At 68.4% G+C, this 52,759-nt stretch overlaps 5 protein-coding genes and 1 long non-coding RNA gene across 14 annotated transcripts; 4 read left to right on the top strand and 2 right to left on the bottom strand.

The window, feature by feature from the left end:
• Nucleotides 1–4,568: 4,568 nt before the first annotated feature.
• OPRL1 (opioid related nociceptin receptor 1) lies at nt 4,569–22,219 on the bottom strand. 3 transcript variants are annotated; one of them, XM_077874029.1, is made up of 6 exons: nt 22,079–22,218; nt 11,210–11,302; nt 10,026–10,334; nt 9,312–9,576; nt 5,188–5,543; nt 4,569–5,092 (listed from the first exon to the last, which is right to left on the bottom strand). In XM_077874029.1, exons 4-6 carry the CDS (start codon nt 9,542–9,544, stop codon nt 4,569–4,571), a joined length of 1,113 nt encoding a protein of 370 aa, XP_077730155.1. In that variant the 5' UTR covers nt 9,545–9,576; nt 10,026–10,334; nt 11,210–11,302; nt 22,079–22,218. The 3 variants fall into 3 exon arrangements, with proteins under 3 accessions (XP_077730155.1, XP_077730156.1, XP_077730157.1); XM_077874030.1 differs by lacking the exon at nt 10,026–10,334 and having other exon boundaries at nt 22,079–22,219; XM_077874031.1 differs by lacking the exons at nt 10,026–10,334; nt 11,210–11,302; nt 22,079–22,218 and adding an exon at nt 9,690–9,980.
• Nucleotides 10,272–14,554, top strand: LOC144298736 (uncharacterized). 3 transcript variants are annotated; one of them, XR_013365646.1, is made up of 4 exons: nt 10,272–11,487; nt 12,591–12,985; nt 13,197–13,398; nt 13,939–14,554. It is a non-coding gene; the product is annotated as an uncharacterized LOC144298736 (long non-coding RNA). The 3 variants fall into 3 exon arrangements; XR_013365644.1 differs by having other exon boundaries at nt 11,402–12,985; XR_013365645.1 differs by lacking the exon at nt 13,939–14,554 and having other exon boundaries at nt 11,402–12,985; nt 13,197–13,813.
• LKAAEAR1 (LKAAEAR motif containing 1) lies at nt 14,880–16,646 on the top strand. 2 transcript variants are annotated; one of them, XM_077874033.1, is made up of 5 exons: nt 14,880–15,028; nt 15,443–15,536; nt 15,807–16,095; nt 16,328–16,450; nt 16,530–16,646. In XM_077874033.1, the coding sequence occupies exons 1-5, from the start codon at nt 14,905–14,907 to the stop codon at nt 16,587–16,589; spliced, it is 690 nt and encodes a 229-aa protein (XP_077730159.1). In that variant the 5' UTR covers nt 14,880–14,904; the 3' UTR covers nt 16,590–16,646. The 2 variants fall into 2 exon arrangements, with proteins under 2 accessions (XP_077730159.1, XP_077730160.1); XM_077874034.1 differs by having other exon boundaries at nt 14,981–15,028; nt 15,687–16,095.
• A 255-nt stretch (nt 22,220–22,474) lies between the features above and the next one.
• RGS19 (regulator of G protein signaling 19) lies at nt 22,475–27,815 on the top strand. Of its 4 annotated transcripts, none has more exons than XM_077874035.1 (6): nt 22,475–22,604; nt 25,290–25,387; nt 25,562–25,683; nt 26,598–26,672; nt 26,748–26,982; nt 27,059–27,815. In XM_077874035.1, exons 2-6 carry the CDS (start codon nt 25,358–25,360, stop codon nt 27,248–27,250), a joined length of 654 nt encoding a protein of 217 aa, XP_077730161.1. In that variant the 5' UTR covers nt 22,475–22,604; nt 25,290–25,357; the 3' UTR covers nt 27,251–27,815. The 4 variants fall into 4 exon arrangements, with proteins under 4 accessions (XP_077730161.1, XP_077730163.1, XP_077730162.1 ...); XM_077874037.1 differs by lacking the exon at nt 22,475–22,604 and adding an exon at nt 22,918–23,052; XM_077874036.1 differs by lacking the exon at nt 22,475–22,604 and adding an exon at nt 24,283–25,186.
• Nucleotides 27,816–28,402: 587 nt separating this feature from the next.
• TCEA2 (transcription elongation factor A2) lies at nt 28,403–35,194 on the bottom strand. Its single transcript, XM_077874032.1, has 10 exons — nt 34,980–35,194; nt 32,578–32,640; nt 32,212–32,317; nt 31,253–31,343; nt 30,346–30,476; nt 30,074–30,130; nt 29,524–29,678; nt 29,307–29,453; nt 28,731–28,802; nt 28,403–28,611 (listed from the first exon to the last, which is right to left on the bottom strand). The coding sequence occupies exons 1-10, from the start codon at nt 35,049–35,051 to the stop codon at nt 28,603–28,605; spliced, it is 903 nt and encodes a 300-aa protein (XP_077730158.1). The 5' UTR covers nt 35,052–35,194; the 3' UTR covers nt 28,403–28,602.
• A 9,160-nt stretch (nt 35,195–44,354) lies between these two features.
• On the top strand, nt 44,355–46,387 carry SOX18 (SRY-box transcription factor 18). The gene is made up of 2 exons (XM_077874095.1): nt 44,355–44,771; nt 45,315–46,387. The coding sequence occupies exons 1-2, from the start codon at nt 44,420–44,422 to the stop codon at nt 46,061–46,063; spliced, it is 1,101 nt and encodes a 366-aa protein (XP_077730221.1). The 5' UTR covers nt 44,355–44,419; the 3' UTR covers nt 46,064–46,387.
• Nucleotides 46,388–52,759: the final 6,372 nt, after the last annotated feature.

Here is a 52,759-nt window from a genome sequence, read left to right as displayed (position 1 = left end):
CATCCCGTCATTATGTTCTCCACACGGGAGAGAAAGGGCCAGGGAGCTTGGCCACCGAACCTGCAGTGATGACCACGAGCCTGTCCCTTCCCAGGCCTCAGCCCCTGGGTGAGGAGCTGCAGGGATGCGGGTCCCGGCACCCCCCCCATGCCCTTCAGACCCAGGCTGAAGTTCTTGGCACCATAGACATCCCGACTCACAACCTCCCTGGATGTCCCTTGGCCATCCTCCCTGCCAACCGTAGTCCGGAGGGAGAGAAACCCAAACCGCGACCTCATCCTGGGGCCCCCACTGCATTCCCGCCGGGACCCTGGGCTGGATCCCCCCAAGACACGAGGAGCAGGTGATGGAAATGTGAACACCTGGGGCCGGAGAGCCAAGTGTCCCCGCAAAAGCCACAGACTCAGTCCTCAAGCACGGCCACAGAATGCGCTCCCGTCACTTGGAACCCAGATGGCGTTTCACCAGGAGGCGGCCGTGTGCCCCGTGTCACAGCTGATGGCCCCCCATACCCTGCTGGAGGACCCAGGGCCTTCCTGCCAGGACCTCTGGATGCCCACAGTCTGCGGGGGGCATCTGGGCCCCTTCCTCCCTGGGGTGTGGCCCGGAGCCTAGATTCATCCAGCAGGAGCTCCGTGCTGAACCTCCGGGGCCAGAGTGGGGATGCTCAGGTGCTGGCTGCGGGCGGGTAGGGGGACAGGTCCCTGAAGACTGCCCTGGGGCCCCGGCTGGCTCCCCGCCCTTGGTGCCAGGCTCCCAGCTGCTCTAGCGGTGCCATCCTGGGAGCCACCAGGACCCCCAATGCCCTCCTCACTCACGGTGGCCCAGACTGGCTTTCGTCCTTGTGGTGCAGAGCTCCGACCGGTGTGTCCACCCGGCACCACCATTCGCCACCATGAGGTCACCCCAGGGTGCATGACGGCCCCTTCCACACGCTCACCCCAGTCACACGGGCCCCTGGCGCCGAGACCCACGTCACCTCCCCTCTTCCCTCTCAGCCTGAAACAGGGCGAAGGCCACCCCTGCGCTGTTCTCTTCCTTGACAGCGCTGCGATCTATGCTGTTCACCACATTTCCCCAAAACCCAACAGCTTAAAACAGCATTTATTATTTCATAGCTCCCGCAGGTCAAGAATTTGGGAGCAGTTTTGGAGCGGTTCTGGGTCGGGGACTCTCCCGAGGCTACAGTCGGGCCCCCGGCTGGGGCTCCGGGGCCCTGGGGGCCGGTCCAGCTGCAGGTGCTGCTTCCAAGGAGGCCCCTCCCGTGGTCCTCGCTGCATGGACTCTCCCCAGGGCTGCTTGGGTGACCTCACCGCGGGGCGGCTGGTCCTGCAGGGCGAGTGGTGGGAGGGAGAGGCAAGAGGAGGCCTCGACACCATTAAGACCATCTTGGAAGGCCTTTGCCACATTCTGGTCATTAGAAGCAGGTCACCAGGCCGCCCGCACTCGGGGGCTGTGGACGTTTTTTCAAACCACCATTAACACCCGCATCTCCCCCCGGAAGATTCTGGGCCCTGTGTCCCCGCTGCCCTGCCGTCATCCCTCAGCCAGCGGCGGCCCTAATTACTGCCTCAGCTCTGGCCCTGCAGCTTCTTGAGGTGCTGAGGCTCTCGACACCATCCTCACCATCCGCACGGAGGTGCCAGCAGGTGTGAGGTGCAAATGAGCGAGCAACAGGGCAGGAGCTGCTTTCTTGAGAAGTGGGAACAGGAGGGGAGGGAGGAGCGCTAGGATAAGAGACCCTCTGGCCTTTGATCCTGACCCCGTTTGCCCCCTGGCCACTGGGGACGCCACAGCGAGGACCAAGGCGGGTCAGGATCAGCCAAGCCGGGCACAGCCCCCCCCAAGCCCACCTGAGTCAGGAGCAAGGGACCCCGTGCAAGGGTGAGACCCCGGGAGGGGAGCCTCAGGCCGGCCATCCCCCCCAAGACGGTGCCCACCCGGGCTGCTGGGCCCCACACCTGCCAGCAGCCACCACACCCTCGCAGGCTGCTGGTCTCTGCTCTCTCCACCGTGACTTCTTTTTTTTTTTTTTTAAACTTTTATTTATTTATGATAGGCACACAGTGAGAGAGAGAGAGGCAGAGACACAGGCAGAGGGAGAAGCAGGCTCCATGCACCGGGAGCCCGATGTGGGATTCGATCCCGGGTCTCCAGGATCGCGCCCTGGGCCAAAGGCAGGCGCCAAACCGCTGCACCACCCAGGGATCCCTTTTTTTTTTTTTTTTCCCACCGTGACTTCTGAGACGGGGTGGCAGTCCCCAGCCTCCGGACTCCTCCACCCACGGAGAGCCCGGCCCTCCCCTGGGGTCCGCCGCCCCCACCCTCCACGGTCACAGCGCCCCTGAGCAGCAAAGTCCCGAGCGGCAGGAGCGCCCTCAGCTGCCTTGGCCTGGCGACTGGCCGTGGACCCCACCCCGGGCCCTGTCTTCCTGCACAACCTCTCAAGCACAGGTGAGGAAGCCAAGGCTGGGAGAGGCTGGGAGGCTTGACCAACCCCAGGGGAGCAGGGAGCGGGGGCGGGGGGGGGGTAAGGGGGCAAGGCTGAGGCGGGAGGGGTAAGGGTGGCGGAGGGGGTCGGGGTGGGGTGGGCGGTGGGAGTCAGGGTGCAGGTGGGGGTGGGGGTGCAGGTGGGGGTGAGGATCAGGGTGCGGGTGGGGGTGAGCGGTGGGAGTCAGTGGGGTGGGGATGGGGGTCGGGGTGCGGGTGGGGGTGGGCATCCAGGTCGGGGTCAGCCCTGGATGCACAGCCTCTGCCGCAAGACGGTTGGCGCCCGGGACACCTGCTTGGGCAGCTGCCGCCGGAGCCCCACCATGCCCTAGCGGTCTTCACGTACCTGCTGCTGTCGGCCCATCACCCCCCAATTTTCCCTGGGTGCTAAATGTGTGGGTTTTTTTTTTAAGATTTATTTATTTATGCATGAAAGACACAGGTTGAGAGAGGCAGAGACACAGGCAGAGGGAGAAGCAGTCTCCTCGCAGGGAGCCCGATGCAGGACTCGATCCTGGATCCCGGGGTCATGATCTGAGCCGAAGGCAGGTGCCCAACCGCTGAGCCCCCAGGTGTCCCTACATGTGTGTTTTAACGGCAAAGGGACCATCACTGAAATCCGGCCCATCTGCCGGTGCGGGAGCACCTCAACCCAGCGCCCTCGCTGACCCTCCAGCGTCCCTCCTCCTGAGAGGTCATGTGCAAGGGTTTATTAGGGGACCCTGGAGGCGAGGTCAGGGTTGGTGACATGCGGGGGAAATCATGCTCGTCACATGCATAAATACATGAAGATACAGGTCTTTGGGCCTCGCCATGGAAGGCCCGCGCCGTGGCAGCTGCGCCTCCCGAGCCTCCCCAGGATCCACCCCCAGAGCCAGGGCTCCCTGGAGCCGGGAAGCTGGCCCAAAGTCAGCGCTTCCTGTTGTTTGCAGGTGCCCGAGGTCACCTGGCTGAGGCCCGCAGCCCGGCTCACGGACGGGGGCAGGACAGTCTTTTCAGTGTTGCGAGTGTTTCGATAGTTTATCTGCAGGAAGAGTGTTCGCAGAGTCACCAAAGTGCAGCTTCCAGAGCGGGGAGGGTCCTCGTCCCCCTCGGGGCTCCCACACTTGGCTCAGGGAGGCCTTGCCGAGCCCCACCCTAAGCCCAGCTCCCGAGGCGGCCCCTTCAAGCCAAGTCCCGGCAGCAGGAAGCTCAGGCCTCCCCGCAGACCCCGGCCGCCGCCGGTAAATGAAGCAGGGATCGTTCGCTGGAGAGGCGGAGCAGAGCCCATCCCAAGTGCCACTCCTCTTCCAAGGCCACCGGGATCCAGACAGGGCACAGGGGCCTGCCAGCTGCAGAGCTGCTGCCCCCTGACTTCCATGGGCCCCCAGACAGAGCAGGGCAGGGCGCCCCTGCCGCCCCACACTGAGCAGCCAGGCCGGGACACACAGAACGGCAGCGTGGCCCGAGGGGGTCCTCCTGAGCCGCCGCTGCGCACCCGGACAGCCACTCCTGTGCTGATAGTTCTTTGTGCTTCTGGAGCGGAAAGCCCCACGGAGGAACCTCTCAGAAGCGAGAGCGGGGACGAGGAGTGACAGCGGTGGAGGCCCAGGCAGGCCCGGCTCCGCAGCGTCAAGCCCGGCTGCCCGCAGATGCCTGCCAGCGATCTCGACAGCTCCAAGCTCGTCCCGCTGCCCCGAGGAGGGGCCGCCCGGCTCCATGCAGCCAGCACACAGCAAAGGGCACAGGCCTGGCACGCTGCGGCTACACCCCCAGGTGTGGGACACCAAGAGCACACAGGGTACAGCAGGGGAGAGGCCAGAAGCGTCCATGGGGTGGAAGGCGGCCTGGGCTGCGGCCAGCCATGCTGGCTCGTGGGTCCTGTGTCCCCTCTCTGCTCCGTACCAGGAGGGCAGCTTTAGTCCGACCTGTCCCATGATGTCACCAGGCCCCCTGGGGCCACAGTGAAGTCCACGAGCCTGCAATACTCAGGACTCAGGTTGGGCGTCAGCCTAGAGAGCGGTGACCTGGGTGAGCTCCGTGTTGGGCGTTGACGGGCTCTGCGGGCTGACGGGCACCATGGGCAGGTCCACGCCTAGTCATGCGGGCCGCGGCACCGTCTCAGAGGTCTTGCAGGCGAGGGCCACATCCTTGGCAATGCTGCGCACGCGGTCAGACACCTGCATCTCCCGGCGCAGGGCAGGGGCGCAGCAGAACTTCCGGAAGCAGGCCTTGAAATTCTCGTCGAGGAAGGCGTAGAGGATGGGGTTGAGGCAGCTGTTGACGTAGCCGAGGGCGGTGCAGAAGCGCAGGACGGCCACTGCAGTCTCGCTGCCCGGCTGCACGCCCAGCCCCTGGACCAGCACGAAGACCTGGACGGGCGTCCAGCAGCCCACGAACACGGCCACCACCACCAGCACCAGCCGCGTGATGCGCCGCAGATTCCGGTCCTTCTCCCGGGAGCCCGACAGCAGGCGGACGCCACGCAGCCGCCGGATCATGAGGCTGTAGCAGACGGAGATGATGAGCACGGGAATGATGAAGGAGAAGAGGAAGATGCAGATGGCGAACACGGGGCCCCAGTAGTCCTGGGGCGTGGGGATCTCCACCAGACACTCGATCTCTGCAGGGAGACAAGCAGGGCCAGGCAGGTGAACCGGGAGGGACCGTCTGGGGTCCGGGGGACAGCAGCACTGGGGAAGGGGGCCCCCCACTGACCTTCGTCCTCGACCTGTGCAGAGCCCATGATGGCCACCGGAACGCCGACGACAGACGCCAGGGCCCAGATGGCCACGTTGACAGCCTGGGCCTTGCTGGACGTCCGGACATCGAGAGCGCGGATGGGGTGGCAGATGGCTACGTAGCGGTCCACGCTCATGGCGGTCAGCGTGAAGGTGCTGGTGAACATGTTGTAGTAGTCGATGGCAATGACCGTCTTGCACAGGGCGTTCCCAAATGGCCAGAAGCCCAAGAGGACGTCTGTGCCCTGGAAGGGCAATGTCAGGAGCACCAAAGTGTCCGCCAGGGCCAGGTTAAAGATGTAGATGTTGGTAGCTGTCTTCATCTTGGTGTGTCTGCAGAGAACACGGGGAGAGGGAAGGCTTCACCCGGTCCCCCTGGCTGGACTGGGCCACCAGGGCCCTTCTTACTGCCACCATGAGGGGCACCCACTCTGAGACCCTGGCGAGATGGAGGGTTCCTGGGCCCAGCCCAAGGGCATGGAGCTGGGCGCAGCGGTACTTCCGGCACACACAAGGGTTCCAAACCCAAGACCGGTCCACTCTGGAAAAGCTGGGTGTGAAGGGTAGTGGAGCATGCATCGGACTCCACATGGGAGCAAAGGGCCCGGAATCACAAGAAAAAGAACCTGTCCTCCTCCCTCCCTTTCAAGTCTTCCTGAAGACCCTTCACAGATTACAACGTTGGCCCTACAGACACTAGAGGCTTCTGAGGGCTCCGAAGTCTGTAAGGGCACATCCACGGCCCTCCCAGGCCATGTTGTGGTCTAGGGATAGACAGGAAGTGGTGACGGGGCTGGGAGGGGTGCTAGTGAGGTCTGGCTGTATCCAAGGAACAGCTCTGGGCACGGGATGGCTGCTTAGTAAATATCTGTCGAATGAACTAAGAGTTGTGAGAGTGGTGATGGTGGCAGGGAAGGTGGTAATTATGGTGGCGGTAGCTGTGCTGATGGTGGTAACAATCAGGTGGCAGTGAAGGCAGTGGAGGTGGCGGTGGAGACAGCGGCAATGGTCGTGGTGATGGCAGAGGCTGTCGGGGCAGGAGTGATAATGGAGGCGGTGGTGGTGTGGGCAGCGGCAACACCGGAGATGACAATGCTCCATGTCAGCTAAGCTGCCACAAAGGAATCTGGAGTCAGTTCCGCATCTTTGGAATACGCACAAACGGGCCTCAACTATGACCAAATAACAGCAAGGGTCCCCACACTGGCAGACACTACGCCGAGCTCTTCGCACGGACTTTATCTCGTTTAAGATTTCAAAAATGCAAAAAAAAAAAAAAAAAGATTTCAAAAATGCGGGGACCCCTGGGTGGCTCAGTGGTTTAGCGCCTGTCTTTGGCCCAGGGCACGATCCTGGAGACCCGGGATCGAGTCCCGCGTCCGGCTCCGGGCATGGAGCCTGCTTCTCCCTCTGCCTGTGTCTCTGCCTCTCTCTCTCTCTATGTCTATCATAAATAAATAAATAAATCTTAAGAAAAAAAAAGATTTCAAAAATGCTGCTTGGATTCCCTGCTCTGAGCAGGAGGACACAGGCTCAGGTGACCTCAGTGGTCTTGAAGAGAGCTGGTAGAAAGGCAGAGGATCAAGCCAACTAGAAGACCAGCCACAGACGGGAGGAAGGATTTGCCAGAGACGCATCTGCTGCAGGACTGTGCCCAGATATACAAGGAACTCCTAAAAGTCGCAGTGAGAAAACAGGGGCGCCAGGTGGCTCAGTGGGTTGAGAGTCTGACCCTTGGTTTCAGCTCAGATCCTGACCTCAGGGTCCTGGGGTCGAGCCCTACTCTGGGCTCTGCGCTCAGCAGGGAGTCCGCTTGAGATTCTCTTTCGAAAAAAAAAAAAAAAACGGGGGCGGGGCTGGGGGCAAAGACGTTAACAGACACGTCACCAGCTAAAGCAGTGAGATACTAGTACACACTCAGAGTGAGCAGAACCCGGAGCGCGGACGCCAGAGCCTGGGGAGGCGGGAAGCCGCGGGACCCCTCACTGTCGCCGGTGGGGCAGCAAAATGCGGCAGCCGCTTCGGGAGACGGTTTGGTGGCTTCGCACCAAGCTACACATAATCTTGCCGTAAGATCCGGCAATAACCCAAAGGAGGTGGAAACTTGTATCTGCATAAAAACCTACACACGGATTTTTTAAGATTTTTTTTATTTATTCATTTGAGAGAGAGAGTGAGCGTAGGAGCAGTGGGCATGGGCAGAGACGGGGGGAAGCCTGGCAACGCAGGGCCCGCAGGCTCCCAGGTCCCCAGGAGCAGGACCTGGGCCGCGGGCAGATGCGTCACTGACGGAGCCCCCCAGGCGCCCCCACACCGATGTTTCTAGCAGCTGTAGTCATTACTGCCAGGCCCTGGAAGCAACCGCGACGTGCTTCAGTAGCTGACGGATTAGCAAACTGGTAGATCCAGGAAATCGAACACTATTTAGTGATAAAAAGAAATGAGCTGGCAGGGGCCGGGGGGTGGGGGGGGGTGCTTCTCCCTCTGCCCCTCCACCCTCCTCTCCTGTGTACTCTCTTGCTCTCTCTCTGAAATGAAGGAATTTTTAAAATCTTAAAAAAGAAAGAAAAAAAGGAGCCATGAAAAGCCATGGAGAAGTCCTGAGCACATATCACTAAGGGGAAGGAGCCAATCTGAGAAAGCTGCACACTTGTGATGCCGGGTGCATGACATTCTGGAGACAGTAGACGGGGCAGGGGGTGCCGGAGGCTTGGGGTTCAGGAGGGATGAGCCCGCAGGGCACAGGGAGTCTGCGCAACCTCCGTCCTTTCCTCTCAGCTTTGCTTTTGAACCTAAAACCCCTCTTTAAAAAATAAAATCTCAAAAAAAAATAATAATAATAATAAATTCTAAAAATTTTTTAAAAATAAAATCTCTTAGAAAGAGCAGGGCGGGGGGCCTGGGGTCTCTGCCTCCCGAGGAGCCCACCCAGTGCGGGCCCAGCATGCTCGGCGCTGCCCCTCGGGCCCGTGGCCGCTCGGCTGTGCAAGGACCGCCGTAGGCGACACAGCGCCCCTGTCTGCTCTGATCAGGACGTGGCTCCGGGCGCTGACGCCCAGTGCAGAGGACAGAGGCGGAGAGGCAGCGACAAGGAGAAGGGAACAGGACCACCCAGGTGGGGGCGCGTCTCACGCACGGCACGCCTGTGCACCTCCAGACGCAAAGGGGCACGTGAGCCCCGGCCCCTGGAGCTCAGCACTGGGCCCAGAGCAGCTCTCCCCTGCCCCTTGTGCAAGCATGTGCACCGAACACACCAACACACACCTTGCACACGTCCACGTCCACACGCTCACGGTGTGCACACTCGCGTGTACGTGCTCATGTGTGCATGTCCAGCCTGAGGTGCACCTGCATGCATGTACGTGTGTGCACATGCGTGTACACCATGTGCCACACTAGCTCCTGTGTGCACACAGTCTCGTACATCCGTGTGTGGGCACCAACAGTTCTGTGCCCACCTACGCATGTGCATTCACACGTGTGTGTGCATGCTCTACGTATGTGTACACACGGACACACACACACATGCACGTCCTCACACTGTCCCCCTGTGGTGTCCCCCTACCTGCAGCCGGGCCACCGCTCCTGATCCCACGGGCTTCCCCACTCTGAGCACCAGCAGATGCTGAGTCAGCCCCGACTCCAGCCAAGACGGAGCCCTGGGGCCCCAGGGAAGGGGCTTCGGGCACCTGGCCACGCGGGCCCTGCAACAGGCCGCCAGAGCCGCCTTCCGGGTCGCTGTGCCAGCCGTGAGCCCCTCCCAGGGTGGCCCGCAGCTCGGATCAGGGAGTCAGGGTGACCTTCCATCTGGGACATGGATGCACCCCACCCCCGGCCGGACTGGGGTGGGCAGAGCTGATCCCCTCCCACGCCCTCCCCCAGTCAGGTGCCCCAGCCGTGAAGACTCGAGCATGCAGGGCCTCCGTGTGGACCCGGACCCTGCCCCTGCCCCTGCCCCTGCCTGACAGGATGACCAAAAATTGAATGGGAATTGTGCAAAATCTCTAGCTGCCAAGCCCACCCAAGACAGCCCCCGGCCTGTGTCCCCTCTGCAGCAGGTGGCACTCACCAGGAGGGGACCTCGGCGGGTCCCCAGCTTACCTGAGGATGACATACATGACGAGGCAGTTCCCCAGCAGTCCCCCGATGCAGACGGCCAGGTAGAGCCCCACAATGGTGACCTTGAGCCCAAGGGGCAGAAAGGCGCCATGGCTGGCGTTGAGCAGCAGGGTGGGAGGCAGCAGGCTGTGGTTGGGGCTCAGGAGGGACAGGTTGCCCTGCAGGTGGCTGCCGTAGAGGACCTCCCAGAACGGGGCAGGGAAGAGGGACTCCATGCCACCTCCTTGTGTGCAAGGCCACTAGGCACCTGGGAGAGAACAGGACACATGACCGCAGCACCCGGCCCTCACCCAGCCCGGAGGCGGCCTCGCAGGCACGCGGTGCCCCCAGACAGCCCCAGACACATGCACACGTACACACCGTGGGGACAGCAGACACGCACAGATCGGGGACAGAGAGAGGCAGGCGTGTGGACAAGGGCACGGTCTGGTCTGGCCTGCAGACTCCCACGTGGGATGTGCGGATGTAGCTACACGCGGAGACACGCGCCCACCCACAGGGACCGTGGACACACCGCCACCCCTGTGCACACGCCGCACACACAGGCGCAGACCTGCCCTCACGTACACACAGGCACAGAAGGGACGGAGACGCCAAGAAACACCTGGGACGCAGGGCGTGAGCCAGCCGCCCCCTTCCTCTTCCTCCACCCCCCACCCCGCCGGTCCACACCCGCGGCCACTGCCCAGGCCTTACCTGCAACGGGTGGGAGCCGAGCAGCCTCAGCACTGGCAGCGCCGCAGGGATCCCGGCCGGTGATCTGGGGCTGGAGGGGCTGCAGGGGAGCCCGGATCCAAGCCGGAGGGGGAGCTGGGGGAGCCGGGGGAGCCGGGGGAGCGCAGGGGGAGCGCAGCCCGCTGGAGCAGCTGCTCCTTCTGGAGCCGAGGAGCAGACGCAGCAGCCCCGCAGCCAGTGGGGGGCGGGGGCGGAGACTGCGCCGGAGCAGGAGGGGCCGCGGCCGAGGGGGGTGTCGCCGCCAGGCCACAGCACCGGGCGCACACGGAGCTGAAGGACAGGGACAGGCTCGGGCCCACGGACACAGGACATGGACGCACGCGGGACTGGGTCAGGGGACAGACACCCAAGGACACCACCGAGACCCCGGCCAGAGATGCCACACACGCGGGCGGAGACTCGGGAGACACACACAAGATGCAGAGACCAGGACCTCGGGTGGACGCAGACCCGCCTGGCTTGGCACTCCACTCCCCGGGGAGCCGGCCCCCGCGGGCCCATGGGCGGGGGACACAGGGACAGCCAGCCCCAGGGCTCAGAGCCAAGCAGGTGCCTACACTGTGCTGTGCTCCTGGGTGCCTCTGTGTGCTCCACCTGCCCACCGTGAGCATGAGCGTGAGCGTGAGCGTGAGCCTGAGCGCTCCCTCCCCACCACCCCGTCACCTTCGTGTGACAGGAGCACCCAGCCTCAGCGCTGTGCGGCCACCCGTCAAAGGGGCAGAGACAGGGCTGGAACCCAGATCTGTGCACCCCTTTGAGACATACTGAGGGCGTCCCTGCCACACCTGGGTCCCAGAGCAACATCTGAGCATCATTCCCTCACAGCCTGGGCCACCCTCCCTGGCACCCAAGCAGCCCAACAGCTCCCACGGAGCTGCCTCCTTCCCAGCACTGGGAGGGTGCTTCACAGGCCATGAGGGTGACCCCTGAGCCAAGTCACCAGCCTCGAAACCTTGGGGTCATTCTTCCTGCACAGGCTCTACCCCCATAGCCCAGACCCTGCTGGGAGCATCCATCTCCAAGGATGGGGACCTGGTTGCTAGGCGACGAGCAGCAGCGTTGCTAGGATACCTGGCAAATCAGGAGAGGACGGAGCAAGCAGGCGCCCTAGGACTCAGCATCCCAGGCCGTCCCCCAGGACTTACCTCTGCATCTTCACCGCAGCCGACTCAGGGACACGTGTGCAGACACGGGGCACGTCCAGAGGAACACTCACGCGGACACACAGGCTCACATGCCTGCAAACACACACGAAGATGCCCCCCCAGATACACGAATTAACACACAAGCACAGGCTGGTGCTCAGACACGCACAGACTCACACAGGTGAGCTCACACCACGTGCATTCAAGTCCCGCGCGCAGCGGGAGAGAACAAGGCCTGAAGACACCCAGGAGGCACACGTGTGCACTGCACTCTCCAGGTGACGCTGGAAACGTGACCCCGCTGACCTCAGGAGCCCGGGGAGGCTCGGCCTCCTGTAGCCTCCCTCCCCCTGCCGCGCCCCCGGGGTCTGAGCAGCCCACCCCAGGCCCTGCCTCCCCCTAGGCACCCACGCCCTCCTCCTTGCAATCTAGCCTCAGGCACAGACGAGGGAAAGAGGGGCCGTGAGGCTGGTCCAGAAAGACGTCCAGGGAGTGCACCCAGGGGACCTGGCACGCAGGACAGCCAGAGGCAGATATCTGGCCACTCGTAGGGACAGTCTTAGCCAAGGACAGACTTGGTCACCCAGCTAGTGGGTGGCCAGGCTGGGATGCTGACTGCCCACCCTGGGGGACAGTGGCCCAGCCCTGGACCCTACGGGGCTCCCACGAGGGAGCCAGCGGCACAGAGGAAACGGCCCGGGGCCTCTGGTCCCCCCAGCAGCCAGGGTAAGACCCAGGGCTCATGTGTCACTTGTAGGACAGCAGGGGACACGTCCTGCCAGGGGCCCGGGACCAAAGCAGGACACCCTCAAACACACATCACATGCGGACAGCACAGAACACAGGTGACGTGGGACCGTGGGGCCAGGTGCACACAGGTGGTTCTATGAAAGCTAGCCACCGGCCGGTGGGCAGCCGCGGAGCCTGAGGGTCCCCGTCCAAGCTGGGAGCGGGTGGGGACAGCACCGGCCACCCAGGCACCTTGGAAACAAGGAGGGGTCCCACTACTGTTGGGAACAGATCATGTATTGCCGTCCAGCGGGCCCTCAGCCTGAGACCCCTCGGCGGCACACCCCTCGGGGCCAATCGCCAGCTGAGGCGGAGGTAAAGGACGTCCCCAAATGAATCGTGGCGTGCCAGCAGCCTTGGGGCCCGGGGGGCTCGGTCCGGTACGCCACCCGTGGATTTCAGCACAGGTCACGATCTCGGGGTGGTGAGGTTGAGCCCCACGTCGAGCTGCGTGTGAGCGTGGAGCCTGCCAGCGCCTCCTCTCTCCCTCTGCCGCCCCCCATGCGCACACGCTCTCTCGTCGTGCCCCCCCCAAAAAGAAGCAGACGCACAGGACCTGGGCTGCGGCTGATGGCCCGTTTGCCCTCGGCAGAGCGTCCACAGCAAGGCAGCCGAGCCCGCGGACGGAGGGCACCCTGCTGCCCCCAGGACTCGCCCATGGGCTATGAGGGGAAGGAAGTTTCCCACATCACGGGGCACCCAGGACAGCCCGAGCTCGCAGCTCACGGGAACGACGGCACAGACCACGTGTCCACAAACTGTGCTTACCGCTGCCGGCTGCTCCCGGGAGTCACGGGCGCTCGCGGCAGGCCGTGGGGCCCAGAGACTCACACCACAAAGTGGGTCGGATGCACCTCACCTTGAGTCGGAGCCCTTGAGTCGGAGCCCAGACACCTCAGGCAGGCACCCTGGCCACTCCCCTGCATCTGCACCTGCCTCGCCCCCCCCAACCGGCGGCCATGGCCCAGAGGACAGCCGCTCCGGCAGGTGAGTTCCCAGCCGTGGTGCGTGCTGTTAACAAGGGGCAGGATGTCAACAACTCTGAGTTTCGACCCAATAATACTTGGTGTGATTTTGACTTTATAATCGTTATATACGGTGACCAGAGAATTGAGTCAAGTGGAGATTTTCAATATTATGTTAAATTTCGTAGTCATTTAATACAGCTTTTGATTTTATTTTGGGGTTTTATTTTCAGGCTTTGGCGCCAATCAACATGCTTTTAGAACTCAGCATTTCCATGAGCCCTCGAGAACCCCATGCATCCTGCACACAGAAGCAGATGGAAGACACCTGCTGCGTGGTCCCCCCCCAGGGGCTGGGCCCAGATGCATGGGGATGACAATGATGTCCCCCCTGCCCCCCAGGAACCGCCTGGTGTGGGGAGAAGCTGGAAGAAGGTACTTCTAGGAACATGAGCTGTATGAGCAGCTCTCCGAGGATCGGGGAGGAGGAGAATCCTACAAAAACAGAGGGAAAGTTACAAGCCTGTTCTCACAGGAAAGCATGCCCCCACTCCCCCCATAAAACCCACTCCACTGCCAGGGGCCAGCAGGAAATTTCCCTTCCCTGCTGGCTCAAAACTAGGAAGCTGAGAGGAGAGCCCAGATACCTGTCTCCCAGAACCCACCAGGGTGGGTTGAGCCAGAAGCAGCCCCTGCCTGGGCCGTACCTATCCAGGACGCCTACCTGGAGAAGGTGGCCTGCTAGGTCAGCCTCCCTTAGCCCTCACTGCTTCTGGATCCCAGAGATCTTTGTCTTCAACAAGCCCCAAGGTTGGCGCTGAATCCCAAGGCCCAGGCCACACCCCAAAGGCCCATGCTAGGCAAGAAGGGGCAAAGGCTGGGGGGCTGGAAGGATGGACAGTCGTTCTATGGAGCTTGGGGCTGGTGAGGCCCTGGGATACAGGGATATGACATCATAGTTGACCTTTTCACCAGGAAACCAGAGCAAACTTCCGAAAACAACGTGAGCAATCAACAACCTCCTGCACAAATCCCAGAACTTCAGCTGATGACCCCCCCCAAAGCCTGGACAGTTGCACCCTCAGGGGCGCAGGCCCCAAACTCCCAAGAAGGCCCCACTGCCCTCGGCACACATCCGTGATTGAGGGGGACAGTTGCCTCGGCACCGTGGGGGTCACCACACGTTGGCAAATTATGGACTCAACGCACTAATGTAAACGAGTGCGAGCATGTGAATTCATGGATTCTAGAACAAACTGACCGGTGTATGACTGAGTTACAGAATAAACTGAGAAGTAGATTGGTTATAAAATATCAGGAAATTAACAAATACACAAATAGATCACAGAAATGGAGGTGCCAGGACTCAGGAACCCAGAAATATGGGGTTCGGCAAAACCTGGCTCTGGGACCTTGTGGGACCCAGACTTGCACTGGAAGAGCTGAGGGGTCCTGAGCGCTGCCCCAGTTTCCATTTCCTCGGAACAACACCTGCTGGGGGAGCCCTTTTGGGCCCCCCAAAAACCAGCCCCGAAGACCTCTCCAGCCCGGAAGCTGGGCCCACAGACCCCAGAAGAGCATGTTTGGGGCTCCCCAGGAAGGAAAGAAAGGGCCCCCGGGCTGGGAGAGCCGGCGGGCACCTCCTCCAGCCTGGAAGGGGCGGGGACAGCTCGGGCATTCGCCCCGGGCCGCGGGCGCGCTCCGAGCTCCCGGACGCCGGCCCCGCCCTCCCGGACGCTGGCCCCGCCCCTCTCGGACGCTGGCTCCGCCCACCCCGGACGCTGACCCCGCCCTCCAGGACGCTGGGCCCGCCTACCCGGACACTGACCCCGCCCCCTCGGACGCTGGCCCCGCCCCCGGACGCTGGCCCCGCCCTCCAGGACGCTGGTCCCGCCCACTGGCCCCGCCCTCGGACGCTGGCTCCGCCCACGCCCCGCCCCCATGGACGGCCCCGCCCCGCCAGGAGGGAGGGCAGGACTCCTGGTTGCCAGGCAACCGCGTCAACAAGCCCGAGCGAGTCGGGGCTGCGTGCGGGGCTGGGACCCTAGAAAAGGGAGCGCACGGGGTACGCGGAAGGGGCAGGGGCCTGGCTGAGCTGGGCCCGAGGCGCTGTGGGCTGAGCCAGGACCCGCGGGCATCTCCCCCGCCGCTGCGGGCCCGGCGGGGCTCTGCGCTCCGCTCCTCGGCGGAGGCCAGCAGGGGCCCGGCCGGGAGGTCCCGCCGGCCGCCCCCTCTGCTGCAGCCTCCCCGCACACACCGGGCCCGCCCCGCCCACGGCCCAGCCGCTCGGTCTCCGGGCCTAGGCCAGGGCTGCGCAGAAGCAGAGGAGAGGAGAGGAGGGCAGCCCTGACGTGGGGGTGGGGGTCAGCGAGGGGCGACCGCAGACACGGGGCTGGGCACACGCAGGGTCCCGGGACAGTGGGGAGGGAGTCCCAAGCCATACCCGGGTCAGTGTAACACGGTCCCCACCCCTGGGTAGGGCCAGAGGTCAGCTCCCGGCTCTCGGCGTCCGCCCGTGGGCAGAAAAGGAATTCCCTGAAACTACTGGATCGGAGGCTCCTGGCGACCGCAGGGTAACTAGGACAGCGCCAGGGCCCGGGCTGCGGGGCTGCGGGGCTGCGGGGCTGCGGGGCTGCGGGGGTCGCGGTCTCGGGCGGTGAGGCCGACGGGCCCCCGCCAGCCCGGGTTTGCTTAAGACTCAGCCTGTGCCCCCCGCCCCCAAGGCCGTGCCACGCTCCTCCAATAAATAAATAAATCTGGGAGAAGAGGAAAGGAACGGCGCGGAGGCTGCGGGCGCCGGGCGGGGGGCCGCGGGTGCCCAGGGGGACCCATCTTCCCGGCAGGGCCCAGATGCCGGCGCCAGCGGCCAAGGGGGCGGGACGCGGGGGCCCGCGGGGGCCCAGAGAAGGGACGTCCTCGGAGGAGCGCGCCACGCGGGCGCCCGCGGCGAAGCCCCCCGGGCCGGGCGCGACCCCATCGCCGGAGGGGCGGGCGGCCATGCCCCACCCGCGCGCCTGGGGGCGGCCCCTGGAGATGCCCGCGGTGCGCCAGGACCTGCTGCTCGGCGTCCTCAAGGCGGCCGAGGCGCGAGGCCGGATCCGCGCCCTGCGGCTGCGCTACATCCGCCTGCGGGTGAGGCCGGGCGGCGGAAGGGGTGGGGGGGGCGGGGGGGGGCGGCGGGAGGGTGGGGGTCGGGGGTGGGGGGGCGGCAGGGTGCGGCGGGAGGGTTAGGGAGGGCAGGGTCGGCGGGGACCCGCCGGGCCGGAGGAAAGGACAGGACGGGGAGGGGGGGGGCGGAGGGCCGGGCTGCGGGGGGCGGGGGGGGCGGGCGCAGAGACAGCCGGCCCCCACCCTGCACCTGCAGGCCGAGGCCATCTCGCTCCTCATCCAGCAGCAGGAGTCCGCGCGCGCCGCCATCCGGCTGGAGCTGTTCCTGCCGCCGCAGCTGAAGCCCACGCGGATCCCCGACCCCCTGGACCGCCAGGAGGTGCGCGCAGGCCCGGGCGGGGCGGAGAGGGGGGTCCCCGCCTCCGCGCGTCATCTGGCCCCGCCCGTCCCACCCGCAGAGGAGGCGCGTGGAGACCATCCTGGAGGAGAAAGCCGAGGGCAGCATCTTCCCACGCTGACCGCGCCCCCACGGGGCCGGCGCCCCCACGCTCCCGCATAAAGAGCTCATTGTCCAAGCCCCCTGGTCGTTGTGCTGCCTCGCTCCAGGTTCCCAGGAGGGAAGGGGAGAGGATGGATCTGCTGCCTCCCCACATCCACATCCCATGTCACAGAGTGGGGGACGATGGACAAGGTGTCAGACTCAAGGAGGACGCCCCCACCTGCTGCCCTGGGGCCCATGAGAGCCCCCAGGAGGAAGAGTCTCCCTGGGCAACCGTCACAACCCCAGCAGTTAGGGTAACCTCAGGGTGAGAGTAGGGCCCAAGTGGGACCCCAGATTGTCGGTCATTTCATCAGGGGTCCCAGAGAAGGGTGACAGACTGGGCAGGACGAGTGACCGCACAGCCTCTGTGGACAGCTGTGCCCGCGAGGCCCTCCAAGGACAGCAACTGGGGCAGAAAGGGAGACCCCATCAGGAAGGCGCCGACCTCTCCAGACAGAAAAGCAGCTTTTCATTCCGAGCGACCCCGTCAGCTCTGCTCGATCCCCCCACACACGTGCACACACACACGAGGGAAGCAGCCTGGTCCCACTCTGACAAGTCCACGTCCTGCAGACCCTCTGAACTCAAGTCTCTCCCAACCTTCTGGACAGATCTTCCCGTGGGTACTTACTCTTCCCTCTGACACGAGCGCTTTGCAGAGCCTAGAACCGGGCCACGTCTCCCCTTCTCTTCCCTCCTAGTCCCTAGGCGGGCGGCAGACGTGGGGGCCCGCAGAGGTCAGGGCGGCAGGGGGGCTATAGGGATGCAGACAAGCCCCCACCCCTGCCGGGGAGGCCTGTGAGTGGCCCTCCGTCAGCCCTTCTCCCTGTGCACCCCGCATCCTTCTGTGCCATCGCTGTCCTTGGCCTGGATGCAAGCCCAGAACCGTGTGTGGAGCTGGTGTCCGTGGCAGTTCTGGGGGGGGGGGCAGTGGGGGGGGACGCAGAGCTGGGGAAGGAGGAACAGAGGGAGAACGGGTGGCCTGGGCTGAGGACAGGCGGGCGGGGAAGGAGATGCTTCCTGCCGTCCAGGAGTGGAGGCCAGGACGACAGGCAGCCCTGACCCCCCGGGACGCAGCACTGTGTCCTGGGGACATGCTGACCACCTCGTTCATCTGTTTGGTAAATGCACATCTCGTTTCATCACTTCTCTGAGTCTCCATTTCTCTCTCTTTAAAATAGAGACCTCAGGGTCTCACCTGGGCTGTGAGCGAGCGGAGAGGGCCCCATACGGGTGTGGTCACTCCACATCAGGCAAGAACACAAAGCCCCGTGGAGGAGCCCAGCAAGAGGGTGGCCTCACGGGCAGCTGAGCAGCGGGCACTGAGCTGGCATGGGGGAAGGTGCCCAGCTCTGCAAAGAAGGCCAGGGAAGGTGGCTGAGGACATTTCTGTGGGGCCCAGGGGAGGCCTCTGCTCCGGGAGACGGAGGGAGCAAGTGGATTCCCGGGGCTGGATTCACGTCCCAGATAGAGGGTCCTGGGTTCAAGTCCCGGACCATCACCTGCTGCATGACTTTGACCAAGATTCTGCCCAGCCCATCTGGATTCCTCCTGTGGACCGGGGATACGCTCTGTTCAGGGACAGACTCCCCAGAGAAGCTGCAGGAGACCCAGAAGGGCTGGGGCGAGGGGAGCGGAGTGCAGGGGAGTGGCCGGAGACTGTACAGTGTCTGGAGGGCGGGGAGGGTGGAGGGAGTGCACAATGAACGGCACGAGGGGGAGAGGTGTGCCGACCTCCCCCCACCGTCCGCTGCCCCCCACATTTCTCAGGAGGTGGGTGTAGACACCACGCCAGTCACTGTGGGATCAGACTGGCTGTGTGACAGATGCTGGCCTGTCTCTGAGGACCTGCCTCCCCCGACGGTGACCTAGGCTAAGTGAGAAGCAGCCACCTCCGGCTGGACAGGCTTCCAGCCTCTGCCCGGGCCGGGCCAGCCTGTCCACTCGAGCTGCCAGATAGCTCTGCGGGCATGCCGGCCAGGGTCCCTGGGCACACAACATGAGGGGGCTCCCCGGCCCCCAGGCCTGTCACCTCCGTGACCGCGTCCCACGCTCCCTTCGGGCTTGGCCTACAATCTCCCGGCGCCCCACAGCGCCTCCAGCACCATCCTCCCCGCTCTGATAACGCATCCCGGCATCCAAGCACCCCAAAATCCCGGCATCCCAGCACCCCGGCATCCCAGCATCCTGGCACCCCACACCTCAGCATCCCAACACCCAGGCATCCCAGCACCCCAGCATCCTGGCATACCGGAATTCTGGCATCTGGCATCCCAGCATCCCAGCACCCTGGCATCACAGCACCCTGGCATCACAGCACCCCGGCATCCCAGCACCCCAGCATCCCAGCATCCCAGGACCCCAGCACCCCAGCATCCCAGTACCCCAACATTCTGGCACCCCAGCATCCCAACACCCCGGCATCCCAGCACCCCAGCATCCCACCACCCTGGCACCCCAGCATCACAGAAAACTGGCATCTGGCATCCTGGCACCCCAGCATCCCGGCATCCCAGCACCTCAGCATCCCAGCACCCCAGCACCCGGGCATCCCAGCACCCCGGCATCCCAGCACTCTGGCATCCCACAGCCCGGCATCCCGGCACTCCAGCATCCCAGCATCCTGGCACCGCAGCATTCCGGCATCCAGGGCCCCGGCACCCCAGCATCCTGGCGCCCCGGCACCCCAGCACCCTGAGATCCCAGAATCCCAGCACACCAGCACCGCAGCATCCCAGCACACTAGCACCCCGACATTCCAGCATCCTGGCACGCCAGCACCCCGACATCCCAGCATCCCAGCACCCCAGCATCCCAGCACCCCGGCATCCCAGCATCCCAGCACCCCGGCATCCCAGCACCCCAGCACTCCAGCATCCCGGCATCCAGGCAACCCAGCATCCCAGCATCCCGGAATCCCGGCATCTGGCATCCCAGCACCCCAGCACCCCAGCATCCCAGAATCCCAGCACCCCAGCAACCAGGCATCCCAGCACCCCGGCATCCCACCACCCCAGCATCCCACCACCCTGGCACCCCAGCATCCCAGAAACCTGGCATCCGGCATCCCGGCATCCCAGCATCCCGGAATCCCGGCATCCGGCATGCCAGCACCCCAGCATCCCAACACCCTGGCACCCCAGCATCCCAGCATCCCAGCACCCCAGCACCCCGGCACCCCGGCAGCTCAGCAGTCCAGCATCCCAGCATCCCGGCATCCCGGCACCCCGGCATCCCAGCGCCCCGGCATCCCACCACCCTAGCACTCCAGCACCCCAGCATCCTGGCATTCCGGCATCCTGGCACCCCAGCACCCCAGCATCCCAGCGCCCTGGCACCCCAGCATCCCAACATCCCAGCATCCCAGCACGCCAGCACCCCGACATCCCAGCATCCCAGCACACTGGCACCGCATCATCCCAGCATCCCGGTGCCTCCGCACCCCGGCATCCCGACATCCCAGCATCCCAGCACCCTGGCATCCCAGGACCCCGGCACCCCGGCATCCCAGCACCCCGACATCTCAGCACTCCAGCATCCCAGCACCCCGGCATCGCAGCATCCAGGCACCCCAGGATCCCAGCACCCTGGCATCCCGGCATCCCAGCACCCCATCACCCTAGCATCCCGGCATCCCACCACCCCAGCATCCCAGCACCCCGGCATCCCACCACCCCGGCATCCCACCACCCTGGCAACCCAGCATCCCAGAAACCTGGCATCTGGCATCCCGGCACCCCAGCATCCCAGCACCCCAGTACCCCGGCATCCCAGCACCCCAGCATCCCAGCACCCTGGCACCCCAGCACCCCAGCATCCCAGCACCCCAGCATCCCGGCACACCAGCACCCCGGCACCCCAACATCCCAGCATCCTGGCACCCCAGCACCCCGGCATCCCGGCACCCCAACATCCCGGCATCCCAGCACCCCAACATCCTGGCACCCCAGCATCACAGCATCTTAGCATCCCGGCACCCCAGCATCTCAGTACCTCAGTACCACAACACCCCAGCATCTCGGCATCTGGGCACCCCAGCATCTGGGCACCCTGGCATCCCAACACCCTGGCATCCCACCATCCTGGCACTCCAGTATCCCAACACCCCGGCGTCCAGCATCCTGGCACCCCAGCACCTCAGCATCCCAGCATCCTGGCATCGCAGCACCCCGGCATCCTGGCACCCCAGAACCCCAGCATACCAGCACTCCAGCATTGCAGCACTCCAGGACCCCAATACCCCGGCATCCCAGCATCCCAGCACCCTGGCATCCCGGCACCCCGGCACCCCAGCACCCCAGTATGCCAGCACCCCGGCATCTCAGCACTCCAGCATCCCGGAATCCTGGCAACCCAGCATCCCAGCATCCCGGAATCCCGGCATCTGGCATCTCAGCACCCCAGCATCCCACCACCCTGGCACCCCAGCATCCCAAAATCCTGGCATCTGGCATTCCGGCACCCCAGCATCCCGGCATCCCGGCACCCCAGCATCCCAGCACCCCAGCATCCCAGCACCCCGGCATCCCACCACTCTGGCACCCTGGCATCCCAGCACCCCGGCATCCCAGCACCCCGGCACCCCAGCACCCTGGCATCCCAGCACCCTGGCATCCTAGCACCTCGGCACCCCAGCACCCCGGCACCCCAGCATCCCAGCACCCTGGCATCCCGGCACCCCGGCATCCCGGCATCCCAGCACCCTGGCATCCCGGCACCCCAGCATCCCAGTACCCTGGCATCCCGACATCCCAGTACCCTGCATCCCGGCATCCCAGTACCCTGGCATCCTAGCACCTCGGCACCCCAGCACCCCGGCACCCCGGCATCCCGGCATCCCAGCTCCGCGGCATTCCAGCACCCCGGCATCCCGGCACCCCGGCATCCCAGCACCCCGGCACCCCAGCATCCCGGCACCCCAACATCCCGGCATCCCAGCACCCTGGCATCCCAGCACCCTGGCATCCCAGTACCCTGGCATCCTAGCACCTCGGCACCCCAGCATCCCAGCACCCTGGCATCCTAGCACCTCGGCACCCCAGCACCCCGGCACCCCAGCATCCCGGCATCCCAGCACCCTGGCATCCCGGCACCCCGGCATCCCGGCATCCCAGCACCCTGGCATCCCGGCACCCCGGCATCCCAGTACCCTGGCATCCCGGCATCCCAGTACCCTGCATCCCGGCATCCCAGTACCCTGGCATCCTAGCACCTCGGCACCCCAGCACCCCGGCACCCCAGCATCCTGGCACCCTGGCACCCCGGCATCCCGGCATCCCAGCTCCGCGGCATTCCAGCACCCTGGCATCCCAGCACCCCGGCACCCCAGCATCCCGGCACCCCAACATCCCGGCATCCCAGCACCCTGGCATCCCAGCACCCTGGCATCCTAGCACCTCGGCACCCCAGCACCCCGGCACCCCAGCATCCCGGCACCCCCCCCCCCCCCCCCCCCCCCCGGCGCACCTCCAGCCCGGGCTCCCGCGGTCCGTGCGCGCAGCCGGGCCCACCTCTGGGGCACCCATCACCGCCGAGCGAGGCGCGTGGGAGGTCGGCCCTCCGCGTGGGGGTCCCGGAGCGCTGTGCTTAGTGACCGGGTCAGCGGCGGGGCCTGGGCGCGGGGGCGGGGGCGGGGGCGGGGGCGGCCGGGCCCCTCGACAGGGCCGGGGCGCGCCGACCACCGGGGCCGGGGAGGGCCGAGGGCCCCTGGGGCGCGCGGCGGCGGGAGGGCGGGCGCGGGCCCCCGCGGGAGCGCCCGGGGCTGCAGGTGCGGGGACCCGCCTCCTCGGGAGGCCGCGGAGCCCGGGGCGGGGGCGGGGCGGGGGTGCGCGGGGCGGGGCGGGCCGGACGCCTCCCCGCGCGAGGAAGTCCCGGCCCCGCGCTTTGGGGAAGTGCGGCCCGCGCCTGCGCACTGCGGCCCGCGCCCCCTCCCCGACCGGCGGCCGGACCTGTGCGCGGGGCTGCGGCGGCGGCGGGGCCGGGAGCGCGGCCGGTGAGTGCGCGCGGGGGGTCGGCGGCCGGGGGGGCGGCTGGAGCCCGGACCGCGCCGCCGGGACCGCGGGCCCACGTGGACCCGGGCGGCGGCGGGAGCGGAGCCGGTGCCCCGCGCGGGGGGAGGGGGCGCCGCCACCGGTTCCCCTTTCTGCAGCTCGGAGCCCGGGGAAGTGATTGCTCAAGGGGGGGCCGGAAGAGCCCCGGTTTCCGCGCCTCCCGCCCCCGGCCCGGTGGGGAGGGCCCGGCGGGACGCCCTGCGCGCCCCCGCCCCGCGCCTGGCAGCCGCTCGCTCGGGGCTGGCCGGGCTGACCCGGGCTCCCGCCGCCTCCACACCCCGCGGAGGGCCTCCCGCCCGCGGACCCGGGTCGCTGCAGCGCGCCCTTCGGCAGCGGGTGGGGCCCCGCGGGAACCGGCCCTCCCGCCCGCGCCTCGCCCCTGGGCCGATGGTGAGTGGGGCGCGCGGCCAGGCCCCGGGGGCGTCGGGCCCGAGTCGGAGCCGCGCCCCCCGGGCAGACCCCGCAGCGGCGGGAGGAGGAGGGAGACGGGTCGGCGGCACCGCGGCCCTGGGGGCGGGCGAGGGTCCCCGGGCCACAGAGGTCGGGCCCAGGCCGGGGCCGCCCCACCCATCGCTCGGGGCGGGGGCGGGGCGGGGGGCGGCCGAGGGGAGGCAGGGGCGCCAGAAGCAGGGGAAGGAGCCCCGGTCAACCCTCCGCCTAAAGGTTATGGCATTTTTTTCTGGGATTGTCACATTTTCTTATTCTTTTTTTGGACTGGGCGGGCTCAGGGACGTTCTTTTTCCTTCTGTGGAGCAGAGTAGCAGCAGCTCCCAAGGGAGCCTCGGTCCCCAGAGGCCAGGCTCGCTGCCCGTCCAGCCTCCCCCATCCCAGACTTGGGGGCCAGAGCCCAAGGGCTGGGAAAGGGGACCGAGCCCCTTTCCAGCTGCCAGGCGGAGGGGCAGGAGCCCTGTGCACACCCCGGGCGACCTCAGGAGACAGCGGGTGAACAGGAGACCCCGCCAGCCCCGGGCCGGTGTAGGCATCCACTCCAGGACCCCCAGCACGTGGGCGCCCTCAGACCTGGCCCTTCCTCCAGTTCAGAGCAGAGCCTTGGGGTGCCAGGGAGTGGAGGGGGATGGGGCCCTGCCCCCACTCGCAGCGGGTAGGGGTGCGGAGGAGGAAGAGCAGTTCTCTGCCTGGCTACCAGACCTCGGGGGTTGCCACACCCCTTCCCTTCCCTACAAGCTAGACCCCTGAAGGAAAGGCGGGCTGGGGCCCAGTTTGAGGGTTCCCCGTCCATGTCCATGATTTCAGGGGAAGCAGGCAGCTGGCCAGGGCCCTCAGCCCAGGGGACCCCACACTCTGCCCTACATCTGGGTCACGGCAGGGCCTCTGCGTGCCCAGGCCCCAGAGGCAAGGGTGCCCTGAGCGTGCCTGAGTCAGGCCCTGCACCTCTGAGCACGGCTCCCGGCGCCCCCGGCATCCCCGCCGCTCCCTCCTTCCCACCTGCGAGACCCCAGCAGCCAGCAGGCCACGTGGGCCAGGCGGGGGTTGAAAGGCCACAGGCCCAGGGGTGATGTGATAATTACATGAGAAAACGAAGTGAAAGCAAGTCCTGAGCCTGCTGGCCACCGGGACGGGGGTGGGGGCAGGCCTGGGGGGTCACAAAGGCTGTGCGGGGGAGCAGCCGGGCCCTGGGGTCCTCACCCCGGCTAGGGCAGGCAGAGGCAGGTGCCGTGGTGGGAAAGCATTCAGACTGCCCCTGGGGCACTGATCGGCCACCCCGGTGTGGACTCTGGGATCCGCATGGACTCTGGGATCCGTGGTTGGCCTCGGGGACGGAAGGGGGGGGGCTGCTCGGGCTCCTCACCCCCTCTGGGGGCTTCAGGGCCCAGTGCCCCCTGCACGCCTGCACCTTGAAACGTGGGCACAGGCATTGTAAACAATGCCGACCCGCACCCCGTCTGGGGATCCCGCACCTTGACCCTGGGAGCTGGACACCCCGACCCATTGCTGCCCTCCTCCCCGCTCCCCTCCCTGACTGGCACCCCAGGCTGCACTGGCTTCCACCGCCTGGTGGGGCTGGGGGAAGGGAGGCTGGGAGGCCCTGGGTGTGGTAAGGTGCCCGCTGGGGGTTGGGGTGCCAGGGGCAGCGTCTGGGCCTCAGGAGCCCTGCATCCCCCACGAGGCGCCTGGCCCTCCTCACTGCGCCCTGCTGCATTCCCCACACCCCCAGACCCTCAAGTCCTGCCCCACACGCAGGCTGCAGGCTGGGCAGCTGCGAACAGGCTGGAACCCTCCGGGGCTGAGGGCAGATCTGGGCACCTGGGGGGGGGCGAGCCCTCCCCACCTCGCCCACTCCCTACAGAAAACCCAGAATGGAGGGAGCATTAGGCTGATAGCCCCAGACTCTTGGGGCCCCCCAGGCCCCTTGGGAGGGGCCAGGAGCCGGAAACCAAGAAAGAGGAACCCAGACTTCCGGCTTCCCAGGGACCGAGCAAACGGGGGTGTCCCAGAACCTCCTGTGGAGATCTTGTCTGGCTCCTCCTCACCGCCCCTGCCCTTGCTCGCAGTCCCGGTGCATGTGGGGGCAGGGGAGCAGGCCCCTCGGGCTCCTGGGCGGAGGGAGAGGCAAGTAGAGACTGTCGTCTCAGGTTCTCAGCGGGAACCCCCACCTCTCTTCTCAGACCCCCAGGCTGTGGTGAGGGTCCCGGAGCCAGCACCACGGAGCCCGGGCGACCTCCTCCACCCACCCATGCCCACCCCGCATGAGGCTGAGAAGCAGGTGCACCACCTCCACCCCTGCCTCTGCCCCCTTGTGGGAACCGGGGCGGGGGGACAAGGAGTTGGGGGACCCTCGACTGCCTGGGAGGCCGGAAGGGTGACACCAGGGGAGTCGGGGGGAGGTGTGCAGGCCCCAGGTTCTGGGCTGGAGCTGAGGAGGCCCCCGTGTCGCCAGCACGCAGGGCCAGAGGAGGCAGGCCGGCCCCCCTCGATGTCCAGTCATGACGCAGCCCCCCCGGCTGCCCCCAGCCGCAACCCCTGCTGCTTGTGTTGGTGTTGCTGTTGCAGCTGCTCCTGGTACGTGGGGACGGCGGGGGGGGGGGGGGCGGGGGTGTACACACCTGGTACGTGGGGATGGGGGAGGGGAGGGGTACACACCTGGGGCCCAGCGTCCTGCCCGCAGACCCTCCGGTGCCTTCCCAGGGGCCACCCGAGGGCAGGACGCCTCTGCCGCCCACGGCTCTCACGCAGGGGCTGCCGGGCCTGCTGACTGTGGCCACTGCCCCGACACCGTGTAGGCCTTCGTGCCCGGCGGCTCCCCCAAGGGCGTGTCGTGTGCACACCTGGCCAGGCCACCGCCTGTGTGCTCAGCCGGAGCTGGCCCCGGGGCAAGGAGCCCTTGGGGGACACCGAGCAGGGCCCTGGCCTGGGGGCGAGGGGGAGAGCGTCCCGAGCAGCTCCCTAGGGTGGGCCCCACGGTCACCGGCTCTGTGGCCTGTGGAGGGCTGTCGGGGGCGTGCACGTGCCACAGAGGCCTGGCCCAACTTGGGCGCTGTGGGGACCTGGAGGGGGACCCGCTGAGCCGTGAGCACCCAGGCCTGAGCGGGGACGGGGTCGTGAATCGGGCCTCGCAGAGGACTCGGCTGTGGGGTCCAGCGGGTGGGGTAGGAGAGGAACGGAGGCCTGTGTGGGAGCTAGGGTTGAGAGGTCGTGACCCCGGGGAGGGACGGACGCAGGCAGGGCCGGCTGGGGCTTTCCTGCAGCAGGAGCAGCGCCTCTGGGGGCGCGGGGCGGGGAACGGCCAGGGAGACAGAGGAAGGGGTGAAGCCCCGGGGCTGGAGTGCAGCCTGGGTCCCAGGGGTGGGGGTGGGGGGCTGCCCGGCTGCGGCCCGGCCCGCGCCCTCACGCCCCGCGTCTGGGCCCGTGCGTGCACACGCGTGGGCCGAGGCCGGGTGCGCCGGGCAGGCCGTGCCACCTTCCGTCTGCGCCAGGAACGAGGAGCGGCGGCGCGCGTGGCGGGCCTCCCGGGACAACAAGCTGCAGCCCCTGCCCAGCTGTGAGGCGTGGTAGGTGCGGCCGGCGCGGGCGGGGTGGGGGCGCGGGCGGGGCGCGGGCCTGACTCCCCACGGGACTGCCCACAGCGCCACGCCAAGCCCCGAGGAGGTGCGGAGCTGGGCGCAGTCGTTCGACAAGCTGATGCACAGCCCGGCGGGCCGCGGCGTGTTCCGGGAGTTCCTGCGCACGGAGTACAGCGAGGAGAACATGCTCTTCTGGCTGGCGTGCGAGGAGCTCAAAGCCGAGGCCAACCAGCACGTGGTGGACGAGAAGGCCAGGCTCATCTACGAGGACTACGTGTCCATCCTGTCCCCCAAGGAGGTGCACCGCCTTGGGGACCGAGGGCGGGGGGAGGGCGGGACACCCCGGGCCCCTGACCCCGCGTCCTGCCCCACAGGTGAGCCTGGACTCCCGGGTGCGGGAAGGCATCAACAAGAAGATGCAGGAGCCGTCCGCGCACACCTTCGACGACGCGCAGCTGCAGATCTACACGCTCATGCACCGGGACTCCTACCCCCGTTTCCTCAGCTCCCCCACCTACCGCGCCCTGCTGCTCCGGGGGAGCTCCCAGTCCTCGCACGAGGCCTAGGCCGCCCGGCACAGCAGCACCGACACGGACCCCAGCGGGGGGCAAAGACTCGGTGACCCGCACCAGTGTGTGTGTCAGCAGGCGTCCGGCACGCCCACAGGCGCAGCACCCCTGGGGGCGGCCCCGGACGGGAGCCCCCGAGGTCCCGCCGAGGGGCAGGTGTGAGGGCCTCCGGGACGCTGGCTGGCCGGGGGCTCCTGCCGGGGCTCCTGTGCAGGGAGAGGGGCCCCCCGGGGGGGCAGCGGTCACGGATCCAGAAGCCTCCCCAGGCAGCCGGGGACCTTGACAGACGCCTTAGATGGGAAGCAGAGCCTCTGTACTGTCGAGCTGTGACGCAAGGACACCCTCCAACTCACGCTGTCTGCACCCAGATCAGACCCAGAACCTCAGAACTAGGCTCAAGGCAACAGGAGCCAGTTTCTTTTTTATATTTTCATTAATTTTAAACCTGGAAACATATCCTTACTGTATTTTATCAAAAAAAGAAAAAGATGTTTTCATATTTATCTCCATTCCTTCTTCATCCAAAATAGGATCTTATTATTGAAGATATTTTTAAAGCAAACGTCTCTCCTTTCTTTCCACATTTGGGGGGGGATTCAAGAAAGAACAACCGTCCCAGATCCAGGAGCAGCCCCAGAAGGGGCTTGGCCCCCGTGAGGACGCATGGGGGCGTCCTCCTGGCCTCCTCGAGGCTCGTGCTTGCCACCCATTACCTGAATTTCTGGGAGGTGAAGCAACTCAAAGCTGCAGCGGGTGCGGGGCCCACCCCACCCAGTCCACCGTCAGGCACAGAGTCAGGGTGGGGACAGGTCACCATGGATGGCTGGGGGACCCCTGAGCTACAGGGCCTGGGGAGGTCGTGAGCCCTGGGGTCCCGTGTGCTGAAGGCCACCTCCCCAACCCCGTGTCTGTGCGTGCCCCTGCGTGCGGCCAGGCTGCCCCCGGGGTTCTGGAATCCCAGGGCCCCTCTCAGGGCCAGTGGGCTCTTCCCTCCATCTCTGTTCCATCAGGGCCAAGCCCAAGTGTCACCTGATCCCCAGGAGGAGAGTGGTCCCAGGGAAGGGGGCAGGGCCGGACGTGGGGCTTGGGGGACCCAGCTCACAGCCCAGGACTGCTGGTCCACCAGAGCCAAGGGCCAGGACAGCACGATGGCAAAAAGAAACATTTAATAATTTGGGGAAAAGAAAAGAGGTATACGCCAGGCGGGGGTGCCGGGGGCACAGCCCCGTGGGGTGCTCGGGTGGGCTCAGGGCGGGTCTCGAGAAGCTGTGTCTGTCGACAGGACGCGGGGAAGGCCGCGGCAATGTGCTGGCCACAGCCCGAAGCTTCGCACACATCTCGAGCAGGGCTCAGCAGAACTGCAGCGGACGGATGAGAGGCGTCAACCCAAGACCCCTGGGACCCCCGCGGGCCCGGAGGCAGGGCTGCCCCCCGTTTCACATCACGAAGACCCCACAGGCTGGAGACGCCCACCTACCTTCCAGCGATTTCCACACTCGTTGCAGACAACGAAGGTGGTCATGGGCTCATCAGAGCTTCGGGTCTGCACCTGCGGGGAGGGCTGCGGTGAGGGGGGGCCACCCGGGCCCCAGGGGCTCAGTCACTTGGAGCAGGTCTTCCCGAGAGTCACAGTGTGAGGAGACCATCCGTATCCTCGGGCAACGCTGGCATTGTAGCCCCTCGACCCCCCGGGGGACCCCACACCTCCTCTCCTCACCGGGGACCTCACCGGGGACCCCTGGCACATCTCGAGGTCCACATCCGTGTCCACATCCACGGGTCTGAGCACAGTCTTGCGGCCACTGCAGGCAGCACACTGCCCCCACCCTCCTGCTTGGGCCCTCCATGCTGGGCGAGGCCGGCCCCCCCTTATAGCTCCCAAAGCAAAGCACCACCTGAGACACTGCTTCCTGGGGCCCAGGGCTGCGGGGCAAGGGAGGAGGAGCCCGGGCACCACTCACTAGGCACGTGTGCAGGTGCAGGTGTGGACCCCGCCCCACAGCACCGCGCGCAGGTGCAGGCTCCGGGCGCGTGAGGTCGCTGGGGCGCCCACCTGTGTGTAGGTACAGTTCTTCCTCCTGCACCTCCCGCAGGTGAACAGGTCTGTCTGGGTGCCCCCCGTGCGGGCCATCTGGTGCTCTCGGATGGCTTCCTTGGTCATCGCCTTCCGGATCTCCTTCAGCTCATCGCTGGCCATCTCCTGGGTGAGGAGCAGTGTCCTTACCCGCTGCCCACAGCGGTGGCCCCCACGCCCCTGCAGCAGGACTCACCTCCGACGTCATCACCGCGATCTGCTGGGGGGTTATGACCCCACACAGCACGTTCCGCCGCAGGTCAGGGTTCTTAGCGTCCTTGAGGTTGGAGATGCGGCTCCGCACACGGTTTTTGTACTTCATGTCCGTGTTCCCCACGTCCCGGAAGATGCGTGCAGGTGTTTAAGGACCTATCCGGAGGCCAATACTGCTGCCTTCCACTCACCCCGGGGCCAGCGCAGGAGGCCAGCGAGGGCCTCCTGGTGGGAGCCTGGCAGCTCAGTGTGCCCCCCACACCTGGCAGCGAGTGGAGGGGCTGCAGAGGGAGGGCCCCACCCGACCCAACCCTGGCCGAGGCCCAGCCCCAGGCTCAGAGCCCCGGTGACCCAGGCCCCCCCGACGGGCAGCATCAGTCCAAAGAGGGCCCTCCTGGTCAAGGGGGGAGCCCACCCAACTGACCCACTGCCTGGCAAGGGCACTGGGGTTGTGGCCATCAGGGGAAGCCGGGCCTGGCTGGCCTCAGACTCCCCCAGAAACCCCCAGACCCCACACCCTGCATAAAGGATATATTCCTCAATCTGGGCCGACAGGCCCTCGCAGTCCGCACCAACGGCCATATGATCATCTGCAAGAAGCAGCCCTGACTAGCTGCCCCCTGACTCCACCACCGCTTCCAAACTGCCCAGCACCTGAGGCCCCAAAGACCCCTGCCCCCACCTGGCTCAGCTGCAAGGGCTGGGGGAGGAGGTCCCCGAGAACCCTCTGAGCTCAGGCCGCTGTGGGCAGGCGGAGTCCAGCCCCTGCGGACTCAGGGTGCAGGGCGGCGGGCGGGGGACTCACGGTCTGTCTGCAGGGCGGCGGTCAGCATCTCGCGGCACTTGTTGCGCACGGCGTCACAGGTGACGGGCACGGGGGGAAACGTGGTGATCCTTGGGGCCGACGGCACCCTGGGCAGCTCTGGCCTCTTGCGGCTGGAGAAAGACGGGCCCGCGCGGGCCACGGGCACCCCCATGACACACCGGTCCCCAGAAAGCCCCAAACCCTGCGTCTCCCACCCGGATGCTGCCCATGCTCCTGCCCCGAGGGGACTGCCCAGTGGGCTGGAGGCAGGAACACCCACTGGGCGGGGCGTACCCCCGGATGGGGGCACCACTGGGGCAGCCTCGCCCCCAGGGGCCTCCGCCCTCCAGGCGGCCAGGACCAGGCCATCTCAGGGGAGGCAGGCGGCCCCACCCGGCGTGGATGCCTCCCGACGGGCTGGGCACTGCTGGCAAGCCGCCTGCTGACCAGGCCGCAGGTACCCAGTCCTCCCCTCCCCGCACACCCCTGCGTCTCGTGACCCTGTGACCCCCACACGACGGGGAGCAGGGGCCTCCTGGAGGGAACCTCCGCAGCCGGTAGATGAAGCCCTAGCCCAGCACAAGCACACGCTGCGCGCGGAGCTTGGCCCCTGCTGCCCCGCCACCCCTGCCCACGGCAAAGCAGCCTACGGCCACACCCACCCCGGAGCACCCCCGGAGCACCCCCAGAGCACCCTGTCTCCATGACTGCCCGCCCGGAGCACTGACAGGGAGAGGGTTCAGCCACGCGGGACACCAGCTGAGGGGGCTCGGCCAGAGCGGAATGAGAACCACGCCCAGGAGGTGGAACTGTGGGGTGGCCGTGGGGGCCCCCGGGGCTCTCCGTGCGGCCAGGACCCGCCACCTGCCGAGCAGGAGGGTGTGCACCTGCCCCCCAGATGCGCTACCTGGGATCCTTGGCCTCAGGGGCCTCCTTGGAGGACGATGTGGGCGGAGGCCCGGCCCTCCTCTGCTCCCTGGCTTTGGCATCTGAAGCATCTGCAGGTGCCAGGAAAGGGGGCGCTGGCTAGTGGGGCTGGGCCAGGGAGGGGAACAGATCTCCACCGGCCCCGGGACCTGGCGGCCGAGCCTTGCACACTGGGGCCCCATCCTCCCTCCTCAGAAGGGCCCAGGACAGCCCCCAGGCCCTTTCCTACCCCCGCACAGGCCACCTGTGAGGCCTCCCTGGGGTCTACCGTCCTGGCAGAAAGGACGGCCACCTGCCCAAAGTGACCCTGGTGCAGAGCCCCGAGTGACAGCCCCCCCACAGGCAGCGCTTGAAACCCGGACAAAGCCCAGGTGCGGTCACTCCCCAGCTGGGCCTTGGGGGTCACAGCGAGCGGCCGTCCGCTGAGCACATCCCCCACGAGGCTCCTGAAACCCTGGTCCGCGCTGGGGACCGTCCCACAGGAGGCGAAGCAGCCCCCACACGACCAGAATAAACACGCTTGTGCACACGTGGGCTGACGGCCACCCCGACTAGAGTCCCACGACAAACACCCCATGGGCTTGGACGGAGCCAGGAAGGCGCAGAAAGGGAGGGGACCCCCAGGGCCCCAAGGTGGGCCTGCCCGCAGCCGGCCGTGTCCCCTTCTTCCCCCGCACCCCTCGGCCTCAGCAGGGCCTCCTCACCTGCGCCAGCTCCCTCCAGGCCCCAGCCGCCCTGCTACTACCTTCAACTTCCTTTTCTCCTGCTCCCGGTGGGTCCCCTCTGCTCCCAGCCACCCCCCGCCTTCCCGAACCAGCTTGGGGCCCGGCGGCCCGGGCGCGGGGACGGCACCGCCAGCACCAGCACGCCGCTGACCGGCGAGGGCCAGTGCTCCCCGGATGCCCTGCCCGGGCGGTCAGCCCCGCCACCGGCCCGCACCCAGGAGCTTCTTCCAGGACTTGATGAGCGACTTGGCCAGGGCGATGACCTCCTCGTCGGAGCTCTGCTTCCGCAGGGCGTTGACAGACATGCCGACACGCGTGGACTGCAAGGCAAGCGCCGGGGCTGGGGAGGCAGCCAGACCCTCCGAGGCTCCCGCGCGGCAGGGGCGGGGCCAGCTCTCGAGGTGCACATCCCCGCCAGGGGCTGCTGCCCCACGTGCAACCCAGGAGCCTCGGCAAGAGGGGGAGCCATGCTCAGATGCCCCCCGTCTTCCGGGGCAACCAGGGCGGGGGCCTCCTCCAGGACGCACAGGCCCTGCCAGGCGCCAGGAGCCGTCCGGGCAGGAGGCACGCAGGGCCCTACCTGAAGCAGGTGCAGCGTGACCGGCATGGCCTTCAGCTCCCGCAGCAGGTCCATGGCTCCCTCCTGGAAGGAGAAGGGGGACCTTCATAAAGGACTTCGAGGTCTCGGGGTGCACTGCCACCTCCTCCTAGCCACGAAGGCGGGGGGCACCGGAAGTAACAGATTGGAGACCCACCCGGGGTCAGCTGCGCGGGGACGGCCAGCAGCTCTGCAAACTCAGCGCCAGCGCCTGGTCACTGACCAAACCACGGCTGCAGCAAACAGCTCCAAGGCCGGCAGCCCCGCCCGCGGGAGGACAGCACCCAGGTCGGGGGGGGGGGGGGCAGGGGTGCTCACTGCCCGCTCCAGGCCCAGACCCCTCGTGGGCTGCGCAGCCCCTCCTGAAGTACCTCATCACAGGCTGACGGGGGCCAACCTGGGCAAGGTCAGCGACCCCGGCTGAGGCCAAACACCTCCCCCATCACATGCACACCCACCCACACCCAGATTGAAGTCCCAGCAATCTCTCCAGGCCAGCCACCTCCCCCACCTTGCCCCTGCCCACCCAACACCTGTTTCTTTAGAGCCCTCCCCACATCAAGGTCCTGCACAAACTGGCTGCTCTCTCCACTCCGGGCTCAGCTTTAGGTTCCTCAACTGTGCCAAGCTGCTTGCCCCAGGACCCTTGCACCTGCTGCTCCCACTGCCAGAGAAATGCCTCCCAAATATCTACAGTTCCGTACCCTCCCTCTTCCCAAATTTTATTCAGATGACACCTTGTTGACGCCCCTCCTGACCCCATCCTCCCCCACTTTGCTTTCTCCCACAGATGCTTCACTTGTTAACATACTGGTGTGTTTTAACGTATGGCTCTTTCCTTTGACATGAGACAGCAGGAATCATGTGGCTCGGCTATCCAAGGTGGTGGGACCCTCGTGCCGGGCAGCCCAGGCCGCATCCCCTGCCATCTGCATGGCGCCTCTGCTCTGCAGCCCCGTCCACATCCCCACCCCCCCACCCAGGAACATGCAGAGTCCAGCCCTACGGTGACCTCCTCAGGTGGGGGGGGCGTCCGAGCCAAGGTCACGGCGCTGCTCACTGATGAGCTTCCTGTGGCTCCAGACCAGAGGCACAAACCCAGCTCCCGACTTCCCCATCACCGGTCCCCAGGCCTCCGGGAGCCTCACGGGCACCAGGCACCTTCCTGGCCTGCGGGGCTGTCAACTCCCACGCCTCGGTCTCCACAGTGCTTCCACCTGGCCCCACCCAGCCCTCTGCGGGTTCCGTGACCCATCTCTGTCCCCACCTGGGGGGTGTTGTCTCCTTCAAGACAGGAAGCAGCTTCTTTCTTTGGTCATCTCTGCAAACAGCTAGACTGTCCCCCACTCCCTAGCTCCGCGCAGCCCAGGGCCTCCCAGGGACGCGATGCCCGTGTGGGGAGGGGGCTGCTGCTTGCTGGATGAGTGGATGAGTGGGAGCCGGCCCCGTTTCTGGCCCCAGTGTAGGCCCCTGTCCAAAACCTGGTCAACAAGGACCCCAGAACAAGTCGGCTTAACACAAAAGAGTGCCCAAAGCGGCAGAGCAAGCGGTCGGTCTGGGGTGGCTGCGCGTGACGGAGCCGCCTCCTCCACCCTGCTACTCGCTCACAGTCCCGGGGAAGAGCGGGGTGTGTGTGTGGAGCCTCTCGGGGAGCCAGCCAGGGCCCCCCAGCACCCTGAAGGCAGGTCCCGCCCACCAAGGATGCTTCCACGGGAGGGCACGCAGGCTGTCAGGGAGGGTCTCGGAGCTCAAGATGGGCTGAAGTTGGACCCCCAACCCCCACCCCGCAGCACTGCCTCCTCCAGCCTCCGCGGCGGGGGCCCCAGCCCGCGGGGCCAGGGGCTCCATCACCAGGCCTGCCGGGTGCCCAGGCCTCCCAGGGCTCTATCCCTAGGGTCTCTGACATCTCCCCCCTCCCCAGCTGCTGCTGGCTGGGTCCCGGCTAGGGAAGGGAAAGAATTTATTAGGGAGACCTGGTTCCTGTGGGGGTGCAGATGGGGCACAGGGGCCTCTGCAGCAGGACAGGCCTCGGGCCTGCACACGGAGGGGGCGGGGGGCGGGCTGCAGGCCGCGGGGCGGGCGGGGCTCTGCGGAGAAGGCCCGGGCGGGGGCGGGGGCGGGGCCGGGAGGGCGGGGCGGGGCGGGGCACGGAGGCGGGTGTCAGGTGCGCGGGGTCCGGGTCCCGCGGGGCGGCCCCGACACGACCCCGGCCCGACCCGACCCCACGGCGGCCTCCGCGGTGCGGGCGCGGGGGAGAGCCGGGGGGCCCAGGGCAGGGTCTCCGCCGGGGCGGGGCCTCGTCCTGCCGCTCGGGGTCGCCCGGCCCGAAGGGGGCGGGGGTCGGCGGGGCGGGGCCCGGGGTCCCGGCGGCCCGCGCCCCTCACCGCACTCTTCTTGGTCACCATCTTGTCCAGCCTGCGGGCGATCCGCGCGATCTCCTCCTCCTTGCCCATCATCGCCTCGGGGGCAGGGCCCCCAGCGCCCGCCGCGCCAGCCTCGGCCTCCGGGCCCGGACCCCTGCCCCGCTCGTCGTCGTCGCCCGCACCCGTCGCAGCCGACGCAGCCCCGCCGCGGGCGGGAGACCCTCCGTTCAAACCCCCGGCCCCCGCGGTCGCCGCGCTGCTCCCTGGGACATGTAGTTCCCGCGGCCGGCAGCCTCGCGCGCTCGCCCCGCGCTGGACCACAAGCCCCGGAAGACACGCGGCTTCGCGTGGCTTTCTGGGATGTGTAGTCCCGCCGCGGGCCGCCGCAGGAGGCCGACGCGGACGGCGGACTCGCAGTCCCACAAGGCCCCGCGCGAGCCGGTGAGCCGGCGGAGGGCGCTGCGGAGCGCGGGGCCAGCGGGCGTCCCTCCCGGACCCTCCGCCCGAGCGGCCCGTGGGTCGGCTCCGTGGGGCCCGCGAAGGCGCGTCCGGGTCCGGCCGTCCCCTTCTCCGCCCTCTTGGAGTCCTTCTCCCACCTAGCGCTGTGCTGTCCCGGGGCAGCCGCGCCCCGCGGGAGACCCCGCACCCCACCCGCGCGCGCCCCCACCCCCACACGCCCAACCCCACCCCCGCGCACCCCCCGCCCGCGCCGCCAGCCGCACGCACCCCCACCCCGCGCACCCCCACCTCCACCCCGCGCACCTCCCACCCGCACCCCCACCCCGCGCACCCCCACCTCCACCCCTCGCGCACCCCCCCACGCCCACCTCCACCCCCGCGCGCCCGCAGCCCCCACCCCCGCACTCCCACCCCTTGTGCCCTCTGGCCCACATGCCCCCCCCAGAGGGGAGGGGGCTGCAGCCGGATGCAGGGTCTGGAAGAGGCCAGGGCCGGTTCCGGTTCCGAAGGTGCCAGAGGAGCCGCAGACGCCCCCGGGGCAGCTGCCGGGCATGCATCCCGCGCTCTGCACTTCAAACCGACCGCAGACCGTTGTGCCTCAGTCTCCCCATCTGTGAAAGGAAGGTGGTGGTGTCGTCCGCTCAGGGGGCTGCTGCCCCGACGGCAGGTGGTGAAGAGCGGAGAACGGGGCACGAGCACTTCAGTGGTCACCTCGGCTGCTGGAGCTCCTGTGAATGCCCGCGGCGCCCACGTGAGGGTGGCCTGGCTGCGGGGACAGCAGAGGAGCGTCCCCTCCAGACCTCGCTCCCTTCGAGGTGTCCCCGTGTGCCCTACAGCGGGGCGGGGCGCGGTACAAGGCAGGAGACGGATGTCTGTGTCCTGGGCCCACGGCCACTGACATGCGGGCAGGTGTGAGACCGGGCGGCAGAGAGGAGGACCAGACACCTGGGCTGCCAGGCTGCACCACACGGGAGCACGTGCAGACTGGCCAGTGGGGAGCAGAGCCTCCAGCTCGTACCCATGGATCCTTCCTGTCGGCCTCCAGTGGAAGCATGTGGTTCCTCGGGCTGCAAATGAAGCAACGACCCACGTCTCGCGGCAGTACCAGGACTGAGCACAGCAAAGACCAGGGCCCCTTCCCGCCACCGCTGTCCTGCCCGTGGCCCGGGCGCTGCTGCCCGCACCTGCAGCTTGGGTTGGGGGCGCCTGGCTGGCTCCCGCCGGTGGGCATCTGCTTCAGCTCCGGGCTCGATCCCGTCCCGACGTCCTGACGTCCAGCCCTGCTCGCAGGGAGCCTGCTTCTCCTGCTCCCTCTGCCCCTGCCCTGCTCCTGCTCTCTCCTCTCACTCTCTCAAATAAATAAAATCTTTTTTTTAAATATTTATTTATTTATGATAGACACAGAGAGAGAGAGGCAGAGACACAGGCAGAAGGAGAAGCAGGCTCCATGCAGGGATCCCAACGCGGGACTCGATCCCGGGACTCCAGGATCGTGCCCTGGGCTGAAGGCAGGTGCCAAACCGCTGAGCCACCCGGGGATCCCCTCAAATAAATAAAATCTTGAAGGAAAAAAAGAGTGCTTGGGTTTCCATATCACACATTTTAGGAAATACTTTGATAACCCGTTTTCTTTGCAACCCTATGAATTTTACTTTCTGCCCATTGCACGGCACTCACGTAAGGACACAGAAGGGAGCACGAGCTGTCCGCTAAGAACCCGGGCCTTCCCCGCCACCACCGCGGGGGACTCCTGGACGGCCGCCTTGGGCCCTTGTCCCGCACGAGAAGCCACGTGGCCTCCACCTCCAGGGGCTCAGGGATGGGCCGCGGAGGCTGCTGGATACCTGGTGTGTCTTGGCACATCTGGATGGAGGCCCCTGAGCTTGCAGGTGAGGGGAGCCCAGGGCACCGGGGCCCTGCAGGGCGATGCCCAGGCGGCGGCCCCCTCCAAGAGCAGTGCCCAGCAGAGGGCGGGGCTGCCGGGCTGCCACGGGGGATCGCAGGAGTCTGGCCCAGGGTGATGGGGAAGCCGGAGTGGACGGAGCAGGGAGGGAGCTCCCAAGCCGGAGACCTGGGGCCACAGCCCCTCCCCCGTGACAGGAGCCCTGAGCCCGGGCGCCCGTCCTGCGCCGGTGGGGTGGGGCCCTGCAGTGCAGTGGGGAGCCGGGGAACCCATCACTCCGCGGCCGTGTGGCCCGTGATGAGCAGTGGCCTGTAGGTGGCGGGCGGGAGCCACAGGCCTGCGGCCAGCCGGGCACCCAGCAACCCCCAGGAGGTCCGGCGGGGACGTACTGGGCCCTGGAGAGGGGCCCTCACCTGTGGGACCGCAGGTGGTCCCACCCTCGGGGGCTCCGCCTGGGCTGCACTCAGCAACCCCAAAACCGTCAGCCTTGCACCCGAGAGGCCCCTGGTCCCCGGGGCCCCTCATGGCCCCCCGACCCCGGGAACCATGCTCAGGCTGTTCACAGCCTCCCCGGGCCCCTTGGGGACTGCCGCCTGCGTCCTGCGCCCGGGCGCGCCCCCCGGAGCCCCGCAGGTGAAGGCGTGCATTCCCTCTCTGGTGCCCACGAGCGACCCGAGTCTCGGGGGACGCGAAGCTGCTCACGTGTGCACACGTCGGCCATACCTGAGGGTCCTCACGCACAGGCCCCGGGGCCACCCTGGACTGTCCACCCGGTGTCTGTCCCGCGGGGACCACGCAGCCAGGACAACAGGGCCCTCCATGCACCCCGCGTCCCCAGCCCAGACACCTCACACTTGCTCAGTAAGCGCGTCTCTCGAAGGAAGGAAAACAGCACGGGGGGGGGGGGGGGGGGGCGGCAGCAAGGGACCCACACTCGCAGCCAGCGCCCAGCGCCCAGCCAGGAGCCCACAGACAGCCCCCCGCGGGGGGGGGTGCCAGCTCCGGGCTGAGGGCCCTGCAGCCCCGGACCAGGTGCCCCCGCGACTGGGAGGGGAGGCCCCCGGGGCAGCCCCCTCTCCTGGCAGCCCGGCCCTGCCCCGGAGGCTCCAGGGGGATGCGGCTGGGACCTGGGGACCCCGCACTGCAGCTCCCCGCGCACAGGCGACCACACCTTTGGCCCAGAGGCCGCCCCTCCCCCTCCTCAGTCCGGAAGCATCGGAAGCGCAGGCCATTTACTTTTCTATTTGTGTCCCCCGCCCCCGGCCCCGCAAGCCGGCTGTGACCCGGCAGGTCCGTGGCGCTTCCTCTCCGGCTGAGGCAGGGCCGGGTGGGCAGGGCCACGCTGCCACACTGGGGGGGGGGGAACGCGGCGGGGCACCCTTCAGCCCCAGCGGCCCCCTCCTGCCAGCTTGGGGCGGCTCCTGGGCCTGCCCCCCCCCAGCACCTGGGGCCGCCAGGGCTCTGTGGGCCGTGACCCCGGAGACCCCACCAGGCTTCCCCCTATTGGCCTCGGGGCAGGCAGGGCCGTGGCGGGGACAGGGGCAGCAGCAGCCCAGCTCCGGCCTCAGTGTCTCCGTCTGCACAATGGGAAGAACCGCATGCCCAGGGCAGCACCTCTAGGAAAGTCCCCGGCCCGCCTCCCTTGGCCCGGGCCCAGCCCCCCCAGAGGCAGCACTTGGGGGGCAGGAGCTTCCCCAGGGACCGCCAGCCCCGCGGCTGCTCAGGCTCCAACAATGCGCTTCCCCCACACAATTCCCAGAAACGCAGCCCTCCCTGCGCTGCCAGCCAGCCTGGCGGCCACTCCACCCTCCCTGTCCCCTGGGCCCGGCGGCGCGGGGGTGTCAGGGGCCGCGGGTGCGCGGGAGCTCCGCTGGCGGGGCGCCCCCGGAGGTCCCTGAGGCGGCGAGGGGCGGGGCGGGCTCGGCAGTCCTGGGGAGGCAGCTCCCGGGGTGGGGGGAGGCGGCCTGCTCCAGGGCTGCGTCCGTCCTTCGTGCACCCAGGGCTCCGCCGAGGCCCTGTCCCCGCGGGTCGGCCCCTGCTCACGACCCTCCCAAGCCACCAACTCGCCTTCAGAGGAAGAAAACCAAGACCTTCCCAGGCCCCACGCAGCTCCGTCCACTCCCTCCTGCGCTTCCGGCTCGCCCCACGTAGCACACCTGTGAGCCCGGGCCTTTGCACGTGCTCTGCTGGTGCAACCCTTCCCCGGCAACCCCGGCTCTTCCACAGGCTCCCTTCTGGGCTTGGCTCAAAGGTCACCTTGCGAAGCCACAGGCCGGAGGCCCCACAGCCCGACCCTTTCCCACACCTGCGGAGCACATGCCGTACCTGGCGCCCCACCTTCTCCCGCTGCTGCACCTCCTGACCCCTCGGCCCCAGAGGGGAACCATCCTCCTGTGGCCAGGGCTTGGGTCTGTTTGTTCCCCGTCTGCTGGGACAGAACTGGAGGCGCTGCAGATGCTCACAGCAAGCGAACGAGGAGGGGTGGGTCCCTGGGTCCCCAGGAACACAGACCCGCCCCCAGCCCAGGTGGTGCCCCAAGTGCCGGGGCCCCTAAAGCCGCCTGTCACCAAGCTCGGGCAGCAGAAAGGACGTGCATGGGGCGCACGGGGGGGTCTGCACCCTTCCCTGGCTGCTGGGCACTGGCACCGGGCCCACAGGAGGGAGGTCGGGGGGCGCCGCCCAGGACACACAGACACAGACACACGGACAGGACAGCCCGTCTGCTCCTGCAGGAGCCCTCGGGAGGAGGGGGTACAGGGCTCGCCTCCCGAAGGACGGGGCGCCCGATTCGAGCAAGGCAGCCACGGCAGCCCCGGGCCCAGACCGCAGGCCCCCAGACCGGGCGGCAGGGGGGCGGCGCTGGGGGCAGGAGCCGCAGGCCGGCCACCGGACGGCTGGACAGACAGAGTGTCTGGCGCCTGCTCAGCCGGGCTGGCCCTCGGCTCCCTCCTCGCAGCTGCGGCCTTCCTTCCTGAGCTGCTTCCTGGCTCCTCCCTGCTGTTGCCACGGAAACCCGGAGCCGGTTCCCATGGAGCCCCCGCTGCGCCTGCGGGGGGCCACACAGCTGGCAGGGCCCCCCACACCCGACCACGGCCCCCCCGACTCCCGGCCACGGCCCCCCCGACTCCCGGCCACAGCCACCCCAACAACCGGCCACGGCGCCCCCGGACACCCAGTCACGGCCCCCTGACACCTGGCCACAGCCACCCCGACAACCGGCATGGCCCCCCGACACCTGGCCACGGCGCCCCTCCAACACACGGCCACGGCCCCCCTGATACATGGCCATGGCAAAGGGCATCTGACCGACCCGCCACGTGGGACCTGGGGCATCACATCCTCACAGCTGCCAGGCCCCGTGCTGTCCACCCAGAAAGCCCCCCAGCACCTGGGGGTGCGTCACTCCCTGAGGTGCCCTGGCCGCCGCCCCAGGACGCCAGAAACACCCCCGACAGCCCCGCACCCCCCCTGCTCAGACTGGCAGCCGGTGGGACCCCCTGCCCCAGCAGACATCCTGGTTCCCACAGCGCCCAGTTGGCCTGCGGCGCAGACCCACAGCTGGGGGACCACACGACACAAGTGACCCCCATGCCACGCCCGCTCCCTCAGGCCCCCACCCTAACCTTTCCCCAGGGGCCAGGCCCCCCCGCGTCCTGGAAGCCGGGTGACAGGCCCAGCGTCCCAGGGCTGAGGGCGGGAAGGCACGGGCCACCCGCCATCCGGGGCCCAGACCCAGTGTCCCCCAAACAGGCCTGCAGCAGGGGGCGGGCACGCACACACCTCCAGGCCATCGGGCAGCCTCCTCAGAAGCCCGGACCCCTGCTCGCAGGTTGAGGCTGACCCTGCACCTTGTCCCCCGCCCCCCGCCCCGGCCACGAGTGGAGGAGGAGCAGCCCCAGGACGGCGGGCCCAGAGCCCCCCGTCTCAAGGGCCTCAAGGAGGCGGGATCCGCACTGAGCAGTGGCACTCAAAGCAGAGGTCTCAGGACACAGGAGATCCCCCTCCACCTGGACTCGCTCTGACAGGGACCCCGCCCCCACCCTCCAGGAGAAGGAGGGTCCGGCCCCAAGGGACCCCGTAATTGGTCCCAGCCTCCGCTCCTGCAGCAGCCAGGGCTGGGTGGGTGGGAGCCTGTGAGGTCTGTGCCCCGGGCAGCGCCTGGGAGGTCCGCCCCTCCCAGAGCCCAGCCACCCCCCACCCAGAGCCACCGAGGGGGACTGCCCAGCATCCTTTGCAGGCTTCATGCAGAGCCCGGGGGTCTGGTCCTGGCTGAGGCAGGCAGTGGGTGGAGGGCGGGGGGGGGGGGCCGAGTCCACGCCACCCTCGGGCCAGCTGACACTGCAGAGCTGGCCCCTGCACCCCCTCTGTCCGGGGCCCTGGGGGCTGCACGCAGGACCCCCATGAGGGTGGGCAGCAGCCAACCTGGACCAGACGGGCAGGGGGGCCCCAGACTCACAGGTCACCCCCACGTCGGAGAGAGCTGGGGCCCCTCCCGTGGTGGGCGTGGAGGGTGAGGCCTTGGCCACGACGCCCTGTGCGGCCCCTTCTCAGGCCAGTCCAGCCCGTGCCTGGCTCCTAAGGCCCTGGGCAGCCTCCACCCGAGGCCTTCCTCGCCCCACTCAGGCAGACAGATGGGACCTTCACCCTCACACACGCACGGACCACCCACAAGCACAGTCACCCAAGGCCCGTGCCCCTCCCCCAGCACAGCTGACCACACCCACACCAGCCCTGGCAGAGCCCTGGGAGCCCCCCAGCCCTGCGCCTCTGAGGTCAGGGCCACCCCGACTGCAGTCCCCGCCCCCACTGTCTTCCCATCTGGACACTGGGCCAGAGCACCACCAGGCAGCACACTCGGGGAGGCTAGCCTGACCCCAAAGGGGCGGGGGGCACCCCAGGGGGCTCCCCCCCTGCCCTGCCCGGCCCCAGCCCACAGGACGTGACAGCTGGACACCTGAGTGGCACGGCTCCGCCAAGAGGGGGGGCCACTGGCTGGCGCCAGCAAGGCAGCCACCCTGGGGGGCGCTCCGTGGTGAGGTAATGCCGGGTGGTGCCGCGGCTGCATTTGGAGCAGCTCGGTTCCTCTGCGCTGCCGGGAGGTGCCGCGGGCCAGGCCGGGGCTCCAGGAGAACCGGAAATCTACCCCAATGTAGGGGGGCCACAACGGAGGACCCCATGGGCCTCCTCCCCAAGCCCGGGGCCCATCCCCCAACCAGCCAGGCCCCAGTAGCCTCAGACCACTGCTCCAAGGGGGCGGGAGTCTCTACGGGGTGCTGCCTCCTCGCACCCATTTTCAACCTAGAGTCTTCCTCACACACGTCTCCCCCCACCCCTGCAGGACACCGTCCACCCACTTACGTTGGTCAAACAGGAGCTGGCACCCCCAGAGAGGACGGTGGGCCCAGCCCCCCAGGGCCCCCATTCTTCCTGCCTCCCAGTGCTTTACTCCCCCAGCCCATGGACAAGATCCTTGTGATAGGATCCCCCACAGCCCTCAGGTGGAGGGACCCTGCGGGGGTGCGGGCTTCTCCTCAAGCGGGAGGGCCACTGGGGCAGCTGCAGGACCGCCCATGTTGGACTGACCGTGGGGCCGCGCACCCGGGAGCTGGGAGCCGGGGGTGGGGGCTCTGCCCGGGAAGGAGGCAGCTCAGCTCCCAGGCTATAAACAGATGTACAGGAAGGAAAACTCACCTCCCCCCCCCCCCCCCGCCACCCCCCCCCCCACCGCGGCTGAGCACACTCATCCCGCCCTGGGGGAGCCTCCTCAGCTGGGGCGCAGTCCTGGCAGGGGCAGGGACCCTCACACCCCGCAGCTGCGGGAGCCCAGAGCCCCCTGGATCGGCCGCTGGAAGCCCCTCTGCAAGCCCTGGAGCCTCATGGCCAAGGGGGGGGGGCTGCCCTGCGCTCTACCTGCCCCGACCCCATCCCCACCCGCCCTCTGCGTGTCCCTCGCGACCACTGGTCCCAGCCACTGGTCCCAGCCCGACCGGCAGCCCCGGGGCTCTGCTCTCTGTTCACGGGGCGACCCTCGGAGGTTCCTGGCAACGCCGCGGGCTTTGCCCTGTTCACAGCGGCTCTGGCCCGTGGGGTGGGGGTAGCGCCAAGTCCACCTCCTTTGTCCCGCGGACGGGCCAGGAGCTCAGGGCCGCAGGGGTGACGCGGGCGGAGGAGCTCGGGGCGCAAGGGTGACCCGGACAGAGGAGCTCGGGGCACAGGGGTGACGCAGGCGGAGGAGCTCCGGGCGCAGGGGTGACGCGGGTGGAGGAGCTAGGGGCGCAGGAGTGACCCGGGCGGAGGAGCTCGGGGGGCGCAGGGGTGACGCGGGCTGAGAAGCTCGGGGCGCAGGGGTGACGCGGGAGGAGGAGCTCGGGGCGCAGGGGTGACCCGGAGGAAGGAGCTCGGGGCCCGTAGGGGTGATGCGGGCAGAAGAACTCGGGGTGCAGGGGTGACGCGGGAGGAGGAGCTCGGAGCCCCCAGTAGTGATCTGGGCGGAGGAGCTCAGGGCGCAGGGGTGACCCGGAGGGAGGAGCTGGGGGCACAGGGGTGACGCGGGAGGATGAGCTCGGAGCCCCTAGGAGTGATCCGGGCGGAGATGCTCAGGGCGCAGGGGTGACCCCCATGCGCGGAGGGCTGGGGACCCCGCGCCCCGGGCCGCCCCGCGCGCCCCCAAGACCCGCGGCAGGTTTCCCCACGCGCCCAGGGCTCCTGAGTTCTTGGGCAGCCTCCCGGGAACTCGGGTTTAAAACGCGCGGCTGCCCCGTGTCCCTCCGCTCCGTGGGAGGGGACGGCGGTTCTGAAGGCCCGACAGCCCCCGGGGGCGCCCCCTCCTCGCTGCAGAGCAGGGCGGCGGCCCGCTGGGGTCCCTCCTCCGCAGAGGTGCTCCGAGAAGCCAGGGCGCCCGGCGGGGGGGGGGGGGGGAGGGGGAGGGGAGGGGAGGGGGCGGCCCCGCGCCCCGCCCAGTGGCCCCGTGCCCCGCCCCTCGGGCCCGCGCCGCTATATCTGGGCGCCCGCCCTGCCCGCGGCCACCGCCGTCCGCGCCGCGCGCTCCGCCCGACCCGAGGTGCCCGCGCTCGTCCCGCCCAGGCCGCGCCCAGCTGGAATGCAGAGATCGCCGCCCGGCTACGGCGCACAGGACGACCCGCCCGCCCGCCGCGACTGTGCATGGGCCCCGGGACCCGCGGCCGCCGCTGAGCCGCGCGGCCTCCCCGCCGCCGCCGCCGCCGCCCCCGCCGCGCCCGCCTCGCCGCCCAGCCCGCCGCGCAGCCCGCCGCGCAGCCCCGACCCGGGGCGCTATGGCCTCAGCCCGGCCGGCCGCGGGGAGCGCCCGGCGGCCGACGAGTCGCGCATCCGGCGGCCCATGAACGCCTTCATGGTGTGGGCCAAGGACGAGCGCAAGCGGCTGGCGCAGCAGAACCCGGACCTGCACAACGCGGTGCTCAGCAAGATGCTGGGTGAGGGGCGCGGGGCGCGCGGGGAGGGCGCACCGGGGGCGGGGGAGGGACGGGGAGGGCGAGGAAGGGGGCACCGAGGGCAGGGGAGCGGGCACCAAGCGTGGGGAGGGAGCATCGAGGGCAGGAAAGGGGGCACCGAGGGCAGGGGAGAGACGGGGCGGACGGGGAGGGGGCACCGAGGGCAGGGGACAGAGCACCCAAGGGCGGGGAGGGGGCACCAAGGGCAGGGGAGGGAGCATCGAGGGCAGGGAGGGAGCACCGAGGGTGGGAAGGGAGCATTGAAGACAGGAAAGGGGGCACCAAGGGTAGGGGAGAGACGGGGCAGGTGAGGAAGGGGCACCGAGGGCAGGGGAGGGAGCACCGAGGGCAGGGAGGGGTCACTGAGGACAGGGGAGGGAGCATCGAGGGCGGGGGAGCAGGCACCAAGGGTGGGGAGGGAGCATCAAGGGCAGGGGAGCGGAACCGAGGGCAGCGGGCGCCCAGCACCCGGGGCGCCCCGGCCCACGGCAGGCAGCCCGCTGAGCCCCGCGCCCACGCCCGCAGGCAAGGCGTGGAAGGAGCTGACGCCGGCCGAGAAGCGGCCCTTCGTGGACGAGGCGGAGCGGCTCCGCGTGCAGCACCTGCGCGACCACCCCAACTACAAGTACCGGCCGCGCCGCAAGAAGCAGGCGCGCAAGGCCCGGCGGCTGGAGCCCGGCCTCCTGCTCCCGGGCCTGGCGCCCCCGCCGCCGCCGCCAGAGCCCTTCCCCGCGGCGCCGGGCCCGGCGCGAGCCTTCCGGGAGCTGCCCCCGCTGGGCGCCGAGCTGGACGGGCTGGGGCTGCCGACGCCCGAGCGCTCGCCGCTGGACGGCCTGGAGCCCGGCGAGGCCGCCTTCTTCCCCGCGCCTGAGGACTGCGCGCTGCGAGCCTTCCGGGCGCCCTACGGCCCGGCCGAGCTGCCCCGGGACCCCGGCGCCGCCTACGGTGCGCCCCTGGCCGAGGCGCTCAGGACCGGCCTGTACTACGGCCCCGGCCCCTTCCCGGGGCCGCTGTCACCGCCCCCCGAGGCGCCCCCGGCCGAGGGCGACACGCTGGGGCCCGCGGCCGACCTGTGGGCCGACGTGGACCTCACCGAGTTCGACCAGTACCTCAACTGCAGCCGGACCCGGCCCGACGGCGCGGGGCTCCCGTACCACGTGGCGCTGGCCAAGCTGGGCCCGCGGGCCATGTCCTGCCCCGAGGAGAGCAGCCTGATCGCCGCGCTGTCCGACGCCAGCAGCGCCGTCTACTACAGCGCCTGCATCTCGGGCTAGGCCCCCGGCCTCGGACCTGCCGGCCGCCCGCCGCCCTTCCGGGTCGAAGCGCCCCGTTCTCTTCCTGCAGTGTATTTTCTAGAACCGGGCTGTATTTTTTACTTTGCCTTTTTTATATGCGTAATACAACATATTTAATTTTTGATTAAACTTTGAAACTTCTTCTTCCAAGGGGTGCCGGTGACCGAGAGCACCGATGTCCAAGGCTGTTTGAGTATGAAGAGTAGCAGTGTTTGCTTTAAAGGAGGAGCAGGAGCTGGGTCGCCCCCGGGGCCAGGCGAGGCCACAATAAAGTGACTCGCTCTTTCCTCTGAACACCCTGAACACCCGAGTCTGTGGTCGTTGGGGAAGGGGGAGCGGTACACCCCAGGACCCTGGCCGCGCCCTTCCCCCCCGGAGTGTCCTGGGAGACTGACCCCCAGCTCGGGCCCCAGGGCACCCGCTTCTCCGTCCTTCCAGGATTCTCCCCCAGACAGAGCTGCGGAGGCACAAGGTGTGGGCGCTCCCTGCCCCCCCAGCTTCCATTCCCCGCCTGTCCCAGCCCCCACTTTAACTGGAGCCTAGCAGAGGTCAGCAACCCCCCACACCCCAACCCGAGTTTCCTCATCCTCGTCTCCTCTTTAAAAACCTCTTCCAAATAAATACACTCGCACATAACTAAAACTTTCCCCGAGCTCAGGCCTGTGCGCCTCCCCAAAGGAGGTTGGCGGGGTGACCCCTGTAAGGGACATGGCACCGCGGGACCCCGTTATTGGTGAACCAGAGTCCCCAGAAAGGGTGCCCCACGACACAGCCCCGCTGCTCCTCACGGTGGGTGACCCGAGCGGGAGGCCCAGGCTCTCCTCCCCAAGCCGCTTCCCGGCGCCCTTCCCGGCTGCCCTCCTCCCGCCGCCTGGGCCCGGGGCGCTGTCTGGTGCTCCCTCGCTGGGGACAGGGAAAAGCCCCAGCTGGGCCTCCTGCGTGTCCGCGAGCTCGCACACGCTTCTGCACTTCTGCATGAGGCCGCGCGGCTCCAGGGCTGCAGGGGAGCTGCGTGCTCTGTGTGCGCACACGGGGTGGCACCGCCACTGTACGTGAGCACCCACGAGGGCTGGACGGCGTGTGTCCGCGGGTGAGCCTGGGCGCCCACACACAGGGCCGCTGCCTGGGGCCGTTTTTATGGGTAACCTTCCTCCCAGAGGCAGGGACGTTGCCCCAGTATTAACAGGCAAGAGCGCCACACCTCAGCTGGCAGCGGTGCCCGCGCCCCTACCCTCCCCATGAGCCGCAAGGTCCAGAAAACTCAAAAACAGACATAAAAGAACAGTGACAAGCTGGAGAAGGCAGGAGACAGACTCCCAAGTGGAGAGACCCCAGGGCGGGGAGGGGGGGGGAGGGGGGGCAGAGACCTCCCACATCCCAGTATCCAGCGCCATGTGTGGCAGGGACACTGAGGCCAAAGGGAAAAGGCCGATCCAGCCCAGATCCAGCCCAGTCACGGCTGTCGGGGTTCTGTCGGGGGTTCGGGCGCTGCCCTGGGGCCCTGAGGCTGGTCCTGGGCTCCTCTCAGGGAAGTGCCCAGGACCGCCCCGACTCGGCTCTGGCTTTGCCCTGGGCCTGCCCCCTGGTGGGGACTGACGACCTGAGCTCCGGGCCTGGAGCCTCTGCCCCAGCTGTGGGCCCCCCCACCCCCCGCCCTGTGACCAGCCCCACGGAGGACCTCCCTGGCTGGGTGGGCGGAGCCACTGTCCATTGTTCTACCTGCGGCCCAGACACACCCACGGACCCAGGAGAGAGGTGCCAGCCCGCAGCCAGGGCCAGCTGTGTCCCTCCGGCTTCCTGGCACGACGGCAGCACTACTCTCCCACCCTGCGTTCCCAAGTCTTCACCCCACCCCATCCCACCCAGAGGGTGCACCCTCCCGGGCACCTTGGGGTCAGCAGGTCAGGGGCTGGCGGGTGCTGCCACCGTAGGGAGAGGACAGAGCTTGAGGCCCGCAAGCCCCCCCTCACATGGCCAGTGGGGGCCAGTGGGGGCCAGTGGGGGGCGGCCCCCACCGCTGGGGGCTGGGGGAGACCAGGAGCGGGGTGGGAACAGGAGAGGGCCTCCCACGGAGAGCAGCTGTTTCCAATAGCAGCTCCTCGGTGCGGTGGGCCGGTGCGGGGGGCGGGGGGGGGGGGAGCAGGTCCCCCCAGGACCCTCTGCCCGGCCGGGGAGCGCTCCGAGGGGCCTGGCCACAGCCCCAGCCCCATCCAGCCTGGGCCAGGCGTCCCACGGCTCCCCTCCTGGCCCCACCCACCTGCCTCCAGGAGGCTCAGCGAAGGGAAGTCCCCACCCCCGGCTCCCGCTGAGTCAGGCGGCCTCGCTCCTGGCGGGAAGTCCTAGCGGCCCTGCCCCGCGCGGGCTCCCACGCCCTGCACCCAGCCCAGCCACGGCGTCCAGCCCTCCCCAGCAGGCAGCCGGGGAGGGGGGCGCAGCAGGCGGGATGCGCCCCGTCCCTCATGGACATGCTCCCCCAGACGCCTTTGGGGACGCCCACAGCCAGGCCGGCGCTGGGAGGGGCGCAGTGTCCCTCCCCACTCGGCCCACATCATTCGAAACCTACACTGGAGTTTGGCGGCCGCGGCCGTGGTTTCAGTCCACGGGGAGGACGGTGCAGGCCGTGCAGCCCGCATGCCCCTCAGGCCAGGGTCCCTCCGCTCCCCACGCGGGGCAGCGGCTCCCAGGCCCCGGAAAACATCATCAACCTTCCCTCTCCGCGGATTGGCCTGTTCTGGACGCTTTGCGTGAGCGACCTCATGCAACCAGTGGATCCTGAGTGTGGCTTCGTTCACCGAGTGTGGCGATGTCGCGTCCTCCCTCCCACTGTGGGGCTCACGGCCCGCTGTGACGAGACCACCCCAACCGCGGGCACTCAGACTGTGAATGCTGCTGCCGGGAACACGCGTGTACAAAGGTTTTGTGTGCACATGCGTTTCACTAACATCACCCAGACTGTGTCCCTAATGACCGGGCCTGAGCAAGCAGGTCAAGCACGGAGAGCCAAAGGGGCGCAGACCTGCCCTCCCCATGGCGGTGGGGCCGTGGGTGAGCTAGGACCTGGTGCAGTGCTGGGCCCAGGCCTGAGGGAGAGCGGGGAGGGGGGGGTATCTCCTTGTCGTGTTTCAGGCCACGAGTCCGTGGGGCTCCCTCCCCACCTGTAGCCTTGCGTGGGGGCCAGGCAGGCGGCGGCGGCTCAGCACGCTGGGGGCTCCCCGCCCTGTGCGCGGCTCCCCCAACCCTCTGTGCGCCTGGCGACCCAGCCCTGTGGTCCGCAGCCCCACGTCCCCGCCCCGTATCCCACGCTCCTGCCAGCCTGCAGCGCCGAGAAAACAGGAAGGGGTGCGCGGCGGCGGCGCTGGGAGGAAATGCAGGAAGTGGCCGCCGGGTGCGGCGCTTATCTTGGGCCGCAGCCGGGGACCCCTGGCCTCACGCCCCGCACAGCCAGGAGGGGACGCGGGGAGCGACCCGAGGACAGCGCCTGCTCCCCTGGCCCGGAGCCCCGGCCACCTCACCCCGTGCTGCGCGGGCCACAAGCGGGCTGTGGCCGGGGGTGAGGAGACCATGTCTGGCCTCGGCCAAGCCGGGCTGAGCCCCCCCCCAGATGGGAGCCCCGTGGCCTCACGACCTTGGGGCCACAGGCTCAAGCCCCACGCGGGGCGTGGAGAGGATTCAGAACGGCGGGGCCCACAGCCCAGTGCTGACCCAGCGGCCAGCAGCCAGCCCCAGGCTGGCCCACCTCCCCCCCAGGTCCTGACCTTCCCGTTTCCCCCAAAACAAGGACTCACTTCCCCCCGCAAGTGTGGAATCCCTGCTGGCTCCTCAGGAGGAAGGCCGGGAAGGTGGGGGATCATGGGGCTGGGGGATGATGCTTGTTGTTTGCTTCTGTGTTTACAGAGCTGGGTCTTTTCCTCGGGAGGGGACAGGATGGGGACGGTCCCTGGAGCCCCCAGGGTCCTCAGGCCCCTGGCAGGGACAATGGGCCGCGGCACCTGGCACCCCCCCACCCCCGCGTCTTTGCTTCCTGGAGTGGGGGGTCCGTGTGTTCCCACGGGGAGCACAGATGGGCGGGCAGCCCCTGGCACACCTGCAGCCGGGACCGCGCTCGGGCTCACAGGCAAGGGCCAGGTGCCAGCGAGGCCGCGCAGCCTTCAGGTCTGGCCGCAGGTGCTTCCTCCCGGCCTGCGCGTGGCCCCAGGCCCCCCCGCGCCCAGCGCCAGGTGCAGGGCCTGGCTACCTCACATCCTGTCCCACAGCCGTGGCCCCTGGACGCGGGAGCCGGACCCCGTCTGCGCAGGCCCCGGGCAGGGCACACGCTCCTGCTTCCCAGCGCCCCTCGCCCAGCCAGGCTGCCCACGGGACCCGCGTCCCCGCCCCCTCCCCAGCCTGCTGCAGAGGCAGAGGTAGGAAGTGGGGGTGGGGTGGGGGAGGGGAGCGGGTGTGGGCGCGAGAACACACAAGTGGCAACGTCAGATTGACTTTCTGGTTTTCAAATCCAGAGACCAGCTTGCCAGTCGCCCGTGTTCCAGATGTTCTTTCAAAGGCTCCCAGTCTGGGGAGGCTGTGGGACACGGGCTGCCCTTCAAAGTCGGCATGGCCCCCCTCCTTTTGGAGTTGCATACGGGGGGTCTGGCTCCCTGGCTTCGGGAAGTTGCACAACCCTGGCCGTGCCCTGCGGCCCCGTCTGCCACCCTGGCACAGCCCCTCCCCGTAGGACCGCCTGCCCCCCCGGAAGCAGCTGAGAAGGCACGTGGATGGGACAGGACGGCATGGGGTGCGGGCCACGCATGTGCCCCGGAACCCACGTCTGTCGGAGGAAGAGCTGGGCTCAGGCCGCCTGCCCCAGACCTCAGCTAGGAGGGGCCTCGCGGGTGGGGGGCCAGGGACACGCGGGACAGGACAACCGCTCTGGCCCTGGTCGGGGGTCCCGCCGCGCCTGTTGGTGCTGGTCAGGTCCAGCCGGCGTCACTGAGCAGCCGGCGCTGCTGGACAAGCCACCAAGGGGGTCCCGGTGCTCAACAGCAGGCCGGACGTCTTGGGGTCCGAGCGGGGCAGCCCGGGCTTCCCCTCTGGTCCTGTCTCGCCGGGTCACTGTGGCCGTCCCCGCCCTGGACCAGCGGACCTCGTCCCGGAAGCCAGGAGCCCAACTTGCCGCCATCCTGTGCGAGGAAGACGCGGCAGCAGCTGGAGGGGGCCGCAGGAGGAAAGACAGGTCCACCTGCCCGCCCGGGCCTGGCAGTGGGGTCTCGCTCAGAACAGAGCCTTGGCCTACGTGCCGAGGACCTGGAGGTGCGGGGACGCGGACTCGGCGGCCGATAGTGGGGGGCAAAGTCCCGCAGGAGGAGCGGCCACATGCAGGAGGCAGGCGCGGAGCCACGAGGCCGCCAGCCCCGGAGCCAGGCTCAGCCCCAGGTCGCGGTGACGCCGGGCTTCCGCGCCCCAGGACCGAGGGGGACGAGGAGTCTGTGCTGAGCCACAGTGAGGATTCACTACCGCGGGCCCGCAGCCGGCCGGGCGCTGTGCGACGGGAGCCGCGGCAGACCCCGTGGGGGACCCGGGCGCCAGGCCCCAGGCGGACGCGGTGCTGCGGGCGGGGGCCCCCAGGCCCTGCCCTGAGCCCGTCCAGTTGCCCCGGGGGTCGACTCTGGGAGGGCCGCCCGCCAGGGGGAGCTGGGCCAGGCTGTGGGCCCGCAGGCCTCACCCTGCTCCCACGGCCCCCGCCCCCAGGCTGGGGGGCCGCCCACCTCCCTCCCCCAGGGCAGCCCGACTGCTCTCAGCAGGGAAGGGACGCCGTGGGTGGCAGCAGCCCCGACAGCCCGGGAGTCGCCTCGGACGCCCCCAGGGCTCTGGGGCTGGGCAGATCTACGCGCAAGGAGCCCCGGGGAGACGGGCAGGGGGCGGCCGTCATACAGGCCCCGTCCCTGTCCCCGCCTGCACCCAGAGCCCTGGGACGCTTACTGACCCTCGGCCCCGACCCGGCGGCCCCACACCTGACACTCCACCCAACTGAGGCCGGAGCCTGAGGCCGGCGCCCTGCTGGGCCCCTCCAAGCACCCGGGCCGGACCCCAGCGCTTCGTGTCCAGCCCTCCTCCTTCGCCTCGCCCCACCCACGGCCCCGGGCCCCACCGACCATCTCCCATGAGGCCAGCGGACCTCTCCCGACCCGACTCCAGCATCACTCCTCAGCTCAGACCCTCCGGGCCCGGGCCGCCTCAGCAGGAGCGCAGGCTGCCCTTCCACAGCCGTGACCCCGCAGCCCGCAGCCCACTGCACACCATGGCACACCCACGGAGCACGTGCGGCACGAGCCCAGCCGGGGGTCTGATCCCTGCGTGAGCATCGCCCTCATCCCCACGTCAGGCCCCCGGGGCAGCTGCCCCGCGTGGCCTGGGGCTCCTGCTGGGCGTGAAGCAGGTGGCTGCCACGTCCCGAGGCCCGGGAAGCTTGGGTGGCCGTGCTGTGCGCAGGTCATGGGGCACGGGGCGCCGTGGGCTTCCTGGCTGAGGTTGGGGCAGGATCTGTACCTCCTGTGCCGGGCTCAGCACACGCACGGCGGGCAGCTGGCTCAGGGCAGCTCCTCCACCCCTCACCTTGGGCGGTGCCGACGGCCCTACCGTGAGGGCCCATCCACCTGTCCGAGGACTGTGAGCGCTGTGGTCCTCGGGCGTCCGGGTGCC

This window comes from Canis aureus, chromosome 26 (assembly GCF_053574225.1).
Source record: "Canis aureus isolate CA01 chromosome 26, VMU_Caureus_v.1.0, whole genome shotgun sequence".
Classification (NCBI taxonomy): Eukaryota; Metazoa; Chordata; class Mammalia; order Carnivora; family Canidae; genus Canis; species Canis aureus.
This window is presented reverse-complemented; position numbering and strand designations above follow the sequence as displayed.

Coding starts and splice junctions, on each gene's coding strand:
- OPRL1 (XM_077874030.1), bottom strand. CDS start 9,544: ATGGAGTCCCTCTTCCCTGCCCCGTTCTGGGAGGTCCTCTACGGCAGC. Junction 5,544..9,311: donor GTCATGTATGTCATCCTCAG/GTAAGCTGGGGA, acceptor TGTTCTCTGCAG/ACACACCAAGATGAAGACAG. Junction 5,093..5,187: donor TGCACAGGTCGAGGACGAAG/GTCAGTGGGGGG, acceptor GTCTCCCTGCAG/AGATCGAGTGTCTGGTGGAG.
- LKAAEAR1 (XM_077874033.1), top strand. CDS start 14,905: ATGGACGGCCCCGCCCCGCCAGGAGGGAGGGCAGGACTCCTGGTTGCC. Junction 15,537..15,806: donor AGGCTCCTGGCGACCGCAGG/GTAACTAGGACA, acceptor TCTTCCCGGCAG/GGCCCAGATGCCGGCGCCAG. Junction 16,096..16,327: donor TGCGCTACATCCGCCTGCGG/GTGAGGCCGGGC, acceptor CTGCACCTGCAG/GCCGAGGCCATCTCGCTCCT.
- RGS19 (XM_077874035.1), top strand. CDS start 25,358: ATGCCCACCCCGCATGAGGCTGAGAAGCAG. Junction 25,388..25,561: donor CGCATGAGGCTGAGAAGCAG/GTGCACCACCTC, acceptor CCGTGTCGCCAG/CACGCAGGGCCAGAGGAGGC. Junction 26,673..26,747: donor CTGCCCAGCTGTGAGGCGTG/GTAGGTGCGGCC, acceptor GACTGCCCACAG/CGCCACGCCAAGCCCCGAGG.
- TCEA2 (XM_077874032.1), bottom strand. CDS start 35,051: ATGATGGGCAAGGAGGAGGAGATCGCGCGGATCGCCCGCAGGCTGGAC. Junction 32,318..32,577: donor TCACGCTGCACCTGCTTCAG/GTAGGGCCCTGC, acceptor CTTGCCTTGCAG/TCCACGCGTGTCGGCATGTC. Junction 29,679..30,073: donor GTCGGCCCAGATTGAGGAAT/ATATCCTTTATG, acceptor AAACACCTGCAC/GCATCTTCCGGGACGTGGGG.
- SOX18 (XM_077874095.1), top strand. CDS start 44,420: ATGCAGAGATCGCCGCCCGGCTACGGCGCACAGGACGACCCGCCCGCC. Junction 44,772..45,314: donor GGTGCTCAGCAAGATGCTGG/GTGAGGGGCGCG, acceptor CCACGCCCGCAG/GCAAGGCGTGGAAGGAGCTG.